General features: G+C 40.0%; 1 long non-coding RNA gene across 1 annotated transcript; it reads left to right on the plus strand.

Annotated features, from left to right (window-relative positions):
* The first annotated feature begins 22,054 nt into the window (after nt 1-22,054).
* Nucleotides 22,055-26,039, plus strand: LOC143443806 (uncharacterized). Its single transcript, XR_013113097.1, has 3 exons — nt 22,055-22,184; nt 23,018-23,192; nt 24,558-26,039. It is a non-coding gene; the product is annotated as an uncharacterized LOC143443806 (long non-coding RNA).
* Nucleotides 26,040-72,089: the final 46,050 nt, after the last annotated feature.

A 72,089-nucleotide genomic window follows, 5' to 3' on the forward strand; every position in this document is an offset into this window, starting at 1 on the left:
TCTCTGTGATGGACTGTGATCAGGATAAGTAAGTCAAATAAACTCTATCCTCTCCAAGTCTCTTTGTTCATGGTGTTTATCATAGCCATAGAAAGCAATCTAGGACTTAAGCCAGGCTCTGGTCTAGCAGGTTTGTGGTAAATGCTTTGTTTGCGTAATCCTAAATTCTGAAACATTCAGATAGACTTATTAATAACCAGTAAGGGAACAAAATGAAGTGTCCAAATGGTACTGAATCTAAGATCCTGCTAGTCATTATATACACCAAGGCTTTATGTAACATATATACTGCAAATATACAGCACCAATTTTCTGTATCAAGAATATTTATATTCAGATGAAGAGAATTCTTTTAGGCTTAGTTAACCATAGATTGCATTCTTTAAAGAAAATAACTTATTTTATTTTTACTTATGTGTAAAATAAGTGCACTTCTGGGTATGTCCTCGTGAGTGCAAGTGACTGCAGAAGCCAGAAGAGGGCATCAGATCCCCTGAAGTTCAAGCTACAGGTGGTTGTGAGCTGACCTGTGTGCTAGGAACAGAACTTTGGTCCTCTGGAAGAGCAGGAAGTAGTCTTAACTGCTGAACCATCTCTCTAGACCTTATCCTTTTATTTAATATCTTTCTATTTATTCTTTGAGAATTTCACATATGCAAATTATATACTCCAATCATATTTAACCTCACAATTTCTTTTTAACTCTTTTTAAATCCCAGTCCACATCTTCCCCACCACCTTCATGTCCTCTTCTCTTTATTTTTCACCTACTGAGTCCAGTTAGTTCTGCCCATGACTCTGGCTGTGGGTCCATCCGCTCAAGTCTACCAAGGGCCATATCCTTAAAGAGAACTAACTGCCCCCTTTCTCTCAGCCATCAGCTGTCAATAGTGCCTTATCTAGTGCCAGAGTCTCTTGATCCCCTCTCTTATCTGGTTGGAGTCTGTGTTGGAGTGCTATTTTGACCTTTGGCAGGTAGACACGGTTGCTGTAAGTTCTGAGTCCAGCTGTTTGTCTTAGCCGGAAGAAACTCTTTCGACCTAGTCCTGCCTAACCTCAGCTCTTACATTCTGCCTAACCCCTCTTCTTCGATACTTTGTGAGGGAGAGGGGGCATGTAATAAAAATATTCCATCTATGGTTGTGCACTACACAGACATTAGACTCTGCATTTTGATAAGTTTCTATATTAATTGCCATCTAGTGTACAGAAACATTCTCTGATGAAGACTCTGATGAGAACCACCATAATGTGTAAGTACAAAGACTGATATTTAGAAGGCAGTTTAATATTATATCTATTTAGCAAAATTATAGAAGTAGGTTTACTCCCGGGGCTTCTGAGCTCCCTCCCCATAGATTCTTGACCAAACTTTCAGTATGGAGTATGAGTATTTTCTGTACAGCAGGCCTCAAATCCAACCAGAAACTTGTTTACCCACAAAGCACTGTGTAGCACAGTATCTATCTCACTATTGCTCTCTGGGCATGTCTTCCTAGGCTAGGCATTATTATAACTTGCAGTGTTCTCAGCTGGGTCAGACTTTGTTGATGACCTTTCTTTCCCAGCAGTTTACATAAACTATGAAAGCTAGCCAGGAGAGCGGAAACTGCTAGGTCAGTGCCAGCTTGGCTTTTCCAAGTTCCATGGCTAAAATGTGGGATCCATAGACAATATTCTCTGTCACTCTTACACGCAAACAGCAGTGAGCTGTTATGCATTTCAAGAGTGTATTCTTTAACTTGTTCACCTTTACATCCTATAAAGCCCTTCAAAAGTTCACATACTAGGTTGGCTTGCAATAGCACCTGGACTTGTAATTCACCCATGCTTTTATCTGCTCATAAATCATTTTTAATGCTCTGAGCATTTACAGTAATTTCTTTTTGGTTTGTTTAATGGGTTTGATCTCTAGGCCTCACACATGCTAGGCAAGTGCATTTCACTGGACTGTAAACCTACCCTTTTTGTAGTTTTTGTTTTGAGGCAAGTTTTTCTAAGTTGCCCGTGTTGGTTTTGAACTTACTCTGTAGCCCTGGCACACCTTAAACTTGGAGTCCTTCTGCCTCAGCCTCCCGCACAGCGGGTTGGCTGCTGTATGCCTGAAGCCATAGGTACAGTCCTCAGTAGTACAAAGGGAGAACCAGAAGACAGAGGATGGGGAGAAGGAGGTGGAAGAGGATGTGAGGGAGGGGAAGGAGGAGGGGGAAGGAGGAAGAGGAGGAGTTGCTAGAGAAGGGTCAGGAAGAATTTCATTCATGGAGCAATTTATATGCGTTAAAGGTTTTCACTTGCACAAAAATTTTCCTTCCTCTCTATAAGTAAATATTACAAAATTTTGTCATATGGGAGGCAATTGAGGAATGTGCTTCTATAAAATCCAGGATTTTATGTCCAAAAAAGATATGCCATGTACCTAGTTAGTAATTTTTCCAGATTATTATATTTATCACCTTAAACTTTTTATTTCTCATGATTTGCTTTCTTTTTAAAATAAACACTCAATGTACATAATATACTTACATGAAGATGTTCATATGTAACCCATAACATATACAGTGCTTAGATGGCAATGGAACATTATACCCAATTTACTATTAAACATTTTTTTATTGGTTTTTCTAGAAAAAGATTTGGGGTTCAGTTCACGTGGATTTTCTTAAATCTTAGATGTGTTGTTTTTCGAGTTACATTCTATGAGGTGGCAATGCACAGCCACTGATGGTAATATCTGCCATCCCAGGGGTTTGGTGTCCTTGTCACGCACTCCAGAACTGGTTAGAACTCTGTGCACACCGATGACATTATTCTAAAGCACAATGAAGAGCGGCATGCTTTCATCTGCATTTTCTATTGGAATGAGCTGGGGGGGGGGTGTTTTTTTTTTAATTAAATCACACACTGTAAGTTTAAAAGCTTCTCTTCCAAATGAGCTGGAACATTCTGATGAGTTGACATTCTGCCCATTGAACGAGTTGGTTGTACCAGACTCCCATTTTCTTCAAATTCTTTTCATTCACTCTCAGGAATTTGAACCTTCTTTTGGGCCATTGGTGAAGTGTGCCCCACTCTGGATGTGGGTTTTCACCCCCAAAGGCTTATGCACTAGGGCTTGATCCTCATTGTGTGCTTTTGAGGTGACAAGTCTTTAGAGCAATGGGGCCCTTGAATCACTGGGAGGGCTGTCCTAGAAGAGAGTTATGCTGGCGAACTCACCAGCTCTTTGTGGAGTTGGTAGCCGCCCAGCGGGGCAGCCTTCCACTCTTGGCCACTTGGAAGGCAGCGTTTCTCTTTGTGCCTCTCTGCCATATGATGATCTACCGGGTCCTCACTAGAGACTGCAGCATTAGATTAACTACCCTGTTTGTCTTCACCGTTCCAACCAGTAGCTGCAGCCCCCATTCAATAGTCATGGAATGCTTCTGTAAATAAAACAATACAGAGACACAACCATAATGATCATGTGTTTTCTGTGGCTGCTCCTTAGCAACGATGGAAGTGCTGAATATTTGCAAGCGATTGAGTATTCCTCAGAGCCTGAATTATTTATTCTCTGAATTATTTACAGAAAGCTTGCCAATTCTTCCTCTTACAAGCTTGATTTTAACAATTGCCTTTGTAATTAAAATCTAGCTGAGGCACAATCCATTTTCTCTGCATTGCTGGTCTCTGTATTTTTATTATTTATGTGTATTTTTGGTTTTATAGTGTTATTTGTACTTTAATATCTTAATTCAAAAATAAGGTTATGAGATTTATAAAACCAGAGGACACAGCTTACATTTCTTTAAAATGCCAACAGTATAAACTGTACCAAGTAGCATTCTTGTACCCAATGACATTTTCAAGTCATTTCAAATATTCTTTCATATTGGTTGAAAAACTTCACAATTACACAGACTCCTGACAAAATTTGTCACCGTGACTCCCTGACTCCACAGCTTCCTAGCTTTAGCTATCCACACCATCAGATTTGCCCTTTTTCAAATCAGCCCTGAGTTTCTCATTCTTGGTTAGAAATGGAACACATATGAAAAGAGTTTTGCAAACTCTGCAATCTAATGAACGAGGTCAGAACTTCTTAACCTGGGATTCAAGAGACTCAGAGCAGAGCAAACACAGAGAAATGTGAAGAGAAGAGGTCCCCTAAAAAGCTAGAACATTTGGAAGCCTTTCCCAGGCTCTGTGCTTGGAGCCATCCCTTCCCCACGCTCTGTCCCTTAAATCTGTCTCCATGGCTCTGAACCTAAGCTACTCCCACGAGAATTGTGTTCCTTTAAGAAAATCCTCCCTGACATGGGTTTTCACTAAGTGTTTCTCTTTTGAACAAAATCTGTGCTTTATCTGTACTTTATTTGTGGAACTTAGAAGTTTCTATCTTGAATTGCATTTCACATCGTACATTCCATATCTGTTCTCCTCTGTTTATTTTAAAGGGGGTGAGGGGATTGTGAATACACTGATGGAGATAGTGCTCAAACGATCAAGCTACTAAGTATACAGAAAATCATTGCATTGCCTGTTTTCATTATGAAGAAACCTATTCACCTAACAGGAGCTAGAGGGTATGAGAACCAAGGGCAGGCAAAGAAGTCCGCAGACAGCTGGAGACTTTGGCATCGGCTGGGCAGTGAGGCAGAGCTGGGAGCTACTTGATGCAGGTGGGGTTAGGCGAAGGACAAAGAGGGTATTTTCAATTTGTGGTGTTTATTTTTTCCTGTGAAGTAAAAAAGCAAGATTATTTGATAAGAAAGAGGAGGGCCATGGGTGAGGAATGCCATGCACATACATGACAGAGTCTGAATGCACATCAGTGTGTGCACATCAGTGTGTGCACATCAGTGTGTGCACACGTTAACTCTGTCCATGCCTGCATACAAATATTACAGTACGATTATAGGAGGCCACCGTTTTCCATGCTCTTTCATTTGGTCCTAAAAACCTATAACTAAGAACAGAGTCACTTATACTTAAGTTCCATGTCATTAAACAGAAAGCAAGTTGTATCTGCCCTTCCAAGAAATCACAATATAGAGATAATCACACTTCCCTGAACAGTTTAAGTAGGACCAGTAACAACATTAAAAATTTACTTTATGAAGTAACTTGCTGTTCAGTCCTCCATTCTGTTTCCTTGTCCTCATTCCTCATCTTATAAGCAAAGCAACTTTGGAATTACCTGGTTACTATTCTCTGCTTTTTGTTCTTTGTTTCTACTTTTCTGACCCCCCTCCCCAACCCCAGTTTTTTTTAATACAATGTGCCTCTTCTGCCTGGCTTATCACAACACTCACTCTATTTACAGAACAGAAAGTCCCTCAGCTCTAGAACCGGAAAGACTATTAAGATTTAAATTAGATGTGTGCTCATTTGGTCTCTCTACACATGTGAGGAAGACTTTGAAGGATGACTGTGGGCAGTGGAAACCTGGATGAGAAGGAGGGAGTTAAAGCCTAGTTCGAAATCATAAAAACAATGGGTGTGTGAACCCAGGCCACGGTGACACATGAAACTTTGAGGGTTGCTTGCATCAACCATAGCAATCAACTGATGTTGTGGCAGAACAATAACAAAATGCATTTATCAATGGTTCTTTCCTCCACTCCCTCTCTCTGTCCAGTCCCTACCCCACAATCATTCAAGTATGTGCTTACATCCTGTACAGATTGTAAACTGCTGGATGGTGCCCACTCTTATTCTGCCTCTGTATTCTTCACAGGACAGATATTTCCTCTTGTGTTCAAAGCTCAGGTTAGCAAATTGGTAACATTTTCTTCCTGGCTCTTACGCTTGAAGTATTGGGCTATTGGTTTCTGATTTCTTCTTATCCTTTAATGGGCAATAATAGATTTAATCCTGTTGTCCACTTACATTTTAGGCTGATTGATTTGTGTTTATTTGACTCTGGTAACAATATAGCTCCCAATCTGCATGAAAAGCATGGTAGAGCATGGAACTCGATAAATCTTACAGAGAAGAGGAGGGCATAGCCACATTTACTGGCATCATTAAACAGTGTCCAGCAAGTGCATAATTACTTTATGAATGATGCCTGGGACCTACTCAGGATCACCTCTCCCTATTACCTTGTGATTTTATCTGTCTTTACATGAAGGTCATTTTGAATTTGGTTGCTAGGAATAACAAACGAACAACATTCCTGGAACAAACACTGTTCATAACAAGATTTCAAATTAGATATTATAACATCGCCACATCTTTATGTTCCCTGCTTCCCCTTTGCCCAGCTTTCCAAATTCTAAAGAAAAGCTGAAGCCAAATAATAAGATTCTAAGTCTTAAGAAAAGGATCTTTCCTTTTCTTTTTGTAAGGAAAGGATCTTTCCTTACAAAATTCTTTTTTAACAAGAATATCTTGGGATCTTGGAATTACATCAGAATCTATAATGGTCTATTTTATTCTTCAGTTTTATGTAAAACAGACACAAAGCACGCACATTGCTATGAGGTTTGATTTGAGAAAAATAATATATTTGTCTAAGTTGCTACAGAAGCTAGTCTTACTAGCCAAGAGTATTTCATTAATCTTTTGTTCCACAAGTTTATATCATATAATGATTTTATTTCAAATCAATAAATATATTTTAACAAAAAATTGGGAATTTTTATAGTGTCAACGTTGAGTCCTTGTTCTGGCCAGTGGAATGATTAAAAGAGAGAGGGAAAGGGAGAGGGGGAAGAGGAGGGAGAGGGAGAAGGAGAAGGAGAGGGAGAGGGGGAGGGGGAGGGGGAGGGGGAGGGGGAGAGAGGGAGGGTGAGAGGGAGAGGGAGAGGGGGAGGGGGAGGGGGAGGGGGAAAGGGAGAGAGGGAGAGGGAGAGGGAGAAGGAGAAGGGGAGGGGGAGGGGGAGAGAGGGAGAGGGAGAGGGAGAAGGAGAGGGAGAGGGAGAGGGAGAGGGAGAGGGAGAGGGAGAGGGAGAGGGAGAGGGAGGGAGGGAGAGGGAGAGGGAGGGAGGGAGGAGGGGGAAGGAGAGGGGAAGAGAGGGAGAGGGAGAGAGAGGGAGAGGGGGAGGGAGGGAGAGGGGGAGGGGAAGGGGAGGGGGAGAGGGAAAAGGAGAGGGAGAGGGAGAGGGAGGGGGAGAGGGAGGGGGAGGGAGGGAGAGGGGGAGGGAGAGAGGGGAAGGGGAGGGGGAGAGGGAAAAGGAGAGGGAGAGGGAGAGGGGGAGGGAGAGAGGGGAAGGGGAGGGGGAGAGGGAAAAGGAGAGGGAGAGGGAGAGGGAGGGGGAGAGGGAGGGGGAGGGGGAGAGGGAGGGGGAGGGGGAGAGGGGGAAGGGGAGGGGGAGGGGGAGGGAGGGGGAGAGGGAGGGGGAGAGGGAGAGGGGGAAGGGGAGGGAGAGGGGGAAAGGGAGGGGGAGGGGGAGAGGGAGAGGGGGAAGGGGAGGGAGAGGGGGAAAGGGAGGGGGAGGGGGAGAGGGAGAGGGGGAGAGGGAGAGGGAGAGGGGGAGGGGGAGAGGGAGAGAAAGAGGGGGAGGGAGAGGGAGGGAGAGAGAGAGAGAGACCTTGGACAGCAAAAAGTAGGTCAAAGTGTAGCCTTGTGACCCAATGACCCAAATGTCCAAATGCTTTGAGGTCATTAACTTTTAGGTTTCCTAAAATGGATTAGGCTTTCTTGGGAGTGGGTTTGCTCTCTGTCTTCTCCCCAGTTTTCAGGGTGGTGGCCCTTGAGTCAATCTTATTTCCTTCATCCCAACTTTTCCCTTCTTAGTATTGCCTTTCAAATGGCCATTAGCCTATCATATGTCCTGCCACAGTATCCAGTAACACTTTAGTATTGTTTCTTAAAATGACATCATTTTGAGTTTTGGGAATCTACATATATATTTTAGTTAATGTGACAGTTCCCTCTTGAATAGAATAGTTTTTATGCACAACTACCATTAAATATAGAAATGAACAGAAGCGTGTGGTAGAAGCCTTTTGTGACGTTTGAGAGTGTGTGCTGATGGCTTAGATAGTACTCAGGAATCTCATGATCATTAAGCACAGCACAACAGACTGATTCACATGCCTGCTGTTCCTATGAGACACTCCCCTTCTGATAGCCCATAAGAGTAGCTTCATTTTAACCTATGCATTGGCACAAAAGTGCTAATTCTTGTTCTCTCCATTGCAAAGGAGGCATGTGCCTTATTTGAGGAAAATATACACAATATGAAAAAGGCATAATCATGGCTAAAACATATTTAACAGAAAAGAAAATTACTTTTATAATGTAAACTTGTGTGAGAGAAAAGACCAATGAAATAAATCTTTTTGGCCAATACAAGACTCAAGTGTCTGTGGTTTTAATGAACAATAGGAACTAACTGGTAGTTTAATTATGATTTTATTTTTCTTGACTACATATTTTATTTTCCTTTTACTCTACCTAAGTTTGTATACGGGTGGGGATTTTACCTGGTTGAACACACCTAACTTTAATCCCCTGCAGTACTAGCTGTGTGGTTATTGCCATTTTCCTATTAACATTCAACAAATCCACATTGGATCTAGCAGAAGAATACTGTGTAAGTATTGTGTAGCAATTCCTCTAAATTAAAACATTCCCATCCTGGAGTGATCCTCATTAAGACTCAGGAAGTAGACAAATCTTACAAGGCTCAAGAATACAAACAACTGACAAGTCTCAGGACATTCCTGAGATTTACATGATTCATAAGCCATAGCCCCAGGTCATATAAAAGCAAGAATAGTTGGGGAGAGAAGATTGTCTGACCTGGGAGTTTGTCTGTAAGTCAAGTAATGCAGAGATGTAACTTTTATAAATTACCCAGTTATAAGTTTGCTTTTCAATGACATAGCTGTCTCTGAGTCATCCATTTTCCTGGATGCAAGTAATTTCTTATCCAAACTCCAATAAGTAACCCCAATATATTTTTAGTTTACTAATTTGACTTTGATAGAATAAGTTTCTTAATTTATTATCAGCATTCTACCTAGGATGAGTAGAAAGTAGGAAAAACATATTCAAGTAATGAACTCCATTGTATTGAGGTAAAATTGTTTCCCTTTGCATACGTAATGAGATCAATTTGTTACCATTTAGCAGTTTGAGCCACAACTGTAGGGTACCATATTGATTAGCTAGAATTAAATGTAGTAGTTGGAAAATTGGATGTTCAGCTGTGGTGATAGATGGTTCAAATTACATATGTAATTATAGAGAGACTTATTTGCATATAAATAAACTCTAGGGAGGCTAAAGAGATTGGTTAGTATTCCCAGCATGGGTTATCTCACCCACTTGGTTTTAAAGAATAATTTTCCATAGAGTGATACTTTGATTCAGTTTTTACATCACATATGAAACTAAAATTTTGTTTCTAGGCACCATTCTCAGAGGTCTCTGTATAGGACTCTCCTTCATGTTACTGTTAGTAATCACCTTGCTGGGTTCCTCTGAGGAACCTGGCCAGTAGACTCAGATAATTATTTAACAGACTTTCTATCTTCAGACAAGCTACACATTAAAACATTTCAAGCTCGTTGCATTAGAAGGATTTCTATTTCTCACCATCCCCAGAAGTGTCTCTGTGTGACATTTTGTCTATATCATGCTAAATCGTCTGCAAATAACACTCAAAATACTGTCAGAATTGTCCACAATTTCACAAATGTGGAGGACAAAATAGGGCTTCGTGGATAGAGTAAAGATGCTGGTTGTGTAAGCCACTTGCTTTCTAAACTTGAGACCTGATGAAAGTGTTGTGGCACAATGTCATCATCTACAAAGTTCATACTCTAGAACTGTATAATTGAGTTATAAAACATAATTGCAAAAACCACCCCTGCCTCATAATGCTATAATGCTTTATTTGTAGTCTTGGGTTACGTTTGTAGTTAGTCTTAGCTGTGAGCGCCCTGCAGGCCAGGGAGAGTTTCGGGTGATGGAGTGTTTGTGTGCATGTGTGTCTATGTCTGACTCAGTAGTGGATCAGGAACACATGTCCGTTACTAACACATTGATTTTCATGGTCCTTGGTTCTACCATGATCATGCATCTTAGTAATTTCTTCCATGCCTACTCCATTTGTAGTCATAATTTTTATTTAAAGAATGTTCTTAAAATTCCAATGTATATACTTTTTTTTTTTTTTTGAGAAAGTTTACAATTAATCACCATCTCTTCCCTCCACTGGAAAGATGATCTTGGAAAGCTGGAAATCTAATCACCTATCATTCTGCCTTACATAGTTTAGTTTCATTTGGCTTGTGCCTTTCTAAAGTTAATAATTATTGTGATTACATCACACAGTTAACTGGCTTCCTACAATCCCTGTTCTTTTTCCGTCTCTTAACTTATACTTCTTTTCCTTCTAGATTGAAATTTTCTTTCCAGTCATATGCTTAGAATTTCTTCAGGAAAGGCATTTTAATGACAAACCCACAGAAAACATTTAGTTCCTCATTGTTCTTAACTGGTAGTTTAGCTGGATATGGAATTGTAAATGGAGAGTTTCTCTTTCTCAACCCTTAATATGTTATTTCATTATTTTAAAACTTGCATTGCTGTTATTGAGTGGAATGAGACTGGAACACACATTATTTCTTAGTAGATAATGTGTCTCGTCTCTCCAGATGTTGTCAACATTTGTCAATATTTTCTCCTTACTGTTCCAGTTTTATGGCTTTAGCATAGTGCAATGTGTAAGCTCATTCTTGGAATGCACTAAGCTCTCAAACTTCAGGGGTTTTGCTTTTTGTTATGTCTTTTGTGGTTAAACACTTCAAATATCTCACCCAATAATTTATTTGCTCATCAAAATGCTTTAAAATGCAGTATTAAGTCATCTAATTTTATCCTCCACAATTCTTTCTTTCCCTCTCATAGTTTCTATTCTTTACATGTCTATAATGCCCTGTATGCTTTATCTATCTATCTATCTATCTATCTATCTATCTATCTATCTATCTATCTATCTATCTCTTCTTTTTATTCCAACTTAGCTTCATTACTGATATAGTTCAATAAATATATGTTACATTTAAGCATTTTAACTAAGATTCCCTGATTTTTTGTTTTTTAATACTGCATGTTCCTTTCCTCCTGTGTTTCAAATGTAATCATATGATCACCTGTATTTTCAGTCTGCTTCACTGTTCTGTTGCAACCTCCCAGTGGGAAGTCCAGCGCTAATATTGTGTGTTTGCTTTCTTTGGCTATGGTGGAGTTTTTCCCTTGTCTTGTATGGATTTGGATTATGTTCTCACATTCACTAGAGCTTTAGTTGTAAGAATCTTGATGCCTCTATTCATGTTCTTTATCTTTCTGCCTTGGTTGACACACACACTCACACTCGTGCGCGCGCGCACACACACACACACACACACACACACACACATCTATATTTTAAAATAAAAATGAGAATCTAACTTTTTGTAGGTCAAATGAAAAACTATTGAAATATGTGTGTGCATTTGTGTGTGTGTGTGTGTGTGTGTTATACAACATATGTTTTAAAGCAGGATTTAGCTCTATCTTGCCGATCTGTATTTTCTTGTAAAAACATTTAGGTGTATTACTGATACTTTCAACATTCATTTACCTTTGGGATTCCTAAAGCAGCCAAACATTGATTAGAATGTTTTCTTGGTTATGATGGCAGGCAGAGTCTTGGGCCAACACACTGTACATAATAAATGGCAATCAGACTAAATAGACAGTTTAGATTAAAAATCAACAGTAAATCTTTGAGGTTATGAGTTTAGATGAGAAGGGAGCCCACGCAGTCAACATAAATGAAGGACAGGCTATGGAGTAGCTGTGGGCAACTAAAGAAGCTTTTCTCTGTTTTAAGGAGGGAGCTATTTAATGTAGAATTTTTAAGTTATACTGGAAATCATGGCCCTGATAGTTATATGACATTTTTCTTCATGAAAGTATATAAAATCCATCTGTATTTTAACACAAAAATGAGAATCTAAGTTTTTGTAGGTCAAATGAGAAATTATTGAAATCTAAATCCAGTCTGAGGGTTGGAGAGATGACTCAGGATGTTAGAGCATTGCTCCAGAGGGTCTAGGTTTGGCTCACAGCACCCACACCCTCACAGAGCTCACTACAACTTGTAATTCCAGTTCCAGGCAAGCTAACACTCTCGACTTCTACAGGCACCTGAATGGACATGATGCTCATAAAGACAAGCAAATACACACACACACACACACACACACACACACACACACACCAGACTAGTTTTTTGTAATAAAAGTTATGTTATATAATAAAATAAAAAAAAATCACATGGAAGTTGAACAAGGCAAACCAACAAAAGGAAAAGAGCCCCAAGAGTAGTCACAAGAATCAGAGACCCACTCACACACTCAGGAATCCCATAAAAATACTAAACTGAAAGCTATAATATATACACAGAGGACTTGGTGCAGACCTGTGTGGGCAGCTTGCTGCTGCACTCTCTGAATTCATATGAACTTTGCTAAGCTGATTCAGAGGGTCTTGTCCTCCTGGTGTCCTCCGGCTCTCCTGACTCTTCCACTCTTTCTTCATTCTCTCTCATGGGAGGGATTTGATGGAGATATTCCATTTAGAACTGAGTGTTCTAAGGTCTCACGTTCTGTGTCATGTCTGGCTGTGAGTCTCTGGATTTGTTCCCATCTGCTGCAGCAGGAAGCTTTTCTGATCCTGGATAAGTATGATCTATGACAATAGCAATAATATCATTAGAAGTTATTTTTATTGTTACTTAGTTTTTTAGACCAGCAGTATTTGGTTTTACCCTAGGCCTCTGGGCTATCTCATCTCTGGGTTTTGGCTACCCAAGCAGTACTGGGTATGGGTTCCATTTTCCGGAGTGGGCCTTAAGTCAAAGCATACATTGGTTGGTTACTCCTACAAGCTTTGTGCTCCCATTGCCTTAGCATATACATTTGTAACTTCAGATTTGGGTGTTAGAAAAACAGTAAAGCCACTGAGGATAAATCAGAAGATGGTGGACCAAAAATAAGATGGGTATTGAAAGTGAAAATATTTGCTGTTTTCAATCAATGCATTTCATCACTTATAGAGAAGTATACCAGAGATTTTTCAACATTTTCGATAACTTGGGTTTTTAGTCTGTTGTACATATCATTTACATTATTACCTTCTTGACTTGATTGGAGAACATTGGAGGACAATGGGGTTTTTATTATAGGATTTTGTTCGTTTCTCAAAGACTATTTTTACAACTATCTGAAATGCTTTTACATTTTTTTATTGTTTTTATTTTTTTATATTTTAAAGTTAGACCATTTATCTGAAATGACCATTTCTACAAATATATCTATGTGACTTTTGAAAGACCCTGCTACTCTTTTCCTATAACTTCATGAAGTATTTTTTGGTTATAACAATGTCTTTATTTTTAACACTTCATTAATTCCACGCATTTATGCCAGGAGGGAAAAACACTGTAAAGAAAGTCCAATCTTTTGTCCAGGTGTTTAAGATGTTGTGAGTAGACTTCAGGACTTTGAGTTTTAGCTGCAACAGTATATTTGCAGCAGCCAGGCGGAGTAGGCAGCAATGGTCCAGATGTTCTGTTAGGTGTGTGTTCATGACTCTTCATGAGATGTGCACATACCTTCATATATCCAGTAATGCACTAACTCAGGAGGTTTTCTTCTTTCCCCAATATGAACTTTGATTTACATAATATATGCATAAGCAACAATAAATTTTATCATTAATGTACCCATGAAACACATTTCCCTGACAATGAATGTCTTCTTCATTTTTCTAGCCTCTGCCATTGGACTTTTCTCCTCTCGGTTCTTCTCATTACCTTGAGCATCCATCTGACCATGGCTGACAAGGCTGTGCTCTGGGGGACGGCTGGGCTGCTACATTTCTGTCAACACCTCTGACCTCTCTTCTTGGAAGCTCTGTTTAAATACCTAAAACCCACCTCAATGGTTTGTTTGGTACTTTCCTTGATTGTCTAAAACCACCTGTAAGTTACCATGTTCAGAAGTGGCATGCATTTGGTCAAAGTACCAATTCCTTAGCTCTACCCATATTTCTAAATGCTAGTCATTTTCTAATCACACTCTCTAGTTTGGGTCAGAAATTGGACATCCTCCTTCACTATTTTATTTCATTTTAATACCATTACCAATCTTCTTAGCTCCTTTTTCTAAGTATACTGAAAGACTTACCATTTCTTACATTTTTTCCTAAGCCATTCTTCTGATCCAAATAACTGCACTAGTCTCTTAACTTCTCCTAATGCTTCCAGTGGTGCTGAGTCATGGGAGAGCAAAATTCATAGCATGTCACTAGTTTGCTCAAAACAGTCCATCAGCTCCAGGTGGTATCTCCTAGTCTTCAGAAGAAAGCCAAAAACCCCCTCTGAGACTGTTACTACAGTGGTTAGGGTCAGATCCTGGGTCCTGGCAGCTCTAACAAGCCAAACTTAGCCAGCTGTTCTCAAAAGCCATCTACACAATTAATAGTGAAACACAGAAAAAGAACATTTGTTTTTCAATATGACATTAGGAAGAGGAAGAAAGGATTCCATTGACAACCCTCTGTCATTCCCAAGTCATTTTTGTGGCCTTGACATGAGGTTTAGGTTTAAACAGGGACCAGTAGATTTACCTAACTAAGCAGACTTGTTCAAGGTATGGCCCTGCCCATCTCCATGGTCTCAGCAACATCTCTCCTGCAAGGGGGTCTATTTTTAAGATGGTGAGAATCTCCTTCCAGGAGACACGTTCTCAGTCTGCCTGGTACCAGAGCCTTCTCTTTTTCTGACAGCACCAGCCCTGCCACCATACCGAGCTCGGACGTAGGCCTGGGGGATTAAAGAAAGACTCAGACTCGGATCGTTCATTATCAGAGAATGCCAAAGCTTTTACTGAGCAAGTTCTTTATACAATGTTACTTGCTATTTCCTGCACCTCCCTGGTATTTTTCCCCTGGTGGTGTATGATACCATGGGTAATAGCGTACTCTTGGGCTGAGCCCATCTTACCCATAACAACAGCTCTCTATGTGGCTTGGACAGTTTTCTATTCTTGTCAAAGAAAAGCCTTTTCAAGATGGAGAAGGATGAGTCTAAAGGTGAAGTTTCAGATATGCTGAAACGGATTGCACTTAAGGTGCCACTCAAAGCACACCACAAATATAGAAATCCATGCATCCTATCTAAGTTAGGAGGGTTACACCCAAGAGCTAAGAGCAGAGCCTTACGGGGCAACTTTGGGCATGCATTTAGTGGTGAAGTGTCATTGTCTTATATGTTTGAGGAAAAGACTCAATTACTACTTTCTTGGGAACAGAGATTATTTTTGTCTTTCCAATAAGAATAGGAAGATTTCCGGAAGGCCCCCAGCAGCTGATCTGACCACCTGTGGTTCTGAGCACATTGTTATGGTATGTTAGTTACATTTTGTTTGTAAGGTACTTACACAGGGAAGTCTGTTATGTGGCTGACCTCGTGCCTTGTGGTTAGTGATTCACCACCCTACACCATCATCACTCTTATCCTTGGAAGAAAAGATAGGCTGAGAAGCAAGTGGACTTGACTTAACTTATTCCTTATAAATATCACTTAAACCTTTTAATGGCTCCATTAAAGTATCAATGTCAAAAAAAAAAGCTTAGAACACATTAGTTACATCTGCACTGAGACAGATGGTATTTAAGAATTCAAACCAGTGTTTACTCATGTACTTTGGGAAACAAAACACGTGGATGGATTTTCATGTCTTTAAAAAAAAAGTTGTATTTATTTTTATATGTATGTGTGAGTGCCTACATGTAGGCATGTGTACCATACGTATGCCTGGTGCCCACAGAGATCAAAAGAAGGAGTCAGATCTCCTGGAACTACAGTTACAGATGGTGATTATGGGTTGCCATGTGGGTGCTGGGACTCAAACCTGGGTCCTCTGCCAGAGCATTCAGTGCTCTTGTCTCTCCAGCCCTAACACTTCTAGTTTGATTTGGAAATGTGCGAACTGGTACTATCAGAAAATCTCATCAGTCAAAGCAATTTTTTAATTTGATTTTGTGGGGAGAGCCTATATTTGAGTGTAATAAGATAGAAATTAAATGTCATTTTCCACACAGCAAGGAGATACTAAGCACATGTGTGTTGGTACTGCATCTGATAACAGTCAGGGCCAGACAGAGGACCCGAAGTATAATGTGGAGATTGTAAGCATTAATAAAAGTGATGCAAGAATAGGACTTGGGCAATTTTTCTTCAGATATGACCGTGTGAACGAATTTTCTAAGGCTTTTCTCAAGACTTGGGGGCGGGAAGCCTGAGTAAACCTAGAGTCTTGGCATCATACAAATACTGTAAACCTTTCAGAAAAAGCACTAACAGTGTTACTTTTTTTTTTTTTTTTTTTTAAATGTTAGAAAGGAGGCTTTGGACACACACCTTGAACTATGAAGGTCTTCATGAGGAGCCCATAGTTTTCATATGTTTATGTGGAAGATAGAAAACAATCACTCACTTGAAAATTTCAAAACCCTGACTGTGGTTTAGATGTAGGTCAGTGCCATTTTACTCCCCTTCCAAAGGATGCTTGGAAGCCTTACTGATTTCCTTTCTCTCAACTTGGTTTCTATTCTTGACCCTGGATATCACACTACTTTGTTGGGCTTAAGTAAGCAAGAAAATACAAGAGAGACTCTTTTTTTGTTTTGTTTTGTTTTTTTGTTTTTTGAGACAGGGTTTCTCTGTGTAGCCCTGGCTGTCCTGGAACTCACTCTGTAGACCAGGCTGGCCTTGAACTCAGAAATCCGCCTGCCTCTGCCTCCCAAATGCTGGGATTAAAGGCGTTCGCCACCACCACCCCGCACAAGAGAGACTCTTTATTAAATTCAAGGGAAAGAAACTTTCTCTTCTAGAAGGATCCTCTCAGGAAAACGTATTCTAATCTACACACAAGGGAGCTGACTCCAGGCTTATCTTATATCAGGAATAGAAAGAGAAAAGCAATTCAGAAACTGGTACTGCCTGAGACGGTGTGCCCAGAATTGGCTTTAGAAGACCATGCAGTATGGGACATCATCCTAGGTCTAACCACTTCAATTTTCTTCATAACACATAACCTCTGACAGTTCACATTTTTCTGTTCAACATTATGATATAGGACCTCTTCCATCATGACCAATGGGCTGCAGAATAGGAGGATCAGCCCTAAAAGGTCTTCTTTCAAGTCCAAATGTTTAGTATTTAAATGACAAGTATCTTGATGCTCTCCTAGTATCATGTTTAATATACATAAACATGCACATTCACATACACATATACATACATATGTATAGTATATATGTGTATGTATACGTGTGCACAATATATATGTATAGTATATACACATAAATGTATAAGTATACATATATATGTTTACACACATATATGTATATAATATATGTATATATGCATATGTATGTATATATACATATACGATGCACATACATGTATACAGATAGTATACACATGTGCAGGTAGGAGGAGAAATTACACACATAGAGATGACTCTCCTTCTTGCTCTCAGTACTCTGGTTGGTGGCTTCTGGATGGCAGAAACAGACTGTCTAGGTGTGAAAAGGCATAGAGTTTACCAACTCAGGTTCACAGCTTCTATTTTATCAAGCCCAATTCTAGAATAACTTTCTTTGAAGCTGATGAATTTTGTGTGCTGCACTGGCTAACATCTTCTTTATTTTTTTCCTGTTGTATTTCTCCCATGAGTATAAAACCTTGCATTTCATAATAAGCCTGGAATTTCCTACTGTGCCCACTGGAGCCATAGGAGGTTTTCCTGGGGATGCCAGGGGGAAGCAGACTAAGGCTGCTCATTCCCTACTGCTAATCAGAGTACTTATTCTTTTACATAGTTTATGTATTCTTAAATAATGACAAAGATGTGAATGTCATTAATCTTTGGCATCATTATTTGGCTAAGGAAAATCACAAATACTACAATGTAATTTTGAATATTTGGGTGTTCTGATAGGTTCTGAACAACGGAAGCAAGATCTATCCCAAAAGCTGTTGCCTGTATGTGGGCTATCTTCTACTAACTGGGCTTCCTTGTTTGGCCTCAGTGGGAGAGGAAGCACCTAGCCCTTTAGCCTCACAGAGATTTAAAGTGCCAAGGTGAGGTAGGGGGATGGGAGTGGGGTGTCCGCCTGCTCAGAGGTGAAAGGAATGGGGGATGGGGGATGGGGACTGGGGAATGGGGACTGGGGAATGGGGACTGGGGAATGGGGAATGGGGAATGGGGAATGGGGGAGGAAGTGTGAGAGGGGGTGACTGGGAGGGAGGCAGTGAACAGGATATAAAGTGAATAAGTAAAAAATAAAATAAAATTAAAATAAAGAAAACATGGTTGAAAACGTAAGATTTTGCATCTTATGTGTCAGTGTGAATAACTGAAGTTCACTGCTATTCTCGAGATAGATAAGTAATAAAGAACCATGAATTGACACTGAGATTGTTACAATACCCTGTAGTTGTGTGTTATCCTCTATGTTGTCCAGTCCCCATCATGGAGGCCATCACTGGCCAGTCATAACACAAGAGATTCTGGTTTTGTTTGTTTTTTATACACTTGACTTCAGCAAGTCATAATTTTTGCATATTAGCAGAACTCTGAAACTAAATCACAGAATTAATCCACTTGAAGTCAAATACTTCCAGATAAATGTGCTTGCTTCCAGATAAATATCCTATAATCTACACCTTTTTTTTTTTTTTTTTTTTTTTTTTTTTTTTTTTTTCATCATTAACATGTCTGTGTTCACCGACAATCCTTTGTAAAATCCTTCATGGTCAAAGCATAGGTTTTATACCTGTCTAGCTCATGTGTGTGCACATCATTGTTTACATTTGATCATCCTGTGACAGAGTGAGTGGTCAGTCTTGTGATTTGCAAGTATCATCAAGAGGACATTTTCCCGGTCCTTCTGTTCAAGGTGTTAGGATGCAGGGATGAGCTCTCAGGAGACAGAACTGGGGTCAGGAAAAAACTGAGTCAATCTTGGATTGAGAAGTCTTTTGGAGACAGGTTACAAGAGAAGAAACTGAGGGCCAAACTGCTTTGAACACAGAGGAGGGGATGCTGGAGCTGGAGAAAGCAGGGAGAGCATGAGGTGATGCTGCTTTGGGCACAGCTGGACAAAGCAGGGATCCGAGTTCGAGTTCATGAAGCTGGCTATGGAGGAGGGCAGGGATTTGGGAGCTGGAGAGGGAGTTAAAAGGAAGTGAGTTCAGACAAGAGGAGAGACTCAGAGGAAGGCAGACGTCTAGGAGCCTTTCCTGTAGTCTTTATCGTCGACCACTACCCATATCTGTCTCTATCAGAGCAGGACTTCTGACAAATGCGTATAATCAAATATGGTTTTTGTATCTGCTTCTGGGATTTGTTTGTCCTCGTTTAGTCTTTCTCTGTCTCCGACTCTGTCTCTCTTTCTCTGGCTGTCTCTCTGCCACTGTCTCTGTCTCCTCCCTCTTCCTCCCCCCCTTGCTCTCTCTTTTCAGAGATTACAAAACGCAATTACTCTGATTCAAACCATCACAGCCACAGATTCATTAAAGCCAAAAAGAAGGCACTATTGATTAAGCAAAGTCTACAAGAACCAGTGGCACAAATTAGTGATACATAATTGGTTTATTTTTGTAACACAGATAGAGAAAAGTGTAGAGGCGAGGACAACAATTTGTATTAAAATGTCTGGTAGAAGGAACGAATGAATGAATTCCCCCCGGACAGATGCAAGCTGGAGTCTTCTTGTTCTTACTATGAATAACGCTGGAAGGCAGGTATATTATTGCCACCATTTCTAAAATAAGGGAGCAGAAGCTTAGGGTAGTGGAATGATTTCCCCAAGGTCATTCAGCTCAGGGGAAGCCAGAGGTCAAGGAAGGTCCCTCTCACTCACGGCATTCCTTGTGTTTCTGCTTCAGGAAACCCTGTCCTTCTGGTAGTACCGGTGACTTCCTGCTTCCTTGTGCTTCCTGGTGTCCTTTTGGATGTTGATGAAAAGCCAAGTCATCAATGTGACATCTTTCCCTCATTGCTTTAATACGACAAATAGGATAAAGGAAACAACCATTTTTTGGATTAATTTTGAGACCCAGGCTAATTATTTAGATATTCTTAAATGTATGGTCGGCTGCGTCTCGCCACAGCTGGATTTAATTCCCAAGTCCATGGAGCTGGAGAAGCACTCGTGCGTGCGTGCGTGCCCTTCTCTGCGTGACTCTGGATGCTGGCTTTCAGCGGGAGGTCATTTTCAGAAACTTCCAGGGGACCAGGAAACAGCACTCAAGTTCCCCACGTTGACAGGGCCAGAAGTTGTAACCTTTCTAGGAGGTTGCCAAGCATTGTTGAGGTTTCTGTGTCTCATCCAACAGGCTGTTGACTCACGAGGTCCAAACCTTTCCGGTCTCGGGAAATACAAGTGATCCTTGCCTGAAGTCAACACAGCACCCCCCACCAAGAAGTTATTCAGAATATTTTTGAAAGCTTACGGTGGTTATAAGAGAAAAGCTAAGCTTAGACAGCATTGTATGTGGAAGCTAAGGCTATTCAAAGATATCAGGAACCCACATTTTATCTGTTCACCCTTTGAGCAACACTGAGAGGAAATGGGTACCTGCCAGGAGAGAGAGGCACTTAGCCAGGGGTAGACTTGTATTTCTCTGGGCTCTCAGTGGCCAGGCTGGCTTGATAGTTTTGTCTTTTATGGGATGATCTTATTACTTTTGGGTATATATGCTTGAGATACATTTGTTTAATCAAGAAGTATTAGCTGAGCAATGACTATATGCCAGGCTCCACGTAGAAACTGAGAACATAGTGCCAAGCAGAAACAAACTTTTTTTTTTTTTTAAATATTTAGACACTTGCAATCTAAAAAAGGGAAGACAGAAAGAAAAAATAATAAAAATTACGGAGCTTCTAATGGTAAGCAATTTGAAGAAAATGTGAGCAAAACTTGCGGGTTTATAACATGGATTAAATCTAGTCTTCAGAGTTGGGGGTAGATGGACCTGGGAAGTAATGTTTTGGTTGAGGTTTGAAACACATGGATATCTTCCTGGTCCTTAGGGACTGGTGATGGCTTAAGATGAGGATTTGGCAAACCCTTGGGAGTGAGCAGATACTAACAAAATCATGCTGAGCGACCCTCACAGTTCTGACTGAAGACAACAGCATGTTCTGGCTAAGGGAGGGGAAAGCCCACACTTGCACAGATGCATCCTCATTCGAGTGGTACCCACAGCCTTTCTCCAGATCATCCCCGCATCCTGTGCTTTGACACAACCAGTACCCGTGTCTTCTATGTTTTACTGCATCAATCCCTCTTGTGTTTCATTTGTAACCACTGCCAGGCTGTTTCCAGCCTTTACTTTCTTCCTTTGCCACGTGATCTCTGCTCACCCCATGCTACTCTGACTCTCTCTGTGTCCTTATCCTTCTTCTCCCTTCCGGCAGTGGCTCATGCATGTGGCCTAAAGGGTCTAACGGAGAATTCTGAGTTCAGCTGTGGTCACTAGAAATAGAGATGAGAACTTTCAGAGTCCAGCACTTCTACTGTTACTTTAAGAACTACACGGCAGAGCATCGTTCAATGGCAGACCCTCCACCTCCACGCTACATGCCAAGTCTGGGTGAAGCTGGATCACTTTTAAGATGAGAGTTAACCAAACTCTATTCTCTTTGGATTATCTTTACCTGGGAAATATGTGCTCGGAGAGCTTTTAATAAAAGAACTCCAGTTCCCCTCCTTTATTATGTTTCAACCCAGCTTTGAGAAGCACAACAGGTAAGCTGAAAGTAAATTTAATAGGAAGCTAAGATTTCGTTTCCCTGGCAACATTAATTCAGTCTTCTTAGAAATGGAAAGGATACTGGAAGCCTTTGTTTCTGCATTGCCAGCTTTGCAGGGCAATGTGACATGTTGAAGCCTCTGGAAATGGTGCGGTGTAATGGAACTTGCTCTAGAATTTTCCCTCATGAAGTTTCACATAATCCCATGGGCATTATGTACTAGTTGATATTTACCATTTTGCAGGAGAAATGGGAACAGATAAATCCTCAGTGTTGTGACATACTACAACAAGTACACGGGTCCACAGGGTGACTGGAATGTGCAGAGCTGGGTGAGGAGTTTGCTGATTCAGTAACAATCATGGGTAAAAGGATCTTTTCTGTTGTTATAAATCCAGAAGTTTATAAATCCAGTAGTTCTGATATTCAGGGATGGGGCATTGGTGCATAGAACTTGAGCTATTCACACAGGAGCATGTTCTGACCTCTCACATCTGAGTTGGGCATTTCATTCACACTAGGGTGGTTTCCAGTCAATTATTCTTGAAGATACAATACTTCATTTGAATAATTTATCCCCAGGAAGTTTTGGTAAAATGTAGTCTGTCTTATATGTAGAGACTCAGGGATGCTTTTCTTCTGGGCAGCTCTGTAACATGGTGTTAGAGATGTAAGCTTCTCATGAAGGAGTGTCAGGATCTAGAACTTGGCTTTATCATCTACTTGTTTGGAGTCTTGGGGAAAGCTTTGCTTTGTTCGAGCTCAGTAGTTTCGTCCTAGTGTGGTTGGTCTCAAGCCAACAGTGGGGCTATGGAAATGTTTACACGACTATACCTGTAGAGCACTGAGACCAGGTCTAGAGCCTCAGCGTTGTGCTTAGTTTGGATTGGACATTCTGTTGTCGTATTCTCCCATGTATGTCATTATGCTATGGGAAGAGAAGATAATTTTTTAGATTTTTTTTTTGGTCACTGGGAAATAATGCATAACTAATTGCATGAAAATTTAATGCCTCTACGTTGTAGCTACTTCTATTACAAATTAATGGTATAGGAGCTTATGATTCTGAAGAAGTAGGAACAAGGGGACTGGGAGAAGGAGGAACTGTGGAATCCAATGATTTCCGGTAGTCTGCCTCCCCACCCTGCCCCCTCCAACACCTCCTTCCTCTTTCTCAGAGTTTTTTTCTCATTCCCAGTAACTGGAGACCCTGCTTGGGACTGTGAGCTGCTTCCATTCTGGTGCTTCAGAGGTAGATCTGAAACCTGAGTCTTCAGTATGAAGTTACTGATAGCTGATTGTGCTGCCCTGCATCCTGCAAAAGGAAAACAAGATTACCACCACAGCCTTGGCAACGCTGTGGATCTGTGTGGGTGAGAAGTGAGTGGCGTTTTCAGCCACAAGGTTAAGCTCGGGAATGGAAAGGGATGGACAGATGCTTTTTATCTGTCTTTCTTAAACATTTGCTGTGCAATTTCAGAAAATCAGAGGGCCTTGTATTCACAGAAGATTGTAACTCACGCCCAGGTTCCACTAAGAGAAGAAATGCTATATTCCCTCTTTGCTTACAATAGAGAATCATTTTTAGTTGATCGAAGTCATGTTGTCTGGTGTTCTCTTCCCTCCTATTCATTCCACACACCTCTGTACTGAGAGTTATTATTAGCACACAAAAGGTTTTCTGGTCAAATGTTCTTGGAAGAAGTCTGCCCTAAAACAAGATATTTGGAAGGATGTACTCAATTGCTGGTGATTTGGCCGGCAGCATCTCTCAGCATCACCTCTTCTCACAAGACTGCTTTCCCCTTTATTGCTCAGGAACAAAGTCTTCTAGCATCTCCACATGTCTCTGCCCTCAGCGAATGCTTCTCATCTCACCACAGCACCGGGCCCTCTCCCTTGCTCTCACCTCCACTGGAGGGTTTGCGAGTTTTGGCTTCCTCCTTCAGACAAAAATATTATCATATCCGACACATCCTCCCACACAACCTCGGTTTCCCTTTCGGAGTTCTGATCTCTGGAATCCATTTAGACAGTATTTGTGTCTCAGTTTTAACACTTGTTACATGTCATCCTGCAGTACAAAGTGTGTTTGCATACACTTGTTTAGTGGTTTCCCTATGCCTCATGCTTGTCTCAAGATGGTACCTCACCAAGTTTTACTTATGTTTTCTCTTTTAGTTCCTAGAATATTGTTTACACAGGGGTAATGAATGAAATCCTGCTGTATTCATAATAAGCAGAGATCTGGCTAGTCACTCTCCTGCCATGCACTGTTCTAGAAGGAGCCTCTCTTACATATTCTTTTTCTATCCTCTAAGGCACCATCCTTCTTTCTTTCTTCTCTTTTGGTCTTTAGTGGAGGTTTCTGATTTAGACCCAAATGAATGGAGATTCCAAAGTTCAGAAGAGAAACATCCAAGAGGCCTGTGTTGGGTAGTTTTCTTAATTTGCCAGACACTAGAGACTGGTACTAGAGGTACCAGTTGAGCTATTGCCTCCATCAGACTGGCTTGTAGAAATGTTTGTGGGGGATATTTTATTGTTTAATGATCGATGTGGGCTATATCAGTGATGGGTGGGTATATCTGAGTTGTATAAGAAAGTTTCCAAGCCAGTAAGCACCATTCCTCTCTGGTCTCTGTTTCAGTTCCTGTCTTGGTTTTTCACTGATGGATTATAACCTTTAACTCAGATAAACCCTTTACCACAAACCTGTGTTTATATCACATCAACAGGACAACAACTAGAGCATGCTCATGAACCAAGGCAATCCTATCTCTACAATCAACCAACTAACCAGCAAGGGAAAGGGAGCGTTCCTCCACCAGCTTTTCTTCCGCATCTAGCATCCTGTAATCTAATTGGATGCGAAGAAGGCAAGAGCAGAGAGAACATCCAGTGCTAGCACAGTCCATGGCTAGACACTATTTCAACCCCATTGAATCTATGCTGTCTTCGCGTTTAATGAGATCTTCCTGCCAGTATTTCTTGATAGCATCTTCTGCATTCCAGTGGTGTCACAGAAGTCTTCATCAAGCCTGACTTCTTCATAAGAAAGATCACAGTTGAGAAAGTCATATATTGTGAGCACTTTAGTGGCCAGTAATAAAGATTGAGATTAAGTTCTACTTTACTACAATGATAATGATAGCATTTGATTGGCCCCAAAAGGAAGCCAAGCAATCAGATCTCTTGCTTTCTGCATGATTCAAGACTGATGACCTGAGATTGATCCCTGGAACCCACAATGTGAAGGAGAGAACAAACTCCTTTAAGTTGTTCTCTGACTTCACACACACACACACACACACACACACACGTCGCAAATAAATGGAAAAGACACATAAAACAATCAATTAACATGTATCTTTAATTCTCTTATTGTCCAGAAATTTATGAAGTTTCTCAGTGATTCCAGGCATTTAAACTATGAACTATCTCATCTAAACTATGGACTAACTATTGTTCACATTTGACTAAAAGGCGGGATCTTATATATGCTGACACATTAGTCCATGCTGGTCCTGCTAGTGCCTGAAAAACTTGAATCTCAAATCTAGGGCTGACAACTCTGGGAGTGTAACTTTTCATAAAGACTCTATTCTGGACCCTGCTTCAGGTTGCTAATCCTACCTATCTCCAGAGCTACTGAGTTGGTGAGGGGCAGGAGGGTATTTATAAGTTATCAGATGAGTTCTAAAAGGTTTATATTCACAAAAAAGGTGAAATAAAGGATGATACCAATAATAATTTGAGTGGAAAATTTTATCATAGCTTTATTTAAAGGAACAATCTTCTAGCAACATGTAATGTGAGTTGTACAAGTTCTATGCGATACATCCTTTTCAAGCACATAGAAAAATGTATTTGGAATTGTAATAAAATATACCTTCTTGGCATTTAAACCTTTAATTTATTTTTAAATTATTAGTACATATATTAAATGTTTTGATTTTTAGTGGTGATTCGATTAAATAATTTTACTGTTCTTTTAGACTTTTCCTGAATTAAAAAAACCACTTATTTGGATTTTATAATAATTGTATGTAATTTAAATTTCTCTGTCTAAAAACGAAAAAGTACATTGTGATCCCTTTAATGACAAGACATGATGTTTCATGTAATTGGGATGTTGATATTTTCTGTTTATCTCTATGTAACTCTGATTCAGTTGCTTGGGTTTCGTTTCTGTTACTGAGCCCCCTCAATCATTCCAACTCTGCATTAAAATATAACCATGGAGCCCAGTGGTCCACGTGCATAGCTCATTTCTTGTATTTTTATTATTTCCACTCACAGAAAAGCCATCTTGTGAATGGGATTCAGAGGATATAAACTCAGAGGCTCAGTTGGGGTGTGGCTCGGTGACAGAGTGTGTGCTGAGCAGGTATGCAGCCTGGGATTGACTCCTAGCATTACAAATGAAAAAAGAAGGGAAAGAAGAAAGTGAGGAGAGAGGGAAAGGAAAAGGGAAGAAAAGAGAAGAGAAACACCCAGAGGCTCACAGGCTTTGTGGCCAGCACAGTTGATGATAAGTCGGATTCTGAATCAGGTTTGAAACTTGATATGTCCTTTCTTTCACAAGAGAACTCAGTTTCTAGTTTTCTGAGGCCGTGTCTCACCTTATTGCTTGTGAAACACTCCAGTGAAAGGTTTCAGATAGCTTTCAAAAAATAGTTTCCTGGAGCTGGGCCTATCCTGCCCAGGGTTTGAATTTGGCAGTTGGGAGATACTGCTTCGTTGTGACACAGAATTTGGAGGTGGATGATTTCCTAATGGTGCAGGTCCTCGTTCCCCATAATCCCCATTGTTATCTTTCTGAATAACTGTTTTTTTGCCTCTTGGTGGAGGGGGACAATAATCAAATTGAAGTAAGCTATTTGTGTGAATGGATGAAATTTTTTAGAAGTTTATTTTTAAGATTAGTTTTAAAAGAACATTTCTAAAATGACCATCTCAAACGATAGCCTATGTTCAAGCAAACAGAAAATTTACCAAACTAGATTGTTTTTTTTTAAATTAAGTCATGTCAAACCTTTTCCTATCTTTCTGTTTCAGAATCTTGTGGGACCCAAAGGGATTGGTAACTGCCCCAACTTAGGGTAGGAGGGAGGAGTAAAGATCAGGAGAGGAAAGCCTGTTCCTTCCACCCGCTCTAAGTTCTCGGACAAACTGCTGCAGGATGACAAATCAGCCACTGCTCCATACAGATGTTTTGAGGAAAAAGGAGGTGATCAATGTAAAAGCACCCAGAAAAATGCCTTATAAATAATAAATACTCAAATAAATGTTGACGATGATTGATATGTTAATTTCCATCTTCTGGAAAAGAAAATGGAGATGAAATATTTTACAAAGCCATCTTTTTGTACTGGTTCTGGAATGATAATTTATTAAAATAGGTTCTACGTAAAGGTTGACTTTCTGCCATGGAGAGGCGGTTGGTGATAACTGGTTAAATGGAAATATTTAATGTATGAGGAACAAATGGAAAAGTCAGACCTGTTAAAATTTCTGTTTTAGCTTAAACTTTCTTGGCAAGCACTACCACATCAACCTACCTTCATGGCTTTCTTCTGCAAGTGATTAAATCTAAGCATCCTTGGTTTGTAGGAGTTTGTTGACCAACTAGAGGCCCATGATTATTTGATCACTACTTGCTTTGTCAAAAGAAAAATCATAAGAATTCTTTTTTTAATTAATTATTTTATTTATTTACATTCCAGATATTGCCCCTCCTAGTTCCCTCTCCCACAGTTCTTCATCTCATTCCCCTTCCTCTTTGCCTCTGAGAGGATGCTCTCCCCCTGCCTCCTTCTGCACCGGCATCCTCCTTCCCTGGGGTCTCAAGTCTTCAACTAATGCCAGACAAGGCAGTCCTCTGCTATATATATGTGCCTCAGACCAGCCCATGTATGCTTTTGGGTTGGTGGTCTAGTTTCTGGGAGCTCCCAGGAGTCCAGGTTAGTTGATACTGTTGATCTTCCTATGGTGTTGCTGTCCCCTTCAGCTGCTTTAATCCTTCCCCTAATTTTTCCATAGGGGTCCCCAACTTCATTCTAATGGTTGACTGTAAGTATCTGCATCTATCTCAGTCAGCTGCTGGTAGGGCCTCTCAGAAGACAGCCATGCTAGGCTCCTGTCTGTAAGCACATCAATAACAATGTCAGGCATTGATGCTCCCCCATGAGATGGATCCCAAGTTGGGCTGGTCACTGGACCAGCTTTCTTTCAGTCTCTTCTTTATTTTTGTTTCTGCATTTCTTTAAGACAGGAGCAATTCTGGGTCAGAGATTCTGACGGTGGGTTGGTAACCCTATCCCTCCACTGGGGGCCCTGTGTATCTACTGGAGATGGTCTCTTTAGGTTTCTTCTCCCCACTGTTGGGCATTTCAGCTAAGAATCCTTAAGTTACCCTGTTCTTGTGAAGGCTACGTGCATCTAAGTAAGTACTTCCTAATCCACACAATGTTTTAAAAATAGAATGTTTTTTTATTATTTTATGCAGCTGAATGGTGAAAATTAAACATGTTCTATTGGTCATTACACAGTCTTGGGGACCATGTGGCAGGCTGTGACAGACCTGGCTCCCCCCTCCTCCATCAACCACTGAACCGATGACAGGGCGGGTGAGTGGGCATGCTCTGAAGTCTTCCCTATGTCACTTCTATTGTTCACTGCCTTCATAACCATGTCACACACAACTGCTCATAGCCCAAGGAAGCTATCATTCATCGCTTTAAGCAGCCTAGTCTTTATTTTTTCTTCTTCAGAAAATGACCTCTTTTTCTCAAGAAACAATGCCTTTTTCAAAATATTGGAGATACATATCTAATTACAAAAATATTTTCAATGGAAGTCTTCCAAAGTAAACACTGAATCAAACTGCCATCATTCGTCATAAGTATTAATAAAAAACAGCTTCCCCTTGATCAGCCAGTTGGTGTGGAGGTTCTCAGGAGGCATGTGAAGTTTAGAGGAAGAGAGTTTATGTCCAGCTAGAACTTGCTGTTTTAGAAATGGAAATAGAAAACTAAGGCCTTGAGTGTGTCATCCAACATTTACAAAGGATGACTACGCACACACAGACACAGACACAAACACATGCGTGCACACACACTATGCATGCTTGCACCTCCATAAATGTCTGTTTCCCTCTATGTGTGAATACTCTCCCAGCCACAAAGCAAGTCTGAGAGAAAGGAGTATTCATGTTTATAGACAAAGAAATAACAGAGCTATTAAATAACCCATCTTGATTGGAGATAATGACAGAGCCAAGGTTTTGAATGTCTTTCTGAGTTTGCTCCATAGCCTCCTTCTTTTCTAGTATTTCTTTGCTACCAGTTTTACTGGTTTGAAAAGGGAGTGGGACAGGGAGGGTGTACTTGGTCATAGGCACTAATTGCATTATGCTTCTCCACACTAGGCATTTAGCTACTGAGTTACACAGCCGAAGGACTTTTTCCTACTTATGTGACCTTTACTATCTGTAGTCATAAGAGCCTAGGACTTCTATTTAAGTACCTCAGTGATTTCAGAAAGTGATTGATTTAAAGGGAAATAAAACCATAAAAGAAAAGAGATCTTATAAAGAGATTGTAGGCTCAGATTTACTCTGTATATTACAGTCTCAGGAGTGGCCCATAAGATGGCATTATGCTGTTGTGTTTAAAGTATCCCCTTTGGGTAGATTTTGTCATAATACACTTTCATTAGCGGAACCCAAGCCATGGTTAAGAATGCCTTTTGAATTAGGAAAAGCTTTCACTAATGAAATATTGAGACACAAGAAGGAAAAGATTAAACAAGCTATGGTTCATCTGAGGGGTGCTGTGGTCATTTTAAAACACCAAATATAAATGTATTGATCAGTGTGCTGGGATTCACCCACTCTTATTTTCTCAAGAGTCTCTTTGCTTTGGGTCATATGCCTGAAAAAGGAGGTGACAATTCCACAAAGGGAGAAACAAAAAAGCTAAATTTAGGGACCTCATCAGACTAGTTCAGTGAGTAATATTTGCTTATTGCTCTGACACTTTTTAAAAGAAATAACAATGAAACCGAGGAGTAAATAGGACGGTATACAAAGCAGGCAGTTGTGGAGCAAAGGCTTCACGGTAATCCCAAACGTAAAATCAAAAGAACCCCATCTGCAGACTTGTCAGTTATTGAGAAAGGGTCTGATATTCTAAGGAAAGGACTGTATTTTCCTTATTAGTGGTAAGTCAACACCCAAGCTGAAAGCTCTGAGACAAGACAATTAGTAGCACATGAACTCATTATTACTGACTCGGAATCCCCAGATGCTGACTGTGGTAAACATGCAGCTCAATGGAGATTGTGTGGCTCATTAACACAAGGGCAGCTCCACCATCATGAGTGCCTGTAGAGCAGCAAGCCGTCTGTGTAGTACACTTCTTGTTAAAGCTGGTGGCTTTAGATATTGCAAAGCTGGAAAGTTTGGGTTATCATATTTCCATGAGTCGATGGAGAAGACTCAGGCTTCAAGGCTCAGGCACAGCACTGCATCTCCACGCCCTCCATGTCTTGCCTTATCCCACCAGCTAGCAATTGCTGGACACATCTACTTGGAGGATGAACAGACTGACTTCTAACAGGATCTTCCTAAGTCATAGGCAAACCGCCTTCTGCTAGACTCCCTGTTGTTTGGGGTTGTCCCACAGAGGGAGTCGCAGGTAGTCAGAGTGCTTGTTCTGACACTTGTTGGGCCATATGACAGTAGTTAGGGCCATATACATTGCTGAGTGTACAATGCGTGAGCAATTGCCAGAACTGTGCTCATAATTTCCATGAATGGCCATCACGATGCTCTAAGAAATGTAAGTGCTATAGTTTCAACATTATAGATGAAGATATGGAGGCACAGACAGGAAGATATTTCTAAGTTTGCATAGTTAGCTCAGACCCATCTAGGTCTTCAGAAATCAAACCAAAAAGTCAGCGAGGCATCATTATGTTTGCAAGCTGTGCTATGTGAGTGGATAGTTGGAGCGATGGTTCTCAGCCTCCCTCACCCTGTGACCCTTTAACACAGTTCCTCATATTGTGGCAATCTCAACCGTAAAATCATTTTCATTGCTGCTTCATAAATGTAATTTTGCTACTGTTTTAACTATAATGTAAATATCGACATTTTCTAATGAGTTTAGGTGACGCCTGTGAAAAGGTCTTTGGACCCAAAAGGGGGTCACGATCCACAGGTTGAGAACCACTGACAAAGTGACAAACATTTCATGTAAAATAAGGAACACAAACAGGTTCAGGAGGCATAGGCGCAGGACCAGGTTAGTTTGCTGATAAGCTGTGTTTCTATGTCTTCACACCCCACTTTCTTCATGCACAAACCAAAGGTTTTTATGCTACATAATTTCTATGGCTCTTGAATGATTGAGTGGAGTGTATCCTACTACAGTCTTCGCCTAGTTATAGCCTCAGTGGTCTTCATCTCCTGCACTAAGGTCTGACGATAGCTTCTGGGCTTCTGAAATTCTGCAAGGCTGTTTTGACTGACTTAGAAAAAATAAATTTCATGACTTTGTTATTTATTTCTGAGACAGCATTTTTAGTTACAATATTTTCCCTTTCCCTGTCCCTCTTCCAAGCCCTCCCAAATTCCCTCTTCACTCTCCTTCAAAACCATGGCCTCTTTTTTTTTTTTTTTTTATCATCAGTTGTTATTGCATGCACGTATATGTATATATAAATACATATAGGTACGAGAAGCTAAATTTCTAAGAACACCTTTGTTCAGTAGATAGATAGATAGTTTAGTCCACAAAGAGCTTATGGATGCTGGAGTGAGTGGGGACTCAAATCTGCCACAAGAAAGCCCCCAAGAGCAATCCCTTACAAGAAGCAGTGTATTCTACTACAGTCTTTGCCCATGGAATCCCTCAGAATGCAGAGAACTCCCGTTGCCTTGAAGCTGCTCTTCTGTTATGCCGACTGCTCAGCTCTTGCAGGCCTCCCTGTGATGGACAGACAGGGGGCTGTGGCTCACTGAAGCCAGAATCCAGAGTCAGAGCCTTCCTTTGATTACTTTTAGCAGTTTAAAAATTACTCTCACAGCTCACACAGAATCTTTTCCCCACAGAATCTTTGGAAGTAGACAGTGGCATTTGCAGACAAAGAAATCGGGGCCCATGTCTTGTTTTAGCTTTAAAATGTACAAGTTAGGTCATAACTCCTAATTTACATCTCTCTGTCTAGATGGAAATGTGTGCCCACTGCTTCTTGTAAGGGAGAGCTCTTGGGGGCTTTCTAGTGGCAGGTTTGAGTCCCCACTCCACTCCAGCATCCATAAGTTCTTGTGGATCTGTCTATCTATCTATCTATCTATCTATCTATCTATCTATCTATCTATCACCTATCTATCTATCTATTATGTATCTGAAACAGAGTCTAAGCTGACCTCAGAATTCTCAGTGTAGCTGCAAATGTCACTGATTTCTGAAGCTCTTGTCTTCACTTCCCAAGGGCTGAGATTCTGGGTATGTTCCATCATACCTAACAAAGCCAACCAAAGTTTATGTGTTTTGTTTATGGAATGGGCTTTTGGTACTTCCTGTGCAAGGCTATTGAGAGTGAAGAAACAATGTGTCCAAAATCATCTGGTCAAGGACATGAAACAAAACAGGTCCTCTAAGAGGTTATTATTAGCCTTCTCCATGTTTGAAAAATTACGTTTCTTTTGACTTTGGAATATTTATTGTTTAGTTGTTACAGTCTTACTATTAGGTAAGTAAATTAACATTTATAAAGAAGGTAAATTAGACTACTGAGAAATCGTCAATTTAATACATCACAACAATCTGAGGCAGAACAGGTCTCCATTTACAGTGAAGCAAGAAAAAGACCTAAAAGATCTGACCCTTGGGGTAACAGTCAAGTTTCCCAGTTTTTCATGTGCCTATTCATGGAAACACATAAAGCAGAAAACTTACCTCTGAGCGTCCTCATTACTTTTAGTTCTAAAAATTGGGTGCTTTGTTGGGTTTTCCTTCTGATTGGTGTTGAGAAAGAAAGGGAAATTAGCATTTGTTGCCTGACACCATGCCTCAGCCTCTTTGCATGATCTTATTAAGCCACTGTCATCGCATAAGAGCATCTAAGCTACATCATGCTATCAGACCAGAGCAGAGCATCTTTCCTACTCCATGAACCCCAGGGTTTCTTCATGACCTTTGTTAAGAACTGTTAGAACAATGAGAATAATGATTGTCCAAAAGAAGCATCAGGATCTTATCTGAGAAAATCTTCTGGTGGGAGACAAATAAGAACAGATTTGTCCACAGTATGGTCTAGTTGAGAAGATGCAGAGAAATAAAAGAACCAGGGTGGCCTGGAGCTATCGCCACCCATCACCACCCAACACCATCCATCACCACCCATCACCACCCATCACCATCAATCACCATCCATTACCAACTATCACCACCCATCACCATTCATCACTACCCAACACCATTCATCACCACCCATCACCACCCACCACCATCCATCACCATCCATCACCATCCAGCACCATCCATCACCACCCATCACCACCCAAAACCATCCATCACCATCCATCACCACCCATCACCACCCAACACCATCCATCACCACCCATCACCACCCATCACCATCAATCACCATCCATTACCAACTATCACCACCCATCACCATTCATCACTACCCAACACCATTCATCACCACCCATCACCACCCATCACCATCAATCACCATCCATCACCATCCAGCACCATCCATCACCACCCATCATCACCCATCACCACCCATCACCACCCATCATCACCCATCACCATCCATCACCACTCATCACCACCCATCACTACCCATCACCACCCATCGCCACACTCTGTCCCCAGACTGTGGGCCCCCAACTCTGTTCTCTGCTCTTCTGCAACTCCCAGCCATGCCTGGATGTCCAAGAGTCTGAGAGCCCCATGGCCCCAGCCTTGTTGCAGGCATGGGGACCCCCAACCAGCTCCAGCTTCTCCACACCTGAGATTGTGCTTTCCCACCCCTGGAGTGGTGCCTTGGCGTTTCCCTGCAGCCCAGCACCCACCCCGCTTTTGTGTGGTATAAGCACAGTCAAGCTCCTTGTGTTCTGCCTCCTCAAGTAGACATGGTGGAGTGGATGCGGGCCTACAGGCATCATTAACTCTTTGTCAGATAATGTTTACTTTTAGCATCAAGCCAGGACATAAATCGGTCTTATAGCCTCGAGATAACAGTCACTCTGGGCTTGTTTCTTCCATATTGTATTGTAATCTCATTCCCATAGTTCGGTGCACAGTGTGCTAGAGCTGAGCAGGGTGGTTTAAAAGCAATGTGGTCATCTAGATTTAAGCTAGAATTCTTTCTCTCCGAGGTACCGCCCACCCAGTCATTAATGAACATTGCAGACCTCTGCTAACAGGAGAGAAGGGGACAGTGCCTCAGGGATGATGATGTTGAGGGTTACAGGATTTATCTGGAAGACAGATTTCCTTTGAAGATTGGATATGACCCAGCCAGATTGAAGACGAGGTCGTGTCTAGAACAGATTGAGATAGAGCACTCTCTAGATAGACTGAGACTGGGAGAGGAGAAGGGAATCTCTCACACAATGTCTGTTGAATCAGAACTAGAACTTACTAGACACCAGAGAAGTACAGATACACGTGGAGGAGTCACAGTAAGTCGTTTGAACCCGGTTTCTCAGTGCTCTTTGATATTTCTTTGTTTGAAGCATTTTGTTAGGTGGAGTGACAGCTCAGTGGGTAAGATCACTGGCTACTCTTCCAGAGGACCTAGGTTTAATTCCTACCACTCACATGGTGGGCTACAACCACATGTAGCTCCAGACCCTGGGGATCCAATGCTGTCTTTTGGCTTTTGAGGGAACTGTATATACGTGGTATACAGACATAACTACATAACTACATAACTATAGTGTGTGCCCTCACACACACTATAATAATTTTTTAAAAGAAGAAATGAATTTTGTTCACTGGCAATGAAGGTATTCAATAAATGTACTACAAACTTGATTTTTCTTTATTTGCAAGGTATTTTACAAAGACTACTCTGGAGAGGGCATTTTAATCAAGGGCTGCTTGCTCCTCACCAGTTTGCTCACAATGCTGTCTCTGTGGAAGGCAACGCTGGAAGTTTGCTGGAAGTTTGGTGTGGAGACTGGGTCCTGGGTCTCCTCTGGTATCAGCTGTCTCCACTGAGTCAGCAGAGGGAAGCTGTTTCCGTGCTGGGACCTCAGGATGCTAAATCTTGACCTTCTCTTCTATTTGCTCCCTGTTGTTCCAGGAGTCAAGATCTTCATCAGTAATGTGTGTGCAACACTGTCTTACACTTATTCTTATTCTTATCCTTTACAAACTAGTGTCTTTAAGTTTATAAAAAGTACTTTACAGGGTCTAATCTTGAGCTGTTTAGGGAATAAACTTCTGTTTTTCCTCTTTTCCTCTCTCTTTGTCTCTCTCCTTCCTTTGTCCCTCCCTCCCTTTTTCCCTCCCTTCCTTCCTTCCTTCTCCCCTCCCTCCTTTTCTCTCTTCCTCAATATTTAGCACACACATACATTTTAGCAAGCAAAGTACAGGGGACAAGATAAACTACCTCTAAATTTCTGCCTTTAAGGAATGCAAAAGCTAAGATGATCAGACCCAAAGAGTTGCAAACTCACATAGCTTTGTTGCTCTGCAGTTAAGATTGCAGTGAGCTGTGGGGTCCTTGAAGACCCTCCAGTCTTTGCACAGGAGCATTTAGGAGGATGGAGAAGGAGCCATGATGATTAATATGGCACACACCTGGTTCTGTGTGCTGCATTTTGCTGTGCTCTTTCTGTAGCACAAGGTCCAGCCTTGGGTCACAGTCTCCTTATTCCCTGATGGCTTTACTCCTACAAGATATGTGTGGTGGTTTTACCCTGAACATTCTCTCCCTTGCCACCTTCTACTTTTTCATAGTACAAGTTGTTCTTACATGGTAAGAACAACTGGTTTGGATGTTTTTTGTGCCCTCCTTGTTGTATTTGCAGTACAGTTTGACCATGTCCAACACTGTGTCTGGGGGATGACAGACTCATCCAGTGGATGAGAGATTTTTTTTTCTTTTTTCTTTCTTTCTTTCTTTCTTTCTTTCTTTTTTTTTTTTTTTACTTTCTATACTAAACTATGACTATAAAAGTTCAGCAATAGCAGTGCTCCATACAGGGAATGTTCTGGGAGTTCCCAAAGAGCTCATCCATAAATGAAAAATGAATGGGGGTGAAGCCTCCTTACTGCTACAGTGCGCCTTCAATGTGCTGAGTCATAGCCAATAAATATTCATTTTTAGCACTAGAGAAGGTCATTTTCAACTGTAATAATGATGATGACGATACAGTGTCTTTCTTTCATAGAAATTAGCATTCTAAAACAAACTTGGTTTCTGAAGTTATTCTTCTTAGAGATCACACAGGAAAGATGCAAAGTCAAAGGAAAAGAGAAAGTAAAGATTGTGTACTTGAGTCATTTTCTGTCCTCACTTATTCAAAATGCAAGGGCCACCTGGGAAGGAAATGAGAATGGAAACACACAGTGTGTCTCTTACCTTAGCCTTCCTTTTTTTCATGTAGAATGGAGAGCTAGTTATTTCACTGATGGCTATCTCTTCCTGTCATCCCATTTGCCTTGTAAGTGGAAATAATTCTCAAGAACAAAGTAGCCAAGAATAACGATGGGACAGTGAAAGTTTTGGATAACTGCAGATTTTAATATGTTTTTAAAATTACAATTTTAAATCATGGTAGCTTTCTTCTGAAGAATATCTATATTCTATATCTATACCAAAATTTACACCAAGAACATCTTAATTAACTGAGGCATGGAGCAAGTGATGACTAGGTTGTGCTTTGAAGGATCAATGGGAATTCTCTAATCAAAAAAGGAGGGCAATAGAGAGCATTTCAGTTAAAATCAGTGATACCTGGAAGGGTCTCAGCCATTCCAGCTGTCTTTTAGCACAATGTCATGTAGATGGTGTCACCCATATGTACATATAATTTCTGCTTCCTAATTTTCTTCATCTTTCCAGATTATAAGCCTTCTGGAAGTGCAATCTTTCAATAAAAAAATGAAAATACACCTCCTGGATACCTGAGTGGCTTTTTAAAAATTCCTTATCTGAGTTGGCTATTTGTACTGTCAAGTCATCCGGTTCTAGTTCTTTTCAAACGAAATTGCCAATGTTAGACATAATTCTGCAGAGTTCTTATATATATTTGAAGAAGTGAATATATGTATATACGTATAATCAAAATTGCTATCTCAGTACCCATCATTTCTCCATAGTCCATGTACTGGCTGGTTTTGTGTGTCAACTTGACACAAACTGGAGTTATCACAGAGAAAGGAGCTTTAGTTTGAGAAAATGCCTCCATGAGATCTAGCTGTAAGGCATTTTCTCAATTAGTGATCAAAGGGGGAGGGCCCCTTGTGGTTGGTACCATCCCTGGGCTGGTAGTCTTGGGTTCTATAAGAAGGCAAGCTGAGTAAGACAGGGGAAGCAAGCCAGTAAGTAACATCCCTCCATGGCCTCTGCATCAGCTCCTGCTTCCTGACCTGCTTGAGTTCCAGTCCTGACTTCCTTTGGTGATCAATAACAATGTGGAAGTGTAAACTTAAAAAAAAAAAAAAATCTCCCCAACTTACTTCTTGGTCATGATGTTTGCACAGGAATAAAAACCCTGACTAAGACAAATTGGTACCAGCATAGTGGGGTATTCCTGTGACAACCTGGGGAATTCCTGTTTTAGCGAGGGCTGTAGAAGGACTTTGGAACTTTGGGCTAGAAGAGCCATTGGGTGTTAAGAGCTCTGTGGGATGTTCTGTAGGAGTTTGGAAGATAAGGTTGAGAACAGTGCAAACAATGGAGGCTTGGCTTGTGAAATTTCAAAGGGAAGATTAAAAACTCTTATTAGGGCCATTGTTGTTTTGATTGTGAAGATTCTGTTGTTTTGGTTAGCTGGGGCTGAAGAATCAGCTGTGATTAAGAAGCTACCAGAACTACTAAATTGAAACCTTTGCATTACTGGAACTATTGATGCTGGTTAGCAACTAAGAAATTAGTGGTGATTAAAAAGAGACCAGCATCATTGAGGTGAAATCTTCTGGGAAGTGTTTTCTGAGAGCACAAAGAGGCTGTGTTCCAGAGATAGCCAAGGTTGTACTTTGTGCTGTGGCTGGACTTAGGAATGGGTAAGAGTCACACAGGTAGTACTGGTTTTGAAAGCATGAAGGGGTCATGAAGAGCAGCTGAAGCTTAACACTGTGAGAGGCCATGGAAGGCCATTGGTGAAGGTGCAGTCTCAGTTGCAATTGATGGCTCAGGACTGAAGGGGTTATGTAAAGGAGTTGAGGTTTGGTACCATGAAGAGAGCCTATGAGAGGCTGCTGGTGAAGCCCAGTAACAACAGAAGACAGCAGTGATTTGGAGATGCCAGTACCATGAGACGATCACCAAGAACAGCAGCAGTAGTAAAGTACAGACAGCTGGAGCCTAGAAGACAAGGTGTGTGCTACAAAGGCCAGCGATGGAGAAGTGACCCAAGCCATTGGAGCAGCCCAGAAGATCATGAGTGGATCCCAGACATTGGATGGTTAGAGTTTGATTTTGATTTTGATTTTGATTGTGACTGTGCCCTGATATTTTTCCCTCTTGAAGGAAGAAAGTATTTTAGTGGAGTCCACATTAAGATACTTTGAATTGTAAAAAGACTTTGAATTTTAAAAGAGATTAGATATTTTAAAGGGATTGAAATTTTAATATGTAAGAATTTGTAAAGACTGTGGGATTTTTAAAGTTATTTAAATCTTGGGGATGAATAAGAAAGTAAGGGTTGAGGCTTAATAGTGATGTGTTTGTGTGTCAAGTTGATAAGGGGTCAATTGTTTGTGCAGGAATAGAAACCCTGACTAAGACAGACCATTTCCCTGTTCCAGATTTGTTTTTTCCAAGACAGGATTCTCTGTGTAATACTCTGGACTGTCCCGGACTCTAGAAAGGTAGACTAGGCTGGCCTTGAGCTCACAGAGATCCATCTGGCTCTCCCTCCCAAGTGCCTGGAATTACAGGCATGCACCACCATGCCTGGCTTCCTTTCCATTTTTCTTTGGAGCTATTGTGATTTCAGACAGAGCTGGTGTTGAATCTTGTTAACAACACACACCTGCCATGTGACATTTAGAAATTTACTTAACCTTTCTGCATTTCTATTTCCTCTTCTGTGAATCAGGATAATACGCCTGTCTCTTAGAATTAAAAGGATGAAATAAAACCATGTCAGTTGGGGATGACACGAAATAAATGCAAAATAATAGTTCTCTTTCTGCCCTTCCCCCAAAGCTTTCCTTCTTTCTCGAAACTCTGCTTTCCTGTGCTAATTTTTTCAAGTATTTGGATTATATTGTTTTATTCCTTTTAATCTGGTGGCCCCTTTCCATCACCTGTCTCTAACCTGCATACCACAGTCCCTGACTGTAGTCAGATTTTCTAGACTCCTAAACTCTAGCAGACTGGCTCGGAAATAGTCAAGAAAAATACAAGCAAGGAGAGTAAGTTGTTTTTGCTGGAAGGTTTTAAGAATAGTATTTACCCTTCAGACAAGGGCAAGAGGTAGTCAAGAGAACAGAAAACTAAGAGGGGACATGCAAAAACCTAAGAAGACACTTAAACTACAAACCAACAGCATCAAATGTCCTTTTATGCTTGGCTAAAGCTAAGTGTGCACAATTTCTTGGGCTTTTACTGTCTTTCTAAAGACAAGATCAAGTCTTCCAATCCTTAAATACCCCAGTATTTTGCTGCGTATTTTTATGTTTTTTTCCATTATAGAATAATGCATAATGCTTTTCCTAGACGTGTTTTTACTTATCTCCCACTGAGGTTTGTAGCCAAGAAAAACTAGGAGTCGCCTGCTGCTTCCTTGTTTATGCTTTCAGAGTAGAGTAGCACATTGTGTCTAGGCAGATGATGCCCTCTGCCTTGAGCAGCAGGGATTCAGGATCTTCTGGGGTTCAGATTTCAGAAGCCTCACAACTGCTGGGGCCCAGTAGAAGTTCCTTCACTGTCTGGTTAACATAATTCTTGCAACATTCCCCTGTGTGTGGGTAGCAACCTTAGGGAGGGAAGGTTGTCACAATGACAAGACCCACAAAGAAAGACATGAATGAAGGAAGGCATGCAAGTGTCCTGGGAACAGGTAACCGGATGCTACAACCGCAAGGATGAGTAATTTTGACTGATTGGAAAGGGATAACATAAAGCAACAGCCATTGCTGGTGAATATGAAGGACTAAAGATTGGAAAAGAATAATGTGGATAGCAATAACTTGATAGTCACATCCACATGACCCTGGATGATTATCGGTTGCCATTGGCTCCTCCTCCTCCTCCTCCTCCTCCTCCTCCTCCTCCTCTCCCTCCTTCTCCTCCTTTTCTTCCTCCTCTTCCTCCTCCTCCATATTTCTCTTCTTCTTCCTTCTCTTCCTCTTCTTTGAAATGTTTATTGACTTTTAGTTCAGGTGTATGAGTGTTTTGCATGCATACATTTATGTTATTGCTTTCATGCTTGGTGGTTGCAGAGGCCAGAAGAGGGTTCTGGATTCTCTGGAATTGGAGTGACGGATGCTTGTGATCCATCTGTCGGTGATGGAAACTGAATCCAGAGCCTCTGCAAGAAGAGCAAGTGCTTTTAATAACTGAGCCATCTCTACAGCCCTTTCTGCATTCTTTATCCTGATTCAAGCCCTCTCCTCTAACTGCAATACACAATCATAACAATATATCAATTCAGGATGTTGAAGTAGGAAGGACAGGACTTCTTTGATGATGCCCAAGCAAGGCCCTGATCTATGAATATAGCAGGATGTCATTGGGAGTCATTTTCTTTTCTTTTTTTTTTTTTTAGACTGTATTTAGTGGATATTTATTTATTTATTTTATTAGATATTTTATTTACACTTCAGATGCCATCCCCTTTCCCCATTCCCCCCCTTAGAAAACCCCTATCCCATGCCCCCTTTTCCTTTTTGCATTTATACATTTTTTTAAAATAATGTTAATCATAAGCGTTATAAGTTTGGAATTGTTCAATCAGAGGTGTAACCCACTGACCGACCTAGATATAACAACTATCTTTGACTGGTGGAAATACATGAATATCTGCCTCCCTGTCTCCCCCCTCTTTCTCTCTTTCATCACCTAGCTTCTCCTATCCTTCTTCTCCTCCTCTTCTTACTCCTTTTCTTCCTCTCAGTACTCCTCCTACCTTAGGTCCTCCTACACATCACCCTTCCTGTTAAAATGAAACTTTTCTCTCAAAATACAATTAGAGCATAATTATGCCAATTTGTACCAGTGAGGTACAAGATAGTCCTAATACCCAGTCCATCATTTTGTTGACTAACCAGCACCTCTGTCATCTATCCTAACTAAAACATTTAGTTCTGAACCTGGCTTTAGGATGAATGTCAGCTGACGACCATCCACTCAAATCTTTTCTCTTACGGTAAATAGCTATAAGGTTTCAACCCCGTCAGAAATCCAGAATGACTGAGTTAACTATAATTGTGGGAAGCACAAAGCATAGCTTCTAAAACTTAGCCAATTTATAGAGACCTCTGAACACCTGAAAAGCCCCTATACTACCGAACGTTGGAGCATCAAATCTTCAGCCTTATGGCCCAGAATCATCTGACAGACCTTGGTGATGCAGGATTATTAAGGACTGATTACTCTGTCTAGGCAGATATAATCAGTCGACTATTCTGCATGTGTGTCCTTTTCTGGACAGTAATTTGTCTGTAGATGGAGAGAGGCAACTCTTGCCTAGTGGCTGTTACCACACAACTGGAGTAACTCCAAGGATGCTCAATTTCTTCTTAGAATCCACGACAGGAAGCTGTCAGGAGCAGACAGGTCTCTAATCAATATGAACATTAATATATAAATATTTGTAGCATCAGTTCTATGGACTTCTGATGTTTTGAAAACCAACTATCCATGTAAGGTAACCTGGACTGTTTTCTGGGGAGTCATTTTCTTACTGTACTTTTTTTTTTTTTTTTTTCCTGAACAGTAGTATTTGATTTTACCCTGGGTTTTCTAGACTCAAGTTCTTGGCCACTGCTTTGATATGGGTTTGGGTTCCATCTCACAGAATGAATGGGTCTTAAGCCAAATCAAATATTAGTTGGTGACTCCCACAAGTTTTGTGCCATTATTGCCTCATTGCCCTAGCATATCTTGAAGCAGGACACCACTGTAGATGAAAGGTTTTCTGATGGATTACATTGAGTGGTTTCTGTTTGTTGAGCCATCCCTATCCATCTGGGATGAAGTCTACTTGATCACCGTGGATGATGTTTTTTATGTGTTCTTTGATTTGGTTTGCAAGTATTTTATTGGGAATTTTTGCATCTATGTTCATACAGAAAATTGGTCTTTATGTAATTTGGTTATTGGAGTAACAGTCTCCTCATAAAACAAATTGGGCAATGTAACTTCTGTTTCTATTTTATGGAATAATTTAAGGAATATTGGCATTGACTCTTCTTTGAAAGTCTGGTAGACTTTTACATTAAAATTGTCTAGCTTTGAGCTTTTTTATTTTGGTTGATAAACTTTTAACAACTGCTTCTGTTTTACTAGGGGTTATAGGTCTATTTAAATTCTTTCTCTGATCTTGGTTTAACTTTGCTATGTGGTATTTATTGCAAAACGTATTCACTTATAGATTTTTCAATTTTGTGGAGTACAGGTTTTTAAAGTGTATTATGATTCTCTGGATTTTCTGGGTGTCTGTTATATCTCTATTTTCACTTCCAATTTTGTTAATTTTAATATTTTTTATCTTTCTTTTAGTTAATTTGGATAAGGTTTTATCAATCTTACTGATTTTTTTAAAAAGAGGCAACTTTTTTGTTTTATTGATTTTTTTATTGTCTTTGTTGTTGTTTTCTTGATTTCAGCCCTGAGTTTGATTATTTCTTGTCATCTACCTAGTTGGATTTTTTGGTGGTGTTATAGAACTTTCAGATGTGCTATTACTATTATTAAATCTGTCCTATTTTTTTAAATATAGATATTTAGTGCTATGAACTTACTTCTTGGAAACACTTTGATTGTGTACCATACATTTAGGTATGTTGTGGATTCAGTTTCTTTCTATTGTAGAAAGTTTTAAATTTCTTTCTTAATTTCTATCCTGACCCACTTTTTATTCAGTAATGAGTTATTTTGGAGAAAGTTCCATGAGATGCTGAGAAGGCAATTTTTTTTTTTTTTTTTTTTTTTTTTTTTTTTTTTTTTTTATATTTGGGGAAATGTTCTATAAATATCTGTTAGGTCCACTTGGTTTATACTGCCAGTTAGCTCTGTTTTGAAGTCTATTGTTTACATGTATTAAAATGACTAGCTTCTTAGGTCTATTTGCTTGAAATATCTTTCTACATCCCTTTTCCCCAAAGTGATGTCTATCAGTGACTTTAAGATGTGTTCTTGCATGCAGCAGAAGTATGGGCCCTGTTTTTGCATTCATTCTGTTAGTCCTTTTATTGGGGAATTGAAACCATTGATTTTGAGAGATAGCAATGAGAAATGTTTGTTGATTCCTATTATTTTGTTATTGTTGTGATGGTGGTATGTGTGTGTGTTTCCTGTCTTTTTATTTGTTGTTCTGAGATTATTTATTCCAAGTGATTTATTGGGTATGGTTAACTTCTTTACATTGATTTTCCTTCTAGCTCTTCTGTTGGGCTAGATTTATTGATAAATAGTGCTTAAATTTGGTTTTGTCATGAAATATCTTATTTTCCCTACTTACTGTGATTGAAAATCTTGTTGGGTAGAGTAGTCTGGGCCGGCATCTGTGGTGTTTTAAGAGTTTGTAGAATATCTGTCCACACCCTTCTGGCTTTTAGAGTATCCATTAAAAAGTCAGGTGTTCTTTTAATAGGTCTGGCTTTGTATATTATTTATTCTTTTCCCCTTGTAACTTTTAATGTTATTTCTTTGTTTTGTATGTTTAATGTTTTGATTATTATTTGTCAGGAGGACTTTCTTTTCTAATCCAGTCTATTTGTTGTTTTGTACGCTTCTTGAACTTTGATAGGCATCTCCTTCTTTAGTGTTTTTCTATGAGTTTGTTGAAATATTTTCTGTGACTTTGGCCTAGATGAGATTTAACATTTTCTGCGACTGAGGTATTTATATCTTGTATCTTGTCTTCAATGTCTGAGATTCTCTCTTTCATTTCTATTCCCTTGGTGAAGCTTGCCTCCGAGGTTCCTGTTTGAGTTCCTAGATTTTTTTCCCCAGCTTTCCCTCATTTTGACTTTCCTTACTGATTCTATTTGTACTTCCAGGTCTTGAACCGTATAATCATTTTCTTCCACTCTTTGTGTTTTCACAGATTTCTTAAAGGGATTTTCTCATTTCCTCTTTAAGAAATCCCTGTCGGCGTCATCACCAGGTCCTCTGTGTGTATGTTATAGCTATTAGTGTTTTACTGTGACTCCTGACTACAAGGATGAGTGGATATCTGACTCTTTTGCCTGCTCTTTGGACTCTTTTTCCTCCTGTTGTCCAACCTCAACTTGAAAGTTTTTGCTTCATCTTATTATATTTCATTTGTCATGTTTGGTTGTTATCTCTTAGAAACCTGCTCTTTTCTAATAAGAGACAGAAAGGTAGTTAATCAGGAGAACTGGGAGGAATGGAGGGAGAGGTGGAGAGCTTCCCTGCTTGGATGGCTAGAGTGGCCTGGGGCTTCCTAGGGAATGAACACCTGCTGGAGTTGGGTGGGATAGAGCAGTGAGAGAAGAGGTGAAGATCTGTGTGATCCACTAGAGGTGGGGGAGGGGAAAGGGAGAGGCCAGCAGGAGGCCTGCCACAGAGCTGTGGATAAGGCTGGGGGAATGGTCTTGGCAGAGCTGGAGTGGTCACAATCTGCAGGTAGCTCCCTTGCTTCCTTGGCTGGAGTCAATAGCGCCTAACTTCAAGCCTACCTTCAGGAGTGAGCAACTATTCACAAAAGACTTTACAATTGAATTATTTAAATTGAGATCAAAGTGAGACTCAATCATTTCATTTGCCTTGTAAAGCTTTTGAAAACTTTACTTTTAGAACATACTCGACCTGTTGAAGAAATTGGGTTAGTGACTCTGCAAATGTTCCAAATGCTGTGTTTATGTGTTTGTTTGCTTGCTTCTTTCTTCCTTTCTTTTTTCTTTCTTTCTTCCTTCCTTCCTTTCTTTCTTTCTTTCTTTCTTTTTTTCTCTTCTCTGCAAACCAAAATTTAGACAAAATCTCAATTATATACAACTTTAATGTTTATTTTAATGTTTTAGTGCCATACATCATGAGGCAGATGATGTCTGGTATCTCACTTCTGAGACTTCTTAAATTGATAAGTGAGTTCAGATGAGGTAGTCTGATCCTTTCATTGTGAAGGTTTCCAGCACCCCTCCCCCTACAGTTTTAGCATCTGCTGATATTCATTATCTCAATTGATGATTTCACTAACAGTTACAGTGTTACTTCTAATTTTTATCTATTCTTCTACATTTAGTAACAATCATTCGTTAAGGAAAAATATTCTTGTTGACTTTGGGATTTTTTAACGTTTTCATTAAAACTCTTTTTGGTCATACAGAAGAACCAAATTATTGCATATGCCTTATTTCTGTTCTCTCTGAAGTCGTAGGAGCAATGCCAAATAATAAACTAGTGTCAAAAATATTCCTGCCAGTCAGATGGCAGAACCCAAGAAACATTTACCCCAAATGGCCAGGGTTTCTTAGAAAAATGACCAATTGCAAGTCTTTGTTTGAAAACAGGCAAGATGAGCCCAAGAAACTTCATGGTGCCCATAAGCAAAGAATTTCCCCAAAGTAATAGTGCTATATCAAAAGGTTCCCCTCGGGCAAGTCTGAAGGATCTGTAGCTATAGTACAAGATGAAACAATTTATGCACCAAAAATAAAATGACTAAAATTGACTGGCTCATTTAAAGTTAAAAGTCTATGAATCTTTAAGTGCTATAGACAACAGTAGTAATGACTAATGAAGCAGGCAGAGGACTGGAAATCCATCAGCCAAAAGAAAGCCACATTGTCTGTAGCCCTGGAGGGAAGAAGGGCACAAATGGCCATAATCTATAATTGCAGGGAAAGTTATTATTTGAAACAATTATATGGCCACTATCTGAAGAGTATGGTGTATGAGTAAGTTGGGTGAGCAGCTCCGCTAGTGGAAACACGTCTGGGAACCATGCAAATGCCGCTTGGACACAGAGGAAAGAACTAGCCTCTGACCTCCTCAGGTACTTATCTCTGGTAGGGAAGACTGTTGAAATTAAACAACCAAGCAGGATGTACATGAAGGGGAAATAGACAATGACACTGAAGAGTACAAGAAGAGAAAGTGGGCAAAAAGGATGCCCACACTGAGTCTCAGGCATTCCCAGGAGTCAGTGGCTGTCCTACCCTAAGGCAACTCAAATACAGCTGGAACCTGATGGATCCAAAGGTAGTTGTGGTCAGTCCTGACTTAGGACAAGGACAGAACTAAGCAGCTATGAGGAAGGAAACACTGAGTCTAGTAGGGAAGAGACACGAGATCATAGGCTGAAAGTTGACCAACCTAAACCCAAAGAGGAGAGAGCTCAAATGTCTTTTGAATGATGTTCATTTAGTTGTGTATGGGAATCATTGGTTTTACTAGTTCCTGGGTGCTAGTTTAGGGAGATGAGAGCCACGAGTTAAAAGGTAGGATAAAGAGGGAAACATCAATGAATGAGAAACCACAGCTGTGTTAGATACACAACATAGAGAAAGAAGTGCTGTCATGGCTAAGATGCTATCTTGTGCTATACTGAAGCTATAAGGGCTAGAGTTGTCATGAACACTGGGAATTAAAAAGCACATTAACACATAAATAGGCAGGCAGAAGTGAGCAATGGAGAATTACCCTCACATACCCAACATTACATGGCCTCAGAGTAACTGTCACACAAACCAAGGGTTTTGTAAATGCCCCGCTCCCTGTGAGTTGACTAAATGAATTCTGTTAATAGGCACAGTACTATGAATGCTGTGGATTTTGGACTATATCTTTAAGCATAGATGCATAAAGCTACTATTCATGATGGGGCTGAAGTGTAAAGACCTATAAGAGGGTGTCTGCAAATACTTAACAAAATGATGGCATTCTTTCTATACCCTACTTGTGATAGTAAAATCAGTATAACCTTCCTGGAAAAACATCTAAAAGCATGTTTAAAGTGCCTTAGCATCTACTTGGATTTGATGTAATAACTGTATCTTTGAAAAAAGATAGAAATGTTTTAAAAACATATACAAATGTATATACAAGATCTATCCGAGCATTAAATAATTTAGGAAGAAATTGAAAAAAATAGAGATTCCTAAAAGTGAGGGAATGGTTATGCAGGGTGACACCCATCTGTAGGAATTCATGTAGGAATTGAAGGATCATGACGTTTTCAGCACTGTGGTAAATATTTATTACTTGTGATTAAGTTAGGAAGTAAGAACTAGAGTGTATGCATAGAAAAAAGCACCTGAAGCAAAGAAATACAGCAAATTCATCTGGAATCAGTCACTGTACATCATGTACCAAAGGTTGACTAAAGAACAACTTATACACAATGAAATTCGGTGGCTTGGAAATACAGCCTGACAGATTTTGACAAGTGTTTATATTCGTGTGACTATATCCCAAATTAAGAGAAAAGCTGTGTCTTTCATCCAGTTTATACGCCCTCCTTCCAATTTCCTGATCCTGAAAAACAAACCAACCAACCAACAAACAACAACAACAAAACCCCACGGTCTGCTTTCTCTCCATCAGTAGTTTGGCCTCCTCTAACATTTCATGTAAACAGAATCTTACTGTAGGTAGGTAGCTTTTGTGCTAGTGGACTGTTTCTAAGTGTCACCTGTGATACCAGGTTTATCAATAGCATGCTCCTCCTTTGTTACCATGGCATTCCCATATACAGACACAGGACAATTTGATCCTCCATTCACTGGTTACCGAACGTTTCAAGTTTCTTGCTGTCGTGAGTGAAACGGCACGCACCGTTAAGTGCAGGTCTGTGCAGTCACACTTGTCGATTCTCTTTGGTAAATGAGTAAACCAGAGTTCTTAGGGGTTGGAGAGATGACTCGATGGTTAGAGCACTTACTGCTCCTGCAGAGGACTCTGCTGTAGTTTCCAACACTCACATATTTGAATTCCAGCATCCGACCCCTTCTTCTGGCCTCCCAGGTCTAAGCAATACACATACACAAATATACAAGCAAAACACTTCTATGTAAAATAAAAACAATAAACACTCAAACATAAAACAAAACAAAATGGAGTTATTGGACTACTCGTTAACGTTATAAAGTGTTTTCAAAATCTATTTCAAAGCAGATGGACCATTTTTAGTGTTTCTGTATTAGAGTTCTTCTCTGTCCTAACAGGTGACATTGTCACTGCTCTCATATAACCACTACAGTGTGTTCAGAGTGGTACCCAGTGTGGATTGAATGTACGTTTCCTTAGTGACTTGCAATGCTAGGCATCTTTCTATGCACTTATTTGCAACACACTTGTTATGACTCATGACAAGTCTATTTAAACCCCTCCACACCTCACTCATACTTGTAGGACTGTCTTTTTACTCTTGAGATGTCTTGAACACATAAAGCTATTCATTGGGTAAATATTTTCAAGTATTTTCCAAGACTATGATGATTCTTTTCCCCTCAAGCTGTGTCATCTTAAAAGTAAAATGGATTTTGAGTTCATCTTGCCAAGTTGGTTTTCTTTTATAGTCTGCATTGTTTGTACCCCATTTCAGAAATCTTTGTCTAATTCACAATTGCCAAGATTTCTGCTCTAGCTTCTTCTAACAATTTCATTATTTTAGCTCTAAAATTTAAATCTATAACTCATTTTGAGGTTTTTTTTTGATATGAAAAGTGAGGTAAGAGAGTTTGGTTTGCTTTTGGACACTTTTAAATCATACAGAGGAAATTCTCTTCTGTTTCTGAACTTCGGAGAATTACTTTTATCATGTATGGATATTGAATTTCCTCATTTTTTTATGCTCCAAAGATTGAAACAAGCTTATCTGGCTTTTCTTTTTTCATCAATTAACATGATAAATTATTTTGATTAATTTGTGAGATTTAAGGCAGCTTTGTATTCTTGGCCTAAACTGTTTTTTTTTTTCAATGTATACTTTTATATTTTGAGAATTTTGACTCACTAAGTGGTTACTAAGGATGTATGATAGCTACTGATAATGTACTTTTCTTTCCATCTTGTATGGTTCAGTCTCAGGTCTAGGGTGATATTCACTTCTTCAAGTGCATTGGAACATATTCCTTCTGATACGTTTTATAATGGCTTCTCTAGAACTGACACCATTTCTCAGCTAATTTTGGTGGAATTCAGCCATGAAATCCTCAGTTGGAGTTTTGTTCCATGGAGTATTTTAATTTTAAATGCAATTTTTCACAGATTTAAAAAAATGCTATTCAATTCATCCTTTGGTTTTTATGTGACAGGTAGTTTGCATTTTTCCAATTTTTTAATTTCTTTCCAGTTTTATTCAAGCCATTGAATGTATAGGCTTCAAGCTATACATTAGTTATTTCCTTCTGGTCCCTTTCACACCTGCAGGAGTACTAAGTGCCCCTTCTCTCTGTTCTCATGACCAACTCTGCTGCTTTTCGTTTGCTGCCTTATCAGGTTGGCTACAGGCTTTATCACCCTACTCTGTTCATTGTTTCAAAATCCATTTTGATATTTCCTATTTAATTGCTTTTGGTCTTTTGTTTCTTTCCCTCCTTCAACTTCCTTTGTTTTTCTTTGTATTATTTTAACCAAAAAAAGTCAATAAATAAAACTGAATATGACAGCTGAGACGCTGTACAGTCAATTTCCTTTTCAAGTGCTACCATGGGGAATCTGGGCTTGAACAGATGACCAGTGACTCCCTTGGTCTCTCAGAACTACTACCAGGAACAGAATTGATTAAGTGCTATTTGTTTTTATTTAGAAAAAAAAAAAACTCAGGGAAGAAGGGCTACTGGCTCAGAGAGTCAAAAATATATATTACAAAAATATTATTATTTTCCCACGTTAGTTTTATATTTGAATATCCTCAGTATGATTTTAATATAATATACTTTGCTTTTTTTTCAGCTAAGGAAACAAACAAATAAAAAGCATGATGGAATAATCTCCATTACTAACCTCTTGAGACTATCTTGGTAAAAACTATAAAGTGCCCCCAGGAAAGCAGCTCTGAAGTGCAGTTGCCAGTGTGTTAAGTAGGAATTCATCATGAAGATCAGCACATTGTCACTGAGAGTCCTCTGTTTACTTAAGCAGAATGGTGTTATCTTCATCAAAGCACCACACAAGGATGTCTGCTTGTGTACTGCACTGGGCTACCAAAGTGACCCTGTTCTCAGAGAGGTCACTGTTGCTGTGGGTCTAAGGTCATCACGGTATGAACGTGAGGTGATTCTTAGTCTTTGCAAACGTAGGCCTAGCTGGTGGCATTATTATGAGAAATCCTAGGAGCTTTGGGAGGAGGGGGCTTGCTGGAGAAAGTGGGTTGTTGGGAGAGTAGGCACTAATGGTTTTAGGCTAGTCCTTATTCTAGCCCGCATTCACTGCTGATGTGACAATCTGTAACCAGACACTCACACCACCAAAGGCCCCAAGTGCTTTGAATGCAAAGGGGAAATAAAAACACAGTAGAGTTCAAGAAGACTCCTTGTCAGAGGTTTGGAGATAGGGAGAAGGAGAAGGTTAGATAGTGAGCCATCTAAGTCAATGGGGACCCTAAGAAAGGTATAAAAACAAATAAACAAAAACCAGTTTCAATCACTTTTCCAAGTAACTTTGAAAGGTATGATGATTTCAATACACTCCTACTGAGTAAAGTTTTAATTGTCTTAAAAAGATAATGTTTGTATGTGTATTTAAAGAACATGAGGAAGGTCAAAGATGATTTAAGTCCATGCTAAGACTGAGTAATTGAGACTAAAAGAGGGAATAGGAATAAGGAGACCAGAGAACAAATGACACACTTTTTTGCTGAGTTGAATTTGAGAAGCAGGAGCCTTCTAGGCAGAGCAGTCTAGAAAGGCACAGGACTCCAGCCCACTGCTGGAATTTAGGAGGAACTGTAAAAGGGAGCTCTATAGGCATCAAGGGCAAGAATCTGGAATTCCTGTTTTAGCTGGTCCTACGTAGAAGCTGTCTCTAACACTTCTGTCATTGGAGAAAACAAGCAATGAAAACTCTTGGGAAACCGCTCCACAAACAAGTTTTACAATGGCGGCAGCGACAACCAACACTGGTTAAATCCCTGTCTATGAATGAGTCATATTTGTTGAGTGTTTGTGATAGTTTCTCATATGCAGCCTCATGTCACAAAACTGAGAAACTAGAGTAAAAAGGAGAGGAATCACAGAAGTGAAAAAGAACCTTCAAGACTGGATCATGGACTGGAGCAATGGCTCAGAGAATAAAGCCCTTGCTGCACAAATGTGAGGGCTGGAGTTCAGGTCCCCAGAGCCCACGTGTAAGCCTGGAAGCTGTGGTGGCTGCCTGTAATGCCAGTGCTTGGGAAGCCGAGGAGGGAGTCCCATGGTCACTTCTAGTTCAACTATCCTATAGGTGAGCTCTGGGTCCAAGTGAGAGAGACCACGCCTCAGTATGTAAAGTAAGTGGATAGTGGAGAATGAAGACACCTCACATTAACCTCTGGCCTCCACATGCTTGTGCACACATGTGCATGTGAACCCTCACACAGGTATACACACACAGACACACACACACACACACACAGATACACAGATAGACACATACATACAGAGAGACAGAGAGGGGAGAAGGGGGAGGGGGAGGGGGAGGGGGAGGGGGAGGGAGAGGGAGGGGAGGGGGAGGGGGAGGGGGAGGGGAGGGGGAGGGGGACAGGGGGAGGGGGAGGGAGAGGGAGAGGGAGAGGGAGAGGGAGAGGGAGAGGGAGAGGGAGAGGGACAGGGAGAGGGAGAGGGACAGGGAGAGGGAGAGGGAGAGGGAGAGGGAGAGGGAGAGGGAGAGGGAGAGGGAGAGGGAGAGGGAGAGGGAGAGGGAGAGGGAGAGGGAGAGGGAGAGGGAGAGGGAGAGGGAGAGGGAGGAGGAGAAAGGAGGCCATGAAGAATTTGAAAAGAGAAAACTGTGCTCTTGCTCCTCTGTTGTCTTCACAGACTGTTTAAAGCCATGAAGACCTGTGGGGCCTTGCAGGCTCAGGTCCAGATGTGAGTTTAGTTTGGCATTGCATTTATCAAGGGCGATAGCTTAGGTGCAGTTCAAATGCCGGCCCTGTGTCTACTCCCCAGACTGAGGAGGCATGAATAAATTCATGCTCCACTTAGCACCTTAACTGCAAGTAACTGTTCCTTATAGTCTAAAAAATGAGCAGCTCCCTTCAGAGAACACAAAAGGTCAGTCTACACAGCCTATTTCGAGCTATTTACATGACTTAAGCTTCTTCCGTTTTCTAGATTAGCATTTCTCAGTCTTCATTTCAGCCCTGAAAGGAAAAAAAAAAAATCTTTATTTTGGGTGGATTCTAAAGAAAATCTGCTCATCTATTCTGAGTTGCTAGAGGGAAGAAAATCAAAGTTTTATGGTGCTTGAAGAGTTTTAAGTTCTCTGATGCCTTGAACACATACATAATTAAAAACTCCCTTTTCATGGAAGTTCTAATTCCACATGCTTATAGCCCTGGACAGGGCAGGGGATGCATTGTAGAAATTTTTAATCCCAATCCAGGGTTTCTACCCCACCTTGATCATTCAATTCCCAGATAAAAGACACACAACTTTTATTATTTACAGTAAGCCTTAAACAGCACAAGAGCTGGGCAGATATCTACCCTCTATGCTGTTAGACTCTACTTTCCCATCAATAACCCCAATTATTACTTACTTTGTTTCATCTGGGCTGCTCTTAACTCCAATTGGCCAGCCCTCAGGGCCACGTTTTCATGACTCACGTACCCCATGTGACTTCTCCATTTTCCTTCTTTTCTTCCCTATGGTTGTCAGTACTATGTAGAATCTTATTTTAGTTTATTGTTCTTACTTTAGTTTTTTATTGCTGTGTCACAAGTTATCACTGTGAACAAAATTCCCAGAAATAAATTTCGCCTTTGCTAAAACCCTTCTGCAAAGCTGATTAACTGATTAGAACTTCAGTGACTGTGGAGAGGTTGGAATGTTGTAAATCCAGAACCTAATTACTACTTATTTTAAACTATCATTAGCCTCCTAGATAGCCATTCTTTGCCTACCTCTGTGCTGGACCTAACACCCTTTATTGTATTTACTTAATGAAACTCTAGTTTCCAACAACCAAAAGTCTATGAAAACCATCAGATGCTATCATCTGAGGCCTGTAGTGGGAGTTTATCTGCTTTACTTTAATCTACCTACTTAATGTTTCCATCAATATATTTAAAAGGTGCCTTGATTTGTGGCTTCCTTTGTTCTGTTACAAGAAAAATTCCATCAAGCTGTTGACACGTTGGAACACAGAATTAGGGGAAACGTAAATCCTTGTCCAGGATCATGGCTTTTCACAGTTTTCTCTAGAACAATCGATCTCTTACCCTCTTTGAGGTGAGAATTATGCTTTTGTGTCAATACCAAGTGAAGCAAAATAAATTCACAACCTCCAAGTTTCACAAGTGAGGAACTTTGACACCACTTAGCTGAGTCAGCTGCTCAAGACACGTGAGATGGTGACCAGGACATCAGTTGAGGCCTCAGGGATCCTCCAGGAGTCTCTTTTCTAAGTCACACAGGCTGCTGGAAGAACTTAGTTGTTGGTGCTCATGTGACTGTGTCTGTTTTCTTGCTAACTGGATCTGGAGCAGCCCTTCTACACAGCAGAAGGTTCATGACACGCTCATCAGCTTTCTTGCTCCAACATAATTCAGAAAAAGCTTTGTGTTTAGGGCTTGATCTAGGGCAGGGATTATCAACCTTTGAGTTGAGAGCCCTTTGAAGAGTTGGATGACCTTGCCTAAGACCATCAGAAAACACAGATATGTACATTACAATTCATAACAGTAGCAAAATTACAGCTATGCAGTAGCAACAAAAATAATTTTATGGTTGGAGGTCACCACAATATGAAGAACTGTATTAAAGGGTCACAGCATTAGAAAAGTTGAGAATTACTGGTCTAAAGTTAGATGTGATCATGATGACATCAGTAAGTTCATCTGCCATATAAAGCAATACAACCAAGGAGTGATGCGTTATCCTGTTCCCAGGGTCCCAGCACATCCAGGAAGAGCGAAGAGTAGTGTCCTAGTCAGGGTTTGTATTCCTGCACAAACATCATAACCAAGAAGTAAGTTGGGGAGGAAAGGGTTTATTCAGCTTACACTTTCCACATTGCTGTTGATCACCAAAGGAAGTCAGGACTGGAATTCAAGCAGGTCAGGAAGCAGAAGCTGATACAGAGGCCATGGAGGGATGTTACTTACTGGCTTGCTTCCATGCCTTGCTCAACTTGCTTTCTTATAGAACCCAAGTCTACCAGCCCAAGGATGGTACCACCCACAAGGGGCCCTCCCCCCATTGACCACTAATTGAGAAAATGCCTGACAGGTGGATCTCATGTAGGCATTTTCTCAACTGAAGCTTCTTTCTCTGTGATAACTCCAGCTTGTATCAAGATGACACAAAACCAGCCAGTACAAGTAGGGTCACTGGGCATTATGCCATCTTAGAATCCTTCCTTCAATCAATCCTAAACAAACTTGCTTCAAATGAAGCAAGCAAAATGTTATTTGTCATTCTCTCCATCAAGCAAGTAGAGTGGGATTTAACTGGATAGCGGAGCAAGTCACACATTCATCAGGCCTTAGACTCTCCTATCCAACGTTCTATAGCTTATTCTTGGTTTGTTCCCCAAAGGCATTAAAAGCTTGGCCACCCATGGTGCTATTAAGAGAGAGAGGTGAAAACTTGAAGAGGTGAGGTCTAGTGGGAGGGTCCTAGGTCAGGGGGGTTATGCCTTTGAAGAAATGTTAACATCTTGGTCTAGCTTGATTTTCTTCTTTTTACTTCCTGCTCACTAAGAAGTAAGCAGCATTACTCCATCACGCTCTCCACACTGGGCGTTGCAGTGCCACCACAGGCCATAAAGCAGTGGGGCAAGTGATGATGGACAGAAGCTTATGAAACAACAAACCCAAATAAATCTTCTTCTATTGAAATTCCCCTCTTTTCCTTTCCCTTCCCTTACCTCCCTCCCTGCCTCCCTCCCTCCCTCCCTCCTTTCCTCCTTCTCTCTCCCTCTTTCTTTCATCTCTCTATCTCTCCCTTCCTTCCTTCCTTCCTTCCTTCCTTCCTTCCTTCCTTCCTTCCTTTCTTCTTTCTTTTTCTCTGTTTTTTTCCTTCAATAAAGGGAAAGATATTGACTAATATAGCCCATGAAAGCTAAGTAAAAGTTAAGTGTATGGATGAGAGGAATAGGTGAGTCATTGATTGAGGCACTCAACGTATACATGTATAACACATAGAAAGTGCCCTCCTAGGAGAGAGAACAAAAATGTATGGCCCTGTATCACTTTCTGTAGAAAATCAAGGTTGTAGCCCAACCATGGTGAAAATTAGGGTATGTTTCTAGATAATGGCATTTTCTAATACTTGTATATATGCTATTTATATACTTTTTATAAAGTAAAAATTCTTCTCTTCATCCTCCTCTTCCTCCTCCTCCTACTCCTCCTTCTTTTTCCTTCTCCTTCCCCTTTCCTTTCCCCTTCTTCTTCCCCTTCCCCTTCCCATTTCCCTTGCCCTTCCCCTTCTCCTTCTTCTCCTTCCAACTTTTTATTGGCTTAAGGTTTTCCTAACTACTCACCCAACTTGCAATGAGATGTAGTTTAGGACCAGACTTGGAGAGTGGTCCTGGCTTCCTCTAGTGTACCTTTATGCCAATGTGATGAAAAGTCCTTCTAGCTCTGGATGCTCCAGCTCAGCTTACTTGTGCCCCATGGCACATAAGTTCTTAGAGAATGCTATAATCTCCCAGAGCCAAGTTTCTGCATACTTCTTTATCTAATGAGTGTACTTCTCTGAGGTCTCAATGTTCTCGGAACTGAATATCTTCCCAACTGTCTTTTACACAGTGGCTTGATAAAACTGGCTTATTTTCTATCATCTCTACTTTTTTCTACCAACAAATAATGTTTAAGATGTAGGATTTGAATCTTTGATTATCATTAAAAAAACATTAAAATAGGGGCTGGAGACATAGATCAGCAATGATGACTGCATGCTTCTCTGCAGTTTGGTTCATGGAGTCCATATCAGGTGTCTCTCAACCACTTGCGGCTCAAGTTCAAGGGGATCTAAAGACCTCTTTGAGCACCTATGCAAATGTATGCATGCACACACATATGATAAATTAATTTTTAAAAAATATTGAAATATATGGCCATCTGCATTTTATAGATTTCTAAGTGTGATTACGGTTTGCATTTAAAGCCACCTCATCTAGATCAATAAGAATCAGTGGACAAGGTATCTGAGTTCTTCTGGACCTGTATATTATACACTGAAATATCCTATTAAGAACCAACTTTCCCAAAGATCTATTTTTATAATGACAATATTATTTCTCCATCCCTGATGACAAATTATGAGTTCATTTTTCCAAATTTATCCATGATTTAATTTTATACAGGTGAAGTTACCATGATAAGTTTTGTTTCAGAAATGTTAAGTGAAACTAATTCTACAAATAAACAATTGCCTACCATTCTGAGTAGGAAGATGAGATCTGATGCTATCCTATTTCATTTCTCATGGATCTGAATCATCCCTCTGTCTACGCTATCTGTGCTGTATATAGCACCAGGCCATCTCACTCAGCCATCTTGGTTCTCAGATGTCTTAGCATCTCAAAGTTTGTGGTCAAATAGCCTTCACTTAATGTCCACAAAGTACAAGACAAGTGATGTTGGCCATTTGGACATGAGAAAAAGAAGTCACAACATAGATTTGTTAAGCAAAAAGATAGACATTTTCAATTTAAAGAAAGAAATTCTTATGCTGTGGTTTCAAAAATCTTCACTACAAGTTATTAGCAGAGAGAAAAAAGTAAATAATACTTTGTAACATACTATTATTATATTAATAACATATATTATATTATATTATAACTATTATTGTTATACTTTATTATTACTTATTACAACTAATTTTTAAATTTATCTCTATCACAAGCCTATATGCATAAGAGATATTACCAAATCTTAGCCAGTAGAAAAGAACATAGTACATAGGACTTGGTAGCATCTGTAGTATCAGACATCTGTTAGTGGCCTTGTAAAGTATCCAGTGCAGATAAAGGTGGACAGTTCTACTGTAGTGGGCTTATACTCACTACTTTCTATTTTGATGAAGCCGCCTGGAGTATCATATTTTGGTGGTATACAGGTAAAAGCCTAGCAGGTATTTGCTTCAGTTAATCTCAATAATACTAGGTTTGAACATCTGTCACACATTAGATGTTACAGAGGATACAGAGAACAATTAACAATATAGCCCTGTATTCTAGTAACTCATCAATAAATTCCAGAACTGCACCTGATACAGTGCCTGGAGTGAAGCCTTCTGCTCCCCCAGACTCCATTTCCCTTGAATTCTCTATTTATACGAGAGATGCTGTTTTACTGCTTAGAATTTTGCTCACTATCTTCTTAAAAAGACCTTTAAAGCATGGTAATCCACAAAGATTCTGTTCATGAATAAAAAAACAATGGCACCTACCACTGAGTTAAACTGTAGATTTTTGGTCGCTAGGCTCTGAGAATGAACAAAATTGGGCACTACTGATTGGAGTTCATGTCAAGTACTAGGGAATTGATGTTAGCTCTTACTGTCATTTCTTCCCATCTTAACTGCCAAATTCATCATGTGATTGACTCTTCCTGACTGACCCACTGATAACCTTTCAGTGACATTTGAAATAGGGTGGGGGCGGGGCCCCGATCTCATGACAACAGAGCCTTGTCAATCTTTCTCTCCTGTTTTGATCAGGCTTAGCTCTTCCAGTAATTCTGTACGAGAGCATCACAGAACCTGTGCTCATCCGTCTCTCCTATCTCATATCTCCCCTTCCTCCTGCCTCTCTATTTTAAATACTGTTTCATGGAAGAAACACAAGTGTTTGATTCGACTAACTTCATTTTTTTTTAAGGCAACATTTCTCTGAGATACAACATCTCTTAACTATGCCACAGAATTTATTTCATTTTATCCCAATTTTGGTGGAAATAAGCATACAGAATATTAACTGAACTTTAAGGTTTGTTTTCACTTATTTTCCTGATTAAAAAGTACCCATCTTAACACAATGCGTTAATTTGAAATTCTAAGGACTTACCTTACTTTGCCTCCTCACTGTACATTAACCATCTCTGAATGATTCTGAAGGACTTCCCCTAGGGTTTTCCAAAGCACATCCAATGAATCCAGCCAAAATCATGTGATTTCTAAGTATCAGACTCAAGGTTAGACTCTGGGTTGTAAGGATGAATTAGATGTTGTCTCAAAGAGTCTGATGGCCAATGATACATCTTCCCCTCCATCTTAAACTAGCCTTCTTCAGCTCATCTTCCCATCCAAAGGCTCTTATGTTTATGGAGTTGTATTGTTTACTTGAAAATAATGGACAGCTATTAAATTTATTTTTTGTGAAATATGATTAGTTATAACCAATATCCATGCAATATCTATCCTTACTACTATTTTGAAAATTAGTTTAGTTTGCTTATTCTATTTGCAATACACGGTAGAGCTGTAAAATGGTTTTTGAGGCAAAAGAGAACTGAATGGGGCAAGCAGCCTCATGCTCTAGTTTGAAAGTTGAAGCGTCAGCTCTCCAGTGTCAACATATTGCTGGTGGCTGGAATTTTAAAGGGAGCTGAGGTCATGGGTGCCCTGGCCACTCGCATGGATTAAGGCTGTTTCCTGGGGATGTAGTTAAGTTATCTCAGGGGTGGGCTTCATATAAAAGGCAAATTCAGCTCTCTCTTGCTTGCTTATCTGTAACTTGCTCTACAGCCAGGCTGGCCTCACTCAGACTCATGTTTTCTCCTGCCTCTGCCTTCCAAGGACTGGACCTACAAGCTTCTACCATCACCCTCAGATGGATCTTTATTTTCAGTTCTTTAAAATAGATTGTTGTTGTGACTTTTTCGGGGGTGTGAGGGAGGGAAAATATCCAGTAATCTAACAAGACCCATATATCAACTTTAGTATGTGGAGACTAAATGTCAGTTGGTTTTAAAGAGATGCTTTAGAATTGAATGCACAGTTAAAGTAGGCCAAAACTTACCACTAACTCAACCCCAAATTTCAATAACCTAACATAATAAAAAGGTATTCTTCCCTTGTGCCCTGCTTCAGTATGAGGTGGCAGAGTAGAGGGCTGGGAAGGACAGGATCTGAGGGCATGAGGTAGATAGATGGCCTTTATTGCATGAACCCACAAATTCGAGGTCCTGGAGCCCTCCAATAGGTCTTTTGGCTCTACTATAAGATGAGGGAAAAAGGAAGTTGTGCACAGGGTCTCTCCTGGAGGTCAGTTTGCTGCATATTGCACTCTCTAGGAGTTGATGAATTGGAAATGAGTTTGGTGATCTGTTAGATTGTCTAGTTACAGCAGAAACAGACAGAGAGAAAAATATGTGCAATATGGTAGCTTCATGGAAAACCATTCCTAAGCATAGACTGAAGACATTAATGGGATTAAGTGGCCACAGAGAGGAGCCAGGTAAACTCAGAGGACACACTTCAGCATGCTTGCTTCAAAGGCAAGTCGGCTACAAAACATGTAGGAGTGGTCATACATTATCAACTGCTTATCTGAAGCTAGAACTCTCTTCTCAGTGTGCTTCCTGGCATCCATACAGTAGAATCACAGGGCCAGCATTCTTTGGAGAAAAGCCAGCTTGGCCCTGGTTTAAGAGCCAAGTTAAAGGTATCAACTTAATATTTTAAATGGAACTGATAAAATAAAACATGGAAGAACTTGGAGTTCTGGAGAACTGTTGAATGTTCTCGAATGTCGAAGAGTACAGAGTCACATTTTAATAAGAAAATGGTAGTGCCAAAGAGATCTACTAGGAGGATGAAGCAGTCAGGCATAGTGGTTCATACAACTGTAATCCCAGTGTCTGATACGCTGAGGTGAGAAGGTTGCCACAAAAGTGAAGCTAATCTGGGTTCCATGGTGAATCCAGACACATCCCATATGGTTATACAGTGAGTTTCTTTCTTTCTCCCTCCCCACCCAACCTCCCCTCTCTGTATATGTGTGTCTGTCTTTCTCTTTGTCTCTCTGTCTCTGTTTCTGTCTCTATTTCTCCCTCCCTCCCTCCCCCTTACTCCCCACCAAAACAACCACAAAATTTATCCAGAGTTCATTTGGATTATTGGTTGTGCTAGTCTAGGTGTCTATAGCATGGTTTTTACTTCCTGTTTTCTAGTTTTAAGGATACCAAACAGCTGGAAGAATACCAAAGAAGATACAGGCTGCTCTGAGACCCCTTCCCATTGTGTTTACATATCTTCCCACATTCACAGTTGCACTGGTTCCTCCCAACCCCCTCTTCAAGAAGCAGTGCCTTCTCTCCATTCCTTGATCAATCCACTCATTCCATTGTCATTTACAGACAGACCATACCATAGTGTATAACATGTTGGATGAGTATATTAACTGTCTCTTGTTAGTACATCTGTGGACCAGATGAGCTAAATTTTCTTGCATCACTTTATTTTTATTTTTTGCAGAAGAGCAACAAATCAATAGACAGAATGAGTAATTATTAATGTCCAATATGCACCAGATGTACATAATCACATTTCATACTACTTTGTAAGACTACTATGAAGTATTTACTTTTAAACTCTAGGGCATGGGTACTACAGATGTTGTTTTCCAAGATGACTGAATTGACTCAATAAAGATATGAAATTGAGGGTTATCTTATTCCCAGATCTCTGTTCTTCATAAAGTCCAATGATCATGAAAATAATTTTGGTTTATAAACTATTTTCTCTTATTTTTTTTATTTCATAGTTTTCCCAGACAAATTCACATCTTTATGATGTGTTTGTTGGAGAATCAATGTTCTATGACCAAATGTGGTAACTCAATTTTATCTGTTAAGATGTTTTTATGTGCTAGTTTAAAAAAAAAAAGGGAAAAATGGCATAAACAGATAACTAGCAGGAAAACAAGACTGCCTGTTTCTTTCTTGAGGGGAAGATGAGATGAGAGAGAACTTTCAAAGCTGGTTAGTTTAGTGCCCTAGTGAGGTCACCATGACTCCAATGTCCATCCCCACTTCTGCTCTCAACTACAGTAATTCCCACTTCATACAATGGTACCAGGTAGCATCCTCCTTGCACATGTCTTAAGCAGGTTACAATGTTCAGAGGCAGGAAATGAAACTGCTAGACTAATATCTTGCTTTAGGACTGAGAAAAGCCTCCCCAGAGGCTCAACAGGTTGCCTTTGATATGTCCTTGTCAAAATCATAATGCATACATATGCTTAAACTATCTGCTTTCCTAGGGGAGGGGAGTTACCATGCCTGTTGCAAGCTATACAGCTTTAGATCTTTAGATGATCAGTATGTGAACAAAATGAAAATAAAGGATCAAGACAAAATATATTGCCTTATGGCAATATTTTGAAATAACAAAGATTCCAAATTAATTTATTATAAATCATATGGAAAAATGTCAAATAGAGACTTGCTCTATAATTGTTTTGGAGACTTGTGGATTTCAACCCGTAGGAGTTAGCTCACCACTTTGACTTCTATCTGCAATTGCTTTTCTAACTCCTATGTTACCTCCACTGTGTCATGTCCACATCCAAGGAAGGGGGCAGCTGCTTACAATCTGTTTCCTTTGGGGCATTTCTTCTTTTTAAGAAGTTATTTCTTATGTTAAGTAAGTTGCTGTGGTTATATAAGCAGATTGTTTGCACAGCCACAGATGTGCTGTGTAGAAAAGAAAATGTGTTTTAGAGTCAGGCAGACTAAGATATTTCAGGCTGGCTAGTGAAACCCTAACTAATAGAAACCCTAACTAATATTATTGATCATAGGTTTGGGATTTAAATGCTAAATATGATATTTACCAGCTGTATAAGGAAAGCACTTCATTCTTCCTTCTACCTTCTCAAGCCTTAATTTCCTTGGCTGTAAAAGGACTCCTACAGTGGTATCCACTTAGTGAAATTGAGTCAGTATATATATAGTCTTAACCTTTAATGTTAAAAGTAATGTTGACCAAAAAAATCCTCTGCAACTCAGTAAAAGTGGTTAAAGTCATTTTTCTAAAGTTTATTATGATGATTAAATGAGACCAAAATTACAGATATCCCTCCTCTCACTCCCCCCTCAATTGCCCCTGTTTTCACATGCCCAATACCTGCTACTGTGCTTTCAATGTTTTGTTTCCCTTGTAAATCCATATTGAAGTAAACCTTGTAGAATTTTATTGAGAGGTGTGGCCTCTGGGACGTGATTAAGTCTCTTTCTTATTACACGTGTGAGAATGCCTTGTCCCTTCCAGAGGATGCAGTGACAGGCAGAATTTTGAAAGCAGAGTACAGCTCTCACAGGATGTCAATTCCAGCACCTTGTACTTCGGTTTAGCTTCCTTGGATTCTCCTTTACTAGCTCTTCCTGAAGTTCTCCTTGTAGAGTTCATGTTTCTTTGTTGGCATGTCTGCAGCCCTTGGAGCTTTACCACTGTGAATATTTCCCTATTTTTTTTGGTCACAATCTTTTTAAGGGCTGAAGCAAATCTTACTCATTCCTCTTTCTGTAATGTACAATTCCTGGTCAAAAGAACAGTTGCTCAACATATATTTATAACTGAATTAACTTTTCTCCCCTGCTTTCTGTAAAACACAGTACAGGATAAGTGTTCACTATGTCTATTTATATCTTCATCATTATATGAAAACCATAATTGTTTGTATAGATACTGAGATGGAAAAAGTAGGGACTACAAGTATTTGAGATATCTGTAATGCCAATTTAATTTCTTCCCTAACCAGAATATCAAATGTATTTATCTCTTCTTCTATGTCGTTCAATCTGTTCTAATTGCTATGATAAACACCATGATCAAATCAGCTTGTGTAGGTAAGAATTTATTTAGGTTACATGTCCTGAACACAGCCCATCACTGAAGGAAGTCAGGGCAGGAACTCAAGCTAGAGACAGAGGTTACAAACCATGGAGGAAGGCTGCTTACTGGCTCAATCACCCTAGATTGCTCAGTTTACTTTCATATATACCCAGGACCACTTGCCTAGGGATAGCACCACCCACAGTGGGCTGGGCCTTCATCCATTAATCAATCAAGAAAATGTTTCACTGAACTGCCCACAGTCCAATCTGATGGAGGCAATTCCTCAACTGAGAGTCTTTTGTTGGCTTAGCTTTTTCCAAACCTACTTTTAATAAGGGTTCCCAAATGCTTCAACCCCCCATTCTAGCCCACCATCCAAAGGTAGGGGGAAAAGATGGTCATGGGGATGTGGACCTGTTTAGAAGTGGTTTCTTGGGGGTGGTTCCAATCTCTGTTGTCAGGATACCAGAAGTCCAGCTCAGTAATGTCAGGATACCAAACATGAATCATCTGTGGTGGCACCATCCAGCAGAAACAGCCAGGCCTCCACTGAATCTGCACGAGTCAGTGGGAGCAACCAAGACCAGTGTGAATGCCAGAAGTTCTCTCAACGAAGTGAAGATCAACCACGATGAAGAGTTGATACAAAGCTAGCTATGCAAGCTCCCCATCACTGTCAATTGAGTCCTGTTTTTACTTTCTGCAAACATCAATGTGTCTTCCCACAGGTGTTGCCTCAGCAAGACACCTTGTTAATCTACATCACATGACATCAACAGAAACTTCTACTTCAGTCTTCTCAGATGATTCCAGCTTGTGTCAAGTTGATAAAAAGTTAAAAAGAAAAAATAGCCAGCCCTGAGTTCTATCTACCAAAACCAGCCAAGCCAGTGAAAGGACTTCATGTCTTTTGGATCAGTTTCCTGTTCCTTGTTCTGGCTGGGGCCACATTTTCAATCCATCATACATACTACAGGTAGAAGAATGAATAAGGGGAGTTGGCTGTGTCCTTGAAAATCTTATGGTTCAATGGGAGAGGAACATAGTGGTAAAGCTAGAACTCTGAGAGCTGCAGATATGCTCACTGTTTATGTACTGAGCTTAGTCAGACAAGTTATAGTTTAAGTGATTAACGTGCAAGTCTGATAACTGTTACCCAAGGCATGCTTTGCCCAAATTATTCATTTCTTTCCTTCAAATGGTTGCCTGGATCTCTAATAAAATATGATCTGTGTCACATTAGATCAAAACATCAATCCATTCAACCTAGTCCTCTCTCCCTAATGACCCTTTAAGGTAAAGCTTGGGGCAGAGCATAGTGATTTATAATTCCAGGCTATAAATTTAAAGCTCGAAACTAAACAATTCTTATGACCACATGGATTTCTCGACAGAGACTAATTTTTAATGTTGCTTGGTATTCTCCCATGGAACATCGAAGTCACACGTAGTTCTTAGGATGAGGCTGAGCATTTGCTCTGCTCTTAGAAGTGTTGACGAAGGTCCAACCTACATATATTAGCAGCCCCAAGAAGCTGGGCCACACAATTGCTGTCTTTATATTTCTGCTACCCTTCTTTTTTTGTGTGTGAATCAAAGGTTTAATTTATTTTAAAAGTGGAGCTTGTACAATGGTACCCTGTATAAATGACTATTGCTGCGATCAAACACCACAGACATTTCAACAAAAATCCATGACCCAATATAAGACCTCTCCCTATATGTACATTTCTTCTTGGAGTAGGCTTTAAATCCAATCAGAGAGCAATTGGTTACTTCCATAATTATCACCGACAGGAACACATTGCCTTGCATGTTCTTTATGTGGTATTCAGGACTAGGTGGCTTTTCTATAGCCACCTTCCTAGCACCCTCCGACATACTGAATGGTAGCCCCTGAGGTGGAAGTTGGCTAGCTTATTTCTAGTATGATTTGTCTATGTCACATTTCAAGTGTATGGTGTCTTGCCATATGGTTCTGTTGAGTGACTAAGAGCAAACAATAAACTTTGGTAGCCTCTGGGTCTTCTGCTACCCTTCTTTTAAAATCTTTGTTAAATCTGAACACTCAATAACTCTTCAGTCCCTACCTACACCTTGCTGGGAGAGGAGTGTGAGATTTTCACTTTTTTGATCTCTAAGAACCTGCCCAAATGAACCATTTCTTTAGGAATGAAGTAAAACATTCTAGTGAGTTGATGTCTGCATTGGCTTCAGCTGGGCTTGGCTATTTGCACACACAGCCTTTCTTATGACAGTCTGGCAGTGCAACTCTTGGTCAGGAAGAGGAGATCATACCAATGTTTTTATTTCTCAGTCTTCACCCTCACCTACCCCCCCCCTTTCTGACCTTTTCCTGAACTTTTCCTAGGACCAGAGTTTGATTGGAGCTTTGTTTTGTGTTTTGGGCAAGAGTTTTGGGTCAGCTGAGGTCAGTTCTCATTTTATCTAAAGCAGTTTGCCCTCTCTCATTCTCAATGGAAAAGCTTCAACAAAAATACATTTACACATAGGTTTTAGCTTTCATTGAGTTCTTTGTTTGCAGAAGAGGCTGAGTTCTTATCCCCAGGGGCACTTAATGTCTTAAGCAATGTTTTATTAATTTTTTTAAAAAACAGCTTCTTAGTCCAAATCCAGATTCTGACTCTAGAAGCTTATGGATGTCTTATGTGTCCTATTGTTTTAATAACAGAAGAAGCCTGCTATGTTAAAGCCATTAGATAGGAGATAAGAAGAAGGACAAGAACACCCACGGTTAGAAAGATTCAACAGTAACTAATTCTCCAAACGACGAGTACCAGAGTGACTTCACAAGGTCAATGCACAGAGTTCCACAGAAATGGGGAGAGTGAATGAGTGATAGGGATGAAGAGAATTAATTTCAGGCTGAAAGAAAGCTTGGGTTCATGATTTCAGGGAGTTTCAATCCATCATGGTGGGGATAGCATGGCAGACAGCAAGGCTCGAACCATCGGTGACATGGAATATGAGCTGTTCGCTTCATGGTCATCCAAGAAGCAAACAAGACGGGAACTAGCCAAGGGTAATGCGATCCCCCTCCCCTAATCAGTGACAACATTTTTTCCAACAGTCCACTTTGAAGAATATAAAAATTAAGAGGAGGGAATATTCACCTGCCATCTAAAACCCACCCACCCCAGAGACCCTCATCCTTAGTCTAGACTCAGCCTCCTATTGTCACCTACTTTTTATATCTTTCCCTTCTTCATTTAGGTTTAATTTAATGATATTTTGTTTTAGTTTGCTCTTTTTAAAATTTTATTTGTGCTGGCTCTTAGTATTTTTTCACTGTGTACATTTTAAGGCAGATATTTATATTTAGTTGCAAGTGCCATTTTGGTTTTATCTCAATAGCTTTATTTTTATGCCTTTCTACTTATTTATTTTTAAAATATCTTCTTTTTGTCACAATTCCTTTTCTGAACTAGTGGTGGTTTGAGGGAGTACTGATGAATTCCCATAAAGCTGACAAACTTCTAAAAAGTATTTCTGCTGTTATTTTCATCTAAATCCAGTGTGGTTTGACATATATACTTTAAAATACTACAATTTGGAATTTGCTTAGACATTGTTTATGAACCAACACAAAATATAATACATTTTGATTAGATTTTATGTATATGTATTAATAACATGTATACTAATATTGTAGAGTATATTATCTAGATCAAGCTCTATATAGACATGTATAGTTCTAATTCTACTATAGATATAGATATCTTTAAGGACACATCTCTATGTCTACATGTCTGTATCTATGTCTTAAAGCTGCTTGTCACATGTTTTAAACGTTTTGGGCATGAGCTCTACTTTTCTCAAAATCATTCTTGCCTAAGTGATTTTACTCAGCCAGTATTTCAAGTCATATTATTTTTCATCCGTTCACTTTCAACCTCTTTGGGTTTTTATATTTAGGATAAGCTTTCCATAAAAAGCATAGTGTATGCTTCATCCATCCAGTGTGATACATTTAATTTTTAAACCTTGTATTAATCTATGCACATTTAGTGTAATGGGTACAATTTCTCATCTTAATATATGCATTTTCTATTTTAAATGCTTATTTAATTATTTTTATTCTTCCTTGTTTTTCTGTTAATAAACACCTTTATTATTTGTAACTTTTCCTTTATTATTCACTTTTAAATATTCTTTTGGTAGTTACCATAGAGATTTACAGTATGGTCTTGTGACTTAGAGTAATTTGGGGTGTTAACAGCTTCAATGACCTTAGAATATGCTATCATGATAGAACATGCAACCTTTCTTTTTTTTTTCCTGCCACTGATATCATAACTGCAGTTGTATAAATACTTTAAATTCTACATGTTGTGATACATGCCTGTCTGATACATTTTCCTCCTTCCCTCTACTACACTCTCATTTTCACCCAGTTCTGATATACCTCTTCCTAAGTATCTTAGACCCAACTTGTCAAGGAAACTCCTCCATGGCCACAGACTGGGCTGTGCCCACATTAGCTGCTAGGATGTCATTGTGGATTTTCATTCCTTATATTTGTATTTGCATCGTTTTTGTATTCTGTGTTGTAATGGCATCTTTAGGTCCTCACCTCTTCACTGACAACTATAAATACTAAGATATCCAGAGGCTGAAACTGGAGATTATTTATATTTTAATGTCTTCTTGCTGAATCCAATGCTTGACACTTTGCAAGCACATGTTTATAAGTAAGTTACACAACAAAGATACACACCCCACTGAATAGCTTCCTTGGTATTTTCTGAGTTCTTATGTGGACCAGCCAAGCATTGACTCTTAGGTTCTTTTATCAATAAGGAGAGCACCTGTGTCATCCTTATTTTACAGATGAATGTATTAAGTTTCAGATGTTTTATGTTTCTCAATATTATAAAGCCAGAAAATAGCAAGTCAAAGTTACAGAGTCTAGGCTGACTCTGGAGCACGAAGGCTTACCACAAATGTACAGACTAACCGACTTTTTAACCGCTGCAGATGCTATTCCCTTCCCAATTTCCATCAATTGCTGTCTAAAGTTGAACAGTGGTGACAAACAGTGTCATCCCCAATAGAAGATTTTCTGGACAATGGTCACCCATGGTAAATGCTTACAAACAATCTAGAAAGTAAGTAAAAATAAAATTGTTACCATATGTAGATTTAGCAAGGATGTATCTGAGTCAGCAATATTTCTGAGGCATGAGGAGGTTGGAATGGTCTAGATAACAATATGAAATTCAAATTCTCTTCAAGATCTAGGTGTGAATACTCTTAGAAACAGATCTGAGCTGTTTAAGGCCATTTGTATAGATGGCTTTAAGGGAATTATCCCTGCCTGCTCACTGAACACAATCACGCATATTCTATAGGCACAAGAAAATACCAGTGTGTTAAGTATGGTGGCCTCCCTTTTCTAAAAGGATAAGGACCAAAGCATTGCACACAAGTTCACTGTGATCTGAGGGAGTTAAAGAATCTTCTAGAAGAGATTGACTTATGAAGAGAGTGCCAAGTAGCACCCCAGAGGCTGCTGAACACCAGGACATCATTCCCATCCTTTCAGCATCTCTCAGCAGCCTCCTTGGTACTGTGCCAAAACTCACATCACTGTAGAATGTGGACATGACATGCCTGATCCTGGGAGGCAGACACTGTTCTAGGGCAGCCTTTTGGAGGCAGCTTCATCTTGCTGCCTGGGAACATATTTCTTGGCTTTACAGCCAAGAATATGCTGAGAAAGGTAGGAGGGGCTGTTGGATGCCACACATTGTCTTCATAGTACATTACTTTAATGTCTAATTCCTTTTGGTTTCAGCAGCAGCCTGCCTGGAGTTTCACATTCCAGGGTAGTGATCGATGGGATGGGTGAGACTTGCTGCTTCTGGTGAGGAGAGGGTTTTATATACTATAGCTTCTATGCCAATTTGCTAGGCAAATCTAAAACATCATTACATCATACATTACATATACTGTGATGGGAGGGGTTAAACATTGAGTTGCAAAGAAATCATACATAGCTGCAGGAACAAAACCTATGATGAAATTGGTCATGAAAATTGGCTCCCTTCATTTAATTGGAGTTAAGAGAATTTAGAGACTTTGCCTTAACCTAGGGAAATGGAATGAAAATAGGTTTAGGAGATTAAAGGAAATGCATTTGGGATTTATTTAGTAGAATTAACTCATGGTGTTGTCTACGGTTTGTAAAACAGAATGTTTGTTTTAAAACACACTAATGCTGTCAGCTAATGTGATCCTCCGAGTGCCCTATTTATCCAAGTGAAGAAGTTAGGTATCTAAGTATGAGTCCATTGTCTATTACCTTTTGTCTATGGAAGACAGTGGGGGCTGGAAACTGAGACCATTCTTCTGGTTCTAAATCCTATTAATATTTTCACTAGAGTCTATAATCATTGTTGAAAGTCCTCAGTGTATTTGGAGTAGGATATTACTATTACATTATTTCTAGCATGCTGCCTAACCTTAGACCAAAACACTGGGAATACAAGGACATTTGTGTGGATTTGGGGGCTTTGTATTGGTCTTGGCACTCTTGTATGGAGGAAGTCATACAAAACTATCCTCAGGGCAGTAATTTTTCAAGAAATTCCTATTATAGATACAACTAGTACCCTGACCTGTACACTTACCACAGGACCCAATACTTCCTATCACCCATCCTCCCTCTTCTCTTCCCTTGGGAGTAGAACAGATTTCGTCAACAAGTGTGCTTTGGGTACCTCACTGGACACTGTGGGGAATAGAATAGAGGTTTATTACAAAGCTTTAGCTCCCAGGAGCCTAAAATTGAGACTAATAAATGCACACTAGGAACGTTTGTGATGCTAGTTCTCTTAGAAGGTATGTTTCCAATAAAAAAGAGACCTAAGAAGAAAAACTGCAGCAAGCCAGGACCCTTAGAGTAGACATCAAGGAGGAGCTAAGTAGACTGAAATGGGTAGGCACACATCTCCAAGTGAAGGAACAACATTAGACAAAACTTGTTAGACCCTGGAGATTGGAGCAAGAGGGAAAATGGGTCATTTGATCTCTCTCTTGTTAAAAATATGTACAAGTTTATGTATGTGTGCATGTGCGTGCGTGTGTCTGTCTGTCTGTCTGTCTGTCTGTCTGGGAAAATGCATGTGGAAATGTGGAAGCTGGAAGACAACCTTCATAGTAGTTCCTCAGTTGATTCTAATTTGTTTTATGAGGCAGAGACTCTCATTGGCTTTGAGCTCACCGAACAGGTCAGGCTGGCTTGCTAGCAAGCACCAGGGATCTGCCTGTCTCTACCCACCCCCCCACCCCCCCATACCCCTAACCCCCAGCACTGGAATTAGAAGTGTGAGCCACCCTGTCAGGCTTCCTCCTCTTTTTTTTTTCCATGTGAGTTCTGGCGAAGTAAACTCCGGAACTTATACTTGCTAGACAAGCACATTACTATTGCTTCAGCCCCTAAGCTATTCTTTCACAGGAAGGATACATTTTAAAAAAATCAGGCAATTCAAAAACAGGAACAATGGAAACTGGCTTATCTTTGCTGATCATATTGCAAATGCCACTCTTGTTAGACCTGCCTTTATTGATGACAAGGGTGCTCTTGGAGAGGTGGATTGCTCATACTTAGTATATGTGATTCTGAAGGAAGAGACAGTTGTGGATAGATAGAAGAGAAGGGAGCAGAGGCGGTAGGTTTCTATCAAACATAGTGCCCCATGGGAAAAAGCAGTCCACAAGACACATGCCCTCCCTTGTCTTTGGAGGCTGATTTCTGACACTGACCTTCCTCTGGGAGATATCCCATTTTCTTTTCTCTTTCTTGCTCAGTACATACTTTTTCTTCTTATGGAATATCTGGTATTTTTAGCCCAAGCAGTTGCTGTGGCAACCACTAGAGCTGAACATTTTGTTTCCCAAGAACAAATGCTTGCTTAAATATAAAAGCAATTTTCTGTTGTTCAAAAGAACTGAAATTTTTAGCATGTAACTCAGCTCCTGTGAGTGAAATTGACATTTCTCTCCTTGTATGGACTGCCACCATGGCCATATCCCCCAAGGTTGGGGAGATAGGACCAATCTTTACATCAGATATAGTGATATTTTTTCAAAAAGGAGAATAAGAAATTATTTTGTTATGTTTATTTTTCTCCAATGTTTTGGAAGATATCATCAAACAGTTCTCCAGAGAAGGACCATGGGGGTTGCTTCTTCCTCCTTAAGTGGGGAAGTGAATTCAGAGACAATTTTGTCTGGGCCTTCAGTAAAGAGATGCCATCTCTCTTGTGCCCAGATTATCTGCAGACAGTGCTAGTGCTGAAGAAAACAACTTTCTGTTCAATGTTTTGACCTTTCTCTATTTTCTAGAAATTTCCTTGACCATGTCTGAGTATTCTTTTATTTATTTATTTATTTTACCCTAAGAACACTGCATGCACACATTATAGACTGTAGACTGCAAACATCTCTCTATTTTGGTATCCAAGATTCTAGAGCTTATTCTAGCATCCAGTTTTTTTTCCAAGTATATTGGAGTGTAAGAAACGACCTCCCACACATTCAAATGAGAAATTTTTAACACTGGCTCTGTGAACTTGCGTGAAAAAAATTCACAACTTTATTTTTGCTAATCTCAAATGAAGATTCATTATTATCCTTCCCCCCAAAAAACAGATAATAAAATTCTGATGGTCACTTTGTCACCACCCTGAGCTTTATTGCATTACCATTGTAAGAGTTATTTAAAATTTCCGTGCCTTCTTATCATTATGTTGAAGCTATGGGAATCATCAGATATATAGTAAAATACACACAAACAGACAGACATAAACATACTTACAGAAACACACACATAAACATACTTGCAGGCACACATACTGAGATACACACAGACACAGACACACACAGAAACATACTTACACACACAGACACACAGAT

This window comes from Arvicanthis niloticus, chromosome 10 (genome assembly GCF_011762505.2).
Source record: "Arvicanthis niloticus isolate mArvNil1 chromosome 10, mArvNil1.pat.X, whole genome shotgun sequence".
Taxonomy (NCBI): domain Eukaryota; kingdom Metazoa; phylum Chordata; class Mammalia; order Rodentia; family Muridae; genus Arvicanthis; species Arvicanthis niloticus.